Here is a 72,089-nt window from a genome sequence, read left to right on the forward strand (position 1 = left end):
TTCCACTGGGTAAAATGGAAAAGCTAGCCCTGATGGTGAGGGTGCTGAATGAGACAGCCACAGCCCAGGCCCAGGTCCAAGGTTTTGAGTTGGCCAACTCCAATATCTACCCCATCTATGAACTGCTGAAGCATATGATGGGGCAGGTCCTGCAGAACCAAAGCTGCAGGATCTCCATGACACTGGGCAACAACAGGATATCTGAAGGAGTCCCAGTGAGGATCCAGAATTCATAGTGTAGCAGAAGCCAAAGGCCTTGAAACCAGACAATTGACTCATTGCAATGAACATTTGCAAGTTAAGATGTTTGGTCAAAGGAAATATATTGGGGGACACACAATGACACAGTGAAGCTTCCACAGAGAGATTTTTGTTGTTTTTACTCTTTTGTTGTTGTTGTTGTTGCTATTTTTATCTTTTGTATTCTTTGGGGGATGTTGCAAGGATATCAGGCAGATACAGAGGGATGGGGAGATCAGCAAGATTGGGGTGCATAATGTGAAATTCACAAAGAATCAATAAAAGTTTAACAAAGAAATAAAAAGTAGAAAGGAAAAAGAAAGTGAAAACCACCACAAGAGACCATACCTTCAAACTACAAGCTACAACATCTCCTTCCTTAAATTGTTTTCATCAGGTATTGTTACAGCCACTGAAATGTGACTAACACAAGCATGTGTTCTGTCAAAACACTGAGATTTTGTGAGAGGCTGGATTTAAAGGTGGCAGGCTAGTGACTACAGTTGAAGAAACTAGAAGGAAGCATGGGATTCAGGATGTGACATGGATATCGCTGGTTTCTTTTCACTAGATTATAGTCAGAATTGGGAGCAAGCATCAGGAAAGGAGATCTGAACAACTTCAGTCAGCTACAAAAAGAAATATATGTGAAGTTGGGATTGAAGGAATTTTGGCAACTGATGAGATTAGGAACATTGAAATCACAACTTAATTGCACTCAGTTAATAGAAAAATGAGTCTCAAAACCTGACAGGACTATAGCCACCCAAACATCCATGGCATAAAGGTGTAATTGGTAGTACAATTCTAGTATGCTTGCTTCCAGGGACTTGTTCTATTATTCAAGGAGTTGAAGTAAAGCCTCACACATGTTTTAAAGTAGAAAGAAAGGTTTGTTTAAAATGAGGCAGTAGAGAAGACCATACTGCCTTGTGGGTTCCAGGGATCAGACTCAGTTTTGTGAGCACAGGCAATAAGTACCTTTACCCACTGAGCCACTCAAATGACCCTAACATTTTTTAACTATCATAAACTATAAAGAAATCAGTGACAATCAGATGCATTTGTCAGGAATCAAAGACAGAGTAGAATAAAGATTTTCTGTGGGACAAGGGCAGGATTAGACATGCTCCAATTAGAGATTATTGCCTTGGAAAACCAGAAGTGAGACACCCTGCATGATTGGTTAGGCATGCACATGGCACTTCCTGGTCAATCAATTCAGAAAGAAGACCAATCTCAGTAAATTGAGTTATCAGCCAAGCCTTTAGTGACTTTGAAGGGGTTGTTAGGGAAATCATTGCAAAGTTTACTAATGAGAGCAATGCAGCTTGTTATCTGTCTAACCTAGAGCAGGTTAAATTCCTTGGATGTTTGTTGTAGATAACAAATGAGTTTCTTAGGCATAATAATGCAGGTTGTAAGGTTGTTATTCCATATGAAATAATATATTAACTAGAATAACAGGCTCTGGTTTGAATTGCTGAATTCTCACTGAGATTTGGGGTGGTTACTTCACTTGTACATATTTTAGCTTTCCCACCTACAAAAGTGAAGTGCAACCCATTTTACAGGACAGCATTTTAATACTTTTGAATAATCATGTTCTTGAAGTGGATCATTAAATGACAAATTCACTGTGAAATGAATTCAACAATCTGGAACAACATCAGGCCTGGCAAGGTATGTTCTCTGGTATAATAGTCACATGAATAATATGGGACTAACCACCGCCTGGTGGAATTTAAAGCCTGATCTATGAAACAGGATTCATATCTCCCACTGTTAATTGGGCCAAAGCCAGCTAGGTTATAGACTCAATACTATTACTCTATTAAATGGGCATACCATCAAGCCTATACTTATCAACTAAACCTATGCCTATAAATTAGTTCATCTCTAACCCTCATCAGAGAGGCTTCTTCTTGCAGTAGATGATTATTAATACTAGAAACACACAACTGTTCAACATGCAGAGAACAAGAGAATGTTCAGCTTTTTATGGGACACCTTCACCCATATCACATTCCTTCATCCCAAGGCTCAAGAATCATCACTGAAGGAGTGGAAAGATTGTAATAGCCAGGAGTTATGGGCATCTTCAGTGAAACAGTATTTGTTGAGCATGACAGGGCCATTGTATAAATGACCACGCAGTATCTATGACTGCATATAACAAGACCTATACAAGATGAAACCAGCCAGACGGCCAGGTTGGGTGAGTGCAGTTATTTTTTAAGTTCTACCTCTAGCTAAGAAGTTATTGGCAATTGAAGGCTAATGGAAGAGGGACAGTAAGTTTTCTTCAGGGATATCGTACCATAAAAGCTATCTATGCTCCAGCACGTGTTTCTACATCTATACACATATAGGATGTGCTAGGTGGACTCAGTACAGTTTTTAAAAAAGGAAACACATGAATTTGGGAGGTGATTAGGAGAGTTTGAGATTAGATTTAATGAAAACACAGTATATGCATGTGTATATCAGGAAAAAAATATTTGTTTTTTCCTACTTAGTAAATATATCAATCTGAGGACTAGGTCTGGTAGTATACACCTACATTTCAGAGTTTAGGAAGGTTATAGGAGATTACGAGGTTAGACTTGGATCTATAGTAAGATCCCATCTCAAAAAAAAATTACAAGGTTTTACAAATTTCCAGAAACAATGTAGAAAAGCAATATAACAATGTGGTAAATGTTAATTTAGTTTACTCAACATATAAAACAAATGATATACATTAGCCTGGCACCATCTTAATTTCAATACTTGTACAAAGAAATTTTAATACATGTATAATGATTAAATTAAGTTAAAGAGATTTCCTAAAGATATTTGTCATTTCCATTTGTTAAAAATTCAAATTCCATTCCATATTCTGACTCTTAAAGCACATTACTGTGTTATCTGTATCAACTCTATTTGGCAATTGCACAGTAGAGCTTCTTGACTCCATCTAACTGACTCATTACCCATTGATCTAACTTTCCCCACCTATACCATAATCTTATTCCACCAGTTTCTGGTAACCACATCCTACTCTCACCTCTGTGATGTCACCATCTTTGGATTTCTCAAGTGAGACCATGCAGTCCTTGCCATTCTGTGCCTAGCTTCCTTCACTTGAGAGAAGATATAATTCCATTTTCAATATATAATATAGTTTTTTTCTATGAAGAATTATATAAATGATTTCACCCCGAAGTTGGGGAGCTCAGAAAGAGATAGAAAAGAAGCATGTTCTTTTCTTTCACTACCTACAAATTTGCTTTGGTTATCTTCTGACACATAGGTGACACAAGGAACATGTCAGAATTGTTTCAGAAAATGGATCCATAGGAAGTAGTCAGACTCATTGTAGGTGGTGAATGGAATGAACGTGACTTAGGTTGATTGAACTAGACTTCCCCCTTTGTCCAACAAATCCATATCTCTTTAAATCAGTTTGCAACTTCATGAAATTCATACACACACACACACACACACACACACACACACATATATATATATATGTAATCCATTGCAATTCTCTACTAGTGCATGGCATATTCAAGTGTGGGACAAATCAAGGTCATCTCTAAGGTGACTGTAACCATAGGTGTTTGAATTAACTTCAAAATCTGACTCATTTGTCTTCATACCATCTTCAATTAATTGTTTGGTTCACTGGTGATTCCCTGCAGAAATACCTAATGTCAATGCCAATGAAATCCCTTTAGAATCAACAGAACTTTATTCTGCCCTGAAGCTACTGTAACTAATATCACTGACCCATGTGTAGAAAGGTTGTCCTAGATTTTCAAAATCTATTCCCCAATGCTTTAAAGACCTGTTATTTATTCTTAATTCCTTAAAACTAAGAAACATCACATAGAAAGCCAACCATATATAAACCACATATAAAAACAACCACAATATAAAATGCATGTCTGTGAACTCAAAATATGAGGGTGGACTTTAATTTACTTACAAACATGAAACAATCCTAGTTTCAAAAACACTTCAGTGTTTTTTACTGTTTCTATATTTTATCTACTTAATTTTCATGTGTCTCTCACCTGAATATATCTTGACAAGATATAATGAGACAGTAAATGGGTCATTCACTCAATCTGAATTCAAATGTTTATCAGTTTCTAAAAACTTTTTATCAGTACTAAAGATTCACTCCAATTATCTTCTGATGGATAAAGTGACAAGGAACATAATGACAATTGTTTCAGAAAATGGAGCTGTAAGATGTAATCATTCTGTATTGCTACAGTTTATCAGCAAATATCCAGGTAAGACATCAATATCCCTGTCATAATTTGAGTATGTACAGTTAAAATAGATATCTGATTTAAGTGGAAAGTTATATTTCATACTGGAGAAAAAAAATGAGTTTTCACTTGTTTTGTTCTGGTAAATCCTCTAATTAACAGGTACCTTTTGATAACTAAACCTAAATATTTCCAGTTGATTTCTCATTACGTTGTGGTAAAATAATAAAAGATATTAATTTTGTAGTTCTTCAAATATCCTTTCAAAACAGTTTAAGTCAGAGAGATATTGTAAAATGTTATAGATCTAAAAAATGCTATTTTATTTATTTGAATATAAAATTACAGTAAACTTTAATATTCAGTAAATTTTAGTATAAAATTACAGAAAACTTTATCATGTCTGAATGAGTAACAAAACTAACGCTAAGTTTGGTTTATAAGAAATGTTAACTAAATATCAGTTAAAATGTAATTTTAACAAAAATACATTTTGGAAAGCTTAAAATTCTAACATAAGCACTGTTGCTTCAGAATGGTTATTCCAGTGTTTGGAACACCAATGTCATGTAAGGAATCTGGGTCCATAAAGGGTTTGAATGATCTTAAACTGTGTAATGGTTTTATCTATAAGTTAAATAAAATGAAGTAATTTAAAAATCAAAATATATGCAGAATGACTACTGTATGTTCATCTCCAAAATATTCTACTCCTAGTATCTTAAGATAATTACATTATCCTTTAATGCTCACACTGTTTCTGCAGCTGAAACATTACAGTGCTATATTGTCTGCACTATAACGGTATATAGTAATTCAAGTGATCATTAAATTCTAAAACATAGCAGGTTAGAAATAAATCACTTTATAGATTTAGATAACTAAGTAGGAATTCTCTAAAAACACAACAAAAAAATGAAGATACTGATTTCTTCTGAATGACTTTGAGATATATAAATTGGCTATTTAAAATGAGCACTAAGTATATTGTTAATGGACACTTTGTCATGGAGTTTCATGGTAATTATACCTACAAGATGTTTAAAACTAGACCAACTGGATACCCAGATAATGACTGAGCAGTGACTTCATTGGAAGCTTGTCAGATGAGACAACAGGAGGAACTTGACTACGTTAAAATGAGTATTAAAGTGATTTTTAACTAAGAAGATATAATGAGGCTATATATATTTACCTTGCTTTAAAGAATAAATTTTTCTGAAAATATCCAACTGTCACTTTATCTGGAAAAATGTATACTGAAGAAACTTGAATTTTTTTTCCAAATTCATCCTGATTCTGTGTAGGCTTTTTTCCACTAGATATAAGAAATTTTTTCCACTAGATATAAGAACTAGCTCATTTTTAACATTACATTGATACCATAATACAATACTTAAAATTATGTTGTCTGGAGAATGTTATTATGAGACTCTCCCAACTTGAAAGTGTTAAATTACAGACAATGGTATTGTTTTCTAGTACAGGTTAGTTTGTGCAGCTAAAGCCTTCCATTCCAGAGGTTTCTCAGATATTTCAGGTACAATCTACAAGTAACTTTTCATGATGCATGACCTATTCTGGATTTGGTGCTCTAATGGAGACAGGGCAATATGAAAATGTTCTTGTGTACATTGATACTGTGATTAGAGTTGAGTAGTCAGATAGACTCTTCTCATGACAGCAATTGAAATAATTTATAATTTTGTCTCAGCATAGATGAGGAATGATGAAGGCAAATCAATCTCTAACAACAGAGTTCATCCTGATAGGATTCACAGATCACCCAGACCTGAAGATACTTCTTTTCTTGCTGTTCTCTGCCATCTATGTAGTCACTATGGTGGGGAATCTTGGACTGGTGGCCTTGATCTACATGGAGCCTCGTCTCCACACACCCATGTACATCCTTCTGGGCAACCTGGCTCTGATGGACTCCTGCTGCTCCTGTGCCATCACTCCCAAGATGCTAGAGAACTTCTTTTCTGTGGACAGAAGGATTTCTCTCTGTGATTGCATGGCACAGTTCTATTTTCTATGTCTTGCTGAAACTGCAGACTGCTTTCTTCTGGCAGCGATGGCCTATGACCGCTATGTGGCCATATGCAACCCTCTGCAGTATCATGCCATGATGTCCAAGAAGCTCTCCATTCAGATGAGTATAGGCACATTCATAGCCAGTAACTTGCATTCCATGATCCATACAGGCTGTTTGTTAAGATTAACTTTCTGTAAATCTAACAGAATTGACCACTTCTTCTGTGATATTCTTCCTCTGTATAGACTCTCCTGTACAGACCCATTTATCAATGAACTAATGATATATATTTTTTCAATGCCAATTCAAGTCTTTACCATTACCACTGTCTTGGTCTCTTACTTCTGCATTCTTTTAACTATTTTCAAGATGAAATCCAAGGATGGCAGAGGAAAAGCACTTTCTACTTGCGCATCTCATTTTTTTTCTGTGTCAATATTCTACATTTGCCTTCTTATGTATATTGGACCATCTGAAGATAGTTATAAAGATATACCAGTGGCTGTGTTTTATACAATAATAATTCCCTTGTTAAATCCTTTTATTTATAGCCTGAGAAATGGGCAAGTAATCAATGCTGTTAAGAAAGTTGTGAAAACTCATAGTATTGTTAAAAATGCTTGAGCTTCTATAGCATGTTAATTTCAGCTTATTAAAATGATTTTAATATACAATATAGAAGAAATGAAAACATAACTGATGTAAAATATTAGTCTTTCAATAATTAGATGTGTTTGCTAAATATACATGTATATACAATTCAAAATAATTTGTTAACTATCAGTCTGCACTATATAGACAGATAAAATTTAACTGTTGCATCTACTTTCTTTCTACTGATGAGATTCTTTTAATACTCTAATTTCAAATTCAATAAACTATTATAATCCCACAATTAAATGGCTTAATGGGTTTGATTCTTCTTTGATTAATTTTATTTAGCTACTGGAAGAAATTTTGTGTTATTTTTCAAGAATGGACAAATCCTAAAATTGTCAGGCATAAACTGACTTTCTTTGTTGCAGAAATTCTTTCTTCTCTTCCTTCCTTCCTTTTATAAAGCAAATTTGGTAAAAGAGAAAACTTGATATATAAGTCTACTTCCTTGTCTTCATAATATATTTTTAATATAAAAAGTATTAGTGTTTTGCAAATCATTATATAAATGTATAGGTTTTAAATTCATCTCTTCAGCTTATATTAGAGTAGTAGACACTCAAGCTGGAAATTTTTAATTTGCTCCACAGTCTTTCTGATACACTTCCAGCAGATTCTGACACATTTCATTTTCTTCTGTACGGAAAATCTAGGGTATATACAATTACTGCCTTCAGAATAAAATTAGGCAATTTTTAAAGAAAGTTATGTAAGTTTCTGGACTGCATTTCCTTATTTATTGGTCAAAAATGAAAAACCAATAAACCATACACAAAAGCATACACATTTCAGTCCTAATTTTTACTCAAATGGTTTGTGTGTACAGACCTTACATATGACTTTTAAAATTTGCAAAATAACACTGAAATTTTTCATATCACTGTGTAGTAGTATTTATCATTCAGTCATTTGGTTTTTTTTAATTTATTTTTAAATCAAATCGTAATTTTTACTTATTCACACAGATATTATAAACACAAAAAGGCAGGATGTGGGGAAGGAGATGACACCGGAGTATGAGTGTTCAGGGGGGTACAAATATCTTTCAGAACAGGGTATTAGCTGGGTGAAAGTTCAGGGGACAGGTCACTATGATTCTGCCTATGATTCACTTGTTTTTATCTAAGTTGGTACTATCCACTAAGGCTACCTATTTACAAGGTCTATGACTACTCAGGCTGGTAAATTTCCACAAAAGCTGCCTGTTTACAATAGCTTGTAGCCATCTGTTACAATGTTTTTCCACAGAGACCCAAGACTTGGTGTTAGCATATATACATGACAGGCCTATTGCTGATTTTAGGCTATGACTGATTTTAGGCCTTCAGTGTATAAGCAGGGATGCCCTGACATCTCCTCCCTTCTCTAAGTATAGAAGGGCTGTGGCAATTCTAATCTTGAGAAGGTGGGGATAGAGGCCTGACCTCCAGTAATTGAAGGGAACATTGTAATGGCTCCAGTCCCCCTGTCGTTGTCCAGTGAGGCATAAGGACCATACTTATCCCGATGTCTTTTTCCTGGAGAGGGGATACTTTTGACATCAACCCCTATGCAGTCAGGCTTGTCCCTCAGGAAACCCAGAGAGATATTTTTAACTTTTATTTTTATTCCCTTGCAGTGCTTAGCCTCGCAGCCTAAGCAAGAATTCAGATCACCCGTCAGAGGGGGTTCTGGGTGGTCCCTCACTGCTTGGTCTAGGGGTAGAAGTCCCCTCTTTTAGGTTGGGTGGAGATGGGTTTTGGGAACACCCTGGATCGAGTAACAACCTCATCTTGGGTCTGGTGCTCTTCCATAGCTAACTTATGATAATGTATCTGAATAGGTTTTGCTACCAAATTATCTGTCTGTTGTTTCACAAAGTTATTCAGCCTATTTAAGGCCCAGGGACCTTGTTCTTATATAGTCATATCTTAAACTACTATGGTTTACACTTGAGTTTTCAAATGTTTTATTTTTAACTATGCATACATAGGTATGAATGTATCTGGGATGATCACTTGTTCAGATGCCCAAGAACAGGGTAACAATCATCTGGAGATGGAATCAGAAGCAGCTGTGAGCCATCTGGCAGGGATTCCTGGAACCAAAGTGAGGTCCTCTGGAAGATCCATATGGAAACCAGCAATTACTTTCTGCAGCAAGAAGGCACTTGACGAGGGGATTCACTGACTTGCTGGTTTGCTCACTGGTACTATGGTGGGTTTTTACTGAACATATCAGTGTTCTGATGCTCCTTAGTATCACCTTAGTATAAAGGCATATGACCACATACAGAATCAGTGTTAAATAAGGAATTCTATGGCAACTTGAATGCATAATCAAGAACACATGTCTATGTGGTGCGACATGGGACTCTGTTAAAGAGGAAAGTAGAAGATGTTTCTATTTGGGAATGATGATTCAACTTCTGTGATGAATAAACTCAAGTATATGTGGTGATTAGAGGGGCCTGAGTCAAAGACCACCATGACTAGACAATCAGGACCATTCAGTCTCTGTGGCCTGCATCGTCCATGAAATTTGCTTTGATTTTATCACCCAGCACAGAGAGCCCCAGAGATGTTGGGTAACAAGGCATGTGCTCTTCCAGCATCCGTACATGTGTGTGCTGGCAAATGTCACTGGTGTAAGGGATTATGAAACAGGTTTTTCCTGTCTTCCCTGGCAGGAATTGATTTGAGGTTGCTTCTATCATCACTGCAATACCAGGCTCACATCGAAAATACAAGTTCATCCTCATTGTAGTGGTTGTCTTGAGTCAAGTGCAAGGCAGGTAAGGCAGACTGAGCTCGGCCTCTATCAGCCGTCTTTGATTAGCACGTCTGGATGGAAGAAGCATGGCCTTATGCCATCTCCATTCCTTCTCCTAGTGAACTTTATAACTAGAATCTTGAGGTGAAAAAAATCAAAGTATCTCATACTCTATATCCTTATAAAGAAGGAAGTATTAGCCATTGTTTTTAGTTTTTTTAAATTTTATTGTGTATTCATTTTTAGCTTTCCCTTATAGTTACTTTGATATCTTCTTCCTATAATCTTTTCTGTCCTTACCTTTTTTTATCTCCTATTTAATTTTTGTGCCATATTATTCATTTTTAACTTATTGCTTAGCCTCTCTTATCTTTCTTTCCCTTTTCATCCTTTCTGAGTGTGCAGTTCCTATTTTCAAAATTTTTTGGCATATTTACACACCTGTCTTTGTTGCATATTGTTACTGGTAGCCATTTTCTCCTTTCTGAATGAAAGTAAGGACTTCTGGAAAGAGAAGGCTGCTCATTAGAAAGACCACCATGAGGCCCTGAGGTGGCTGGAATAAAGATATCCAGCCTCCTCCCCTGGTCCTATGGCAGGCACTATTCTGAAGACTGAATATGTGATGAAGAGATGGGAAAGATGGAGAACATTCTGGAGAAATGGGGGAGAAAAATGAAGCCTGGGTGGTTTGTGTACTTTGGAGAAGGAGGAAAGGAGAAGCCACAGGTGAATATAAGGAGCCTGAGCAACCATGTGAAGCCACAGTGATGTCCAGGCATGGTTTGTCACCAAGGACCATGTCTGGGTCCATCTCCCTACTGCAGCCAGGGTCTGTACCCTGTACTGATCCCTGTGTCCCATGATGCCACCAAAGGCCATCTAGATGTCAGGTCTGAGCTGCTGTCTGAGAGCAAGTTGATGACCAGAAGCTGCACTGATGTTGAGGGCCAACCAGACTGGAGTAGCCTGCACAGCCATCTGAGGCCATGGGGGCATCCAGGCCTATGCTGCTGTCAGAGGCCATGTTTGAGTCTGTGGTGTTATCATACCCAGTGTCTGTGTTGATATCTGAGTTCATTGTTGCTACCAAGGCCATACAGTTGTTCCACATTGGAGCTGCCACCTGAGGCATGTTGACTCCTAGCACTGTCCCGAGCTAGTCTATCTCCTCACTTGCTGGCCCCAATTGGGTGAATGAAGGAGAACAGGCCCCACCCCTCACCAGCTGTAGCATGCAGGGGAGCTGGGCAGGGAAAGCAGTGTCCCCACACTACACCTAGTCAGCCCAGTATAGCTGTGGTGAAGGAAACAAGGGAGAGCTGCCCCAACCCCATGCCTGTGCAAAGCAGAAGAGCCAGCTTTAGTGGTGTGGACACAGGGGATCTGCTGGGATGACCAACTCAGCTTTCACTCAGGTCTAAGTTGGTCCACACCAACATGCACCTCTTCTGTGAACTGTTGGAGGGCATGAAGGGGCCAGTCTTGCAAAAATCCAAAAATGTAGGATCTCCATGACACAGAGCAACAGCTGGATATCTGAGAGGAGTCCTGGTATTGATTAAGTATTGATAGTGTAAAAGAAGCCAGAGGCCTCAAACCAATCACTGATTATAGTAAACATTTGCAAGTAAATATGTTTGGACAAAAGGATATACTGTGAAACTCACCACAGCTTCCACAAAAAAAAAATTATTTTTCTTTTCCTGGGAAGGTAGCAAGGGGAAACAATGGATATGAGAGGTTGGGGAGGTGAGTGGGATTGTGTTGCATGGTGCAAAATTCACAAAGACTAAAATGTTTAAGACAAAGGGAAAGAAAATACCTCCCTAAGATTGTGCTGTAGGCAAACATATAGGACATTTTCATAATTCATGACTAATGGATGAAAGCCCAGTCCATTGTGGGTGGTACTATGCCTAGACTGGTAGTCCTGGATTCTATAAGAAAAGAGGCTAAGCAAAGCAGGGGAAGCAATCCAGTAAGCAGCACTCCTCCACAGCCTCTGCATCAGCTTCTACATCCAGGTTTCTGCCCTGAAATCCTTCAGCAATGAAATACTATGTGGAAATGTCAACTAAGTAGGCTCTTTCCTACCCAACATGCTTTTGGTCAGGGTTTCCTCACAATAGTGACCCAAATTTGGATAAGATATTTGTGTGCCCCTATTATAATGATTTTATTCAAAGTAGCCAATTTAGGCCTAAATGTACATTATTAACTGAATGTATAACAGGATGTAGTCTGTCCACAAAATAGAATATTATTCTGCATTTTCAAAAGAAGAAAAGGTGAATGTGGTGGGACACACTTTTAATCCCAACACTCAAAGGCAGACGCAGGAGGATTTCTGGGAGTTTGAGGTGAATCTTGTCTGTAAAACTTACAGAATAGCAAAGGATGCATAGTTTGACTCTAACATGGGCAAGCCATAAGTGAGTTATGTTGGCTTTTAAAATAAAGTACTATATAGTTTCATTTACATTGTGCCATTGAGTAGTCAGATTCATCAATAGTATGTAGAATGGTAGTTGCTTGGGAGCATGATGGAATGGAGAATTTGTATATAACAGACATACAATCTCTGTTGGGAAGGATTTTTAAAAGCTTCTGGAAATGGTGGTTGTGGTGGCTGCACAAGGACATTAACTGTGAATGTATATACTACAATTGAACTCTGTATTTGAGATGGTTACATTGAAAGGTCAGGTATTATTTGTGCGTACACATTGCCAAAATAAAACAAATCTGGATAGTTAAAAAATCATCATGGAAAAATTGGTAGTGGTGCACTTCAGAAGCTTTGCCAGTCACAAGAAATATGGAAAGGCAGGGCAGCATCAAGGCTTAAAGGGGACAATTCACCATATGAAAAGTTGGAATCTTTAAGATTAAAACAAAACAAGAAAATAAAAAATATTGATGAAATGAAAGTTCAGTGGGCTTCAGGGATGAAAATGACTCTGGGCTAGAACAGCAAAGTAGGCTCAGATATTTTGGTCATCCTGATAAGCTCTTAGAAATAGTGATCATGGGAGGGATCATGGAACTTTGTTTATTGCCTTGCTTGTTCTTTGACAATTTGTGTTTATTATCTTGCTTGTTATTTGACTGTTTGCATCTATTGTATTGCTAGTTCCTCAACTATGAACTGACCTTAATACTTACATGTAATTAAAATGGTATAAAAGCAAAAGAGAGGACAGGGGATGAGATAGGAGATTCCTGGGTAGGGTGGGGATGGGGAAAGGCGATGACATCTGAAATGTAAATAATTAAGATATCCAATAGAAACCCAACAAAAAATAAACAAACAAAAAAACAACCAAAGAAACAAAAAGTTCAGTGGAAATTGCCATCAGAAACCTACATCCAAGACCTGAGTTTGTAGCTTAGTAACCAAGTAACAATCTAAGTGTTGCCTTGCCTGTAGTCCTAGCACTGTGAAGGTGAGGAAGTGGAGACATTAGGATCATTTGGGATTGCTTGGGCAGATTTTGAAAGAGACTCCTTTGAGAGGAATAAAGCAGCTGTCTCCACAACATCCAAATGTGCATGCATTCTCACACATTATACCCATTCACCCAATAGCACATATTAGATGTCCCTTTATAGTTCAATACAGGTGTGCATTATCCAAAGTTTGTCAGGTTAGACACATTTACTTTGTAAAAATTTTACAACTTCCATGTTGTGAAAACCTTCAAAATCCTTTATCTCAGCTTTGGACTTCTACAAAATATGACTGTGAACTGTGCCTTCCTGAATAGAGCTCCTTGCTACTCTGTAACTCACTATTCATTCACCTTCCACGAATACGCTCCCAGGCTTGGACAACAACTATTCTACTCTCTAATGCTGTCTGCTTCTTTATATTCCAAACCTGAGATCATGCAGAACTCATATGTCTGTGCCTGTCTTACTTCACTCTACATATTGAATATTTCTATTTTTTAAAATAAATTTAAATAACATTCATACTGGTGCCTCAACAAGATCAAGGGCTGTCTCTGAATTTTGTGCCTTTCTGTCTGCCTATGGATCCTGTTCTCCTAAATGGCCTGCCTTGACTGGCCTCAGTGGGAGAGGATGTGCCTAGTCCTGCAGAGACTTGATGTGTGTGGGTAGGGGTATATTAAAGGGGTGATATCTAGAGGGGGTCCCCTTCTTCCAGAAGAGAATGGAGAAATATGAAGAGGATCCATGTGAGGGGTTACTAGGATTAGGGGCTGATATTGGAAAATAAAGTGAATAAATATATTTATTAAAAAATTAAATAATAGTCATGATGTACCTAGACTATCTGAAATTTGAGAGGATTGTCATATGTAAAGTAAAGAAGGAAATTTACTATATGAACCAGGTCTTTTCCAGTGAGAATAATTGGATGATGATACAAATAAATTCTGATTAAGTACCTTTATATCATAAAAACTTCAATCACTTTGAGATTAGAAAAATAGTGGACTTCTGGTCTGGGACCGAGCATACAGCAGGTCACAGGCGGCAGCTCCGTACCCAACCCCAGAAAACCGAGAGAAACAGGGACTCCCAGGAGCTTGAACTCACGCAGCATCCCAGGTAAGGAAAAAGCAGCACTTACCCCAAACAGGGAGCAACCGGGACCCACTGGGACCCAGGAATTCACTCCTGGCCCAGAGCAGTTCCATCTGGTCTGGGCCCGAGCACTTGCAGATCCCGAGAGGCAGCTCTGCACCCAATCTCGCAGAATCCAGAGGAAGCGGGGCTCGCAGGACCTCTGTGCCAAGCAGGGTCTTGGGCTAGGAGGTGGCAGTGCTTGCCCCCAAACAGGGAGCGGCTGGGACCCACTGAGACCCAGGAGTTCACTCCAGGCCCAGAGCGTGGGTTCCTTCCAGTCTCTGCCCGAGCAGATCCCGGGAGTCAGCTCTGCACCCAAGCTCACAGAACCTAGAGGAAGCAGGGCTCTCAGTGGCACTAGCTAGCTCAAGCAGTTTCTTGGCTAGGAGGTGGCAGTGCTTGCCCCCAATCAGGGAGCAACTGGGACCCACTGGGACCCACTGGGACTCACTGGGACCCAGGAATCCGCTCCTGACCCGGAGCCCCGGCCCCTTCCAGTTTCCACCTGAGCACCGAGCACAACTTGGGCCTTAGCTCTAACCCAAGCAGCAAAACCCAGCCCAAACAGCTCTGACACAACCTAGATAATAGGAAAGAGAGGCCCCAGTCAGAGACAACACAGATAGGACAAAGGTGATCCAGATGGCGAAAGACAAGCACAAGAACACAAGCACCAACAACCCAAGGTACTTGCCATCATCAGAACCTACTTCTCCCACATTAGAAAGTTTTGAACTCCCCATATCACCTGGAAAACAAGAACCAGATCTAAAATCACTTCTAATGATGATGATAGAGGACTATAAGAAGGAAATAAATAACACTTTCAAAAAACTTGAGGAGAACACAGGTAAACAGGATGAAGTCCTTAAAGAAACACAAAAATCCTTTAAAGAATTACAAGAAAACACAAACAAACAGATGAAGGAATTGAACAAAACCATCCAGGACATTAAAATGGCAGTGGAAACAATAAAGAAATCACAAAGGGAGACTATCCTGGAGATAGAAAACCTAAAAAAGAAATCAGGAGTCATAGACACAAGCATCACCAACAGAATACAAGAGATAGAAGAAAGAATCTCAGGTGCAGAAGATACCTTAGAAAATATTGACACAACTATCAAAGAAAACACAAAATGCACAAACTTCTTAAGACAAAACATCCAGGAAATCCAGGACACAAAGAGAAGACCAAACCTAAGGATAATAGGTATAGATGAGAGTGAAGATTCCCAACTTAAAGGGCCAGTAAATATCTTCAACAAAATTATTGAGGAAAACTTCCCTAACCAGAGGAATGAGATGCACATAATCACACAAGAAGCCTACAGAACGCCAAACAGACTAGATCAAAAAAGAAATACCTCCCGTCACATAATAATCAAAACACAAAATGCACAAAACAAAGAAAGAATTTTAAAAGCAGTAAGGGAAAAAGGCCAAGTAACATATAAAGGCAAACCTATCAGAATTACACCTGACTTCTCACCAGATACTATAAAAGCCAGAAGATCCTGGACAAATATCATACAAACCCTAAGAGAACATAAATGCCAGCCCAAGCTACTTTACCCAGCAAAACTCTCAATTACCATAGATGGAGAAACTAAGATTTTCCATGACAAAACTGAATTTACACAGTATCTTCCCACAAATCCAGCTCTACAAAGGATAATAGCAGGAAAGCACCAAAACAAGGAGGACAATCATACCCTAGAAAGAGCAAGAAAATAATCCTTTTCGATCAAACCCAAAAGAAGATAACCACACAAACGATGTCTCCACTATTAGCAAAAATGACAGGAATCAACAACACCCTCTCCTTAATATCTCTTAACATCAATGGACTCAATTCCCCAATAAAAAGGCATAGGCTAACGGACTGGATATGCAAACAGGACCCAGCTTTTTGCTGCTTACAGGAAACACACCTCTGTGACAAAGACAGACACTACCTTACAGTAAAAGGTTGGAAAACAATTTTTCAAGCAAATGGCCCTAAGAAACAAGCGGGAGTAGCCATTGTTATATCGAATAAAATTGACTTTCAACTTAAAGCTATCAAAAAGGATAAGGAAGGGCATTTCGTACTTGTCAAAGGAAAAGTCAACCAACATGAACTCTCAATTCTGAATATCTATGCGCCAAATATAAGAGCATCGACTTTCATGAAAGAAACCTTACTAAAGCTCAAAACACACATTGCACCTCACATAATAATAGTGGGAGACTTCAACACCCCACTCTCAGAAATGGATAAATCATGGAAACAGAAACTAAATAGAGATACAGTAAAACTAACAGAAGTTATGAACCAAATAGACTTAACAGATATCTATAGAACATTTCACCCTAAAGCAAAAGAATATACCTTTTTCTCAGCACCTCATGGTACCTTCTCCAAAATAGACCATATAATTGGGCACAAGACAGGCCTCAACAGATATAAAAAAAAAATTGAAATAATTCCCTGCATCCTATCAGATCACCATGGTCTAAGGCTGGTCTTCAAAAATGACAAAGAGAATGGAAAGCCCACATTCACATGGAAACTGAACAACACCCTACTCCTTGATAATCTGGTAAGCAAAGAAATAAAGAAAGAAATTAAAACCTTTTTAGAATTTAATGAAAATGATGACACATCATACCAAAATCTATGGGATACAATGAAAGCAGTGCTAAGAGGAAAATACATAGCTCTAAGTGCCTACAAAAAGAAACTGGAGGGAGCATACACTAGCAGCTTGACAGAGCACCTGAAAACCTAGAACAAAAAGAAGCTAATACACCCAAGAGGAGGAGAAGGCAAGAAATAATCAAACTCAGGGCTGAAATCAACCAAATAGAAACAAAAAGAACTATCCAAAGAATCAATAAAACCAGGAGCTGGTTCTTTGAGAAAATCAACAAGATAGATAAACCCTTAGCTAGACTAATCAGAGGGCAGAGAGGCAGTATCCAAATTAATAAAATCAGAACTGAACAGGGTGACATAACAACAGAAACAGGAAATTTTAAAAAATCATCAGATCCTACTACAAAAGCCTATATTCAACAAAAGTGGAAAATTTGGATGAAATGGACAATTTTCTAGACAAATACCAGTTACCAATGTGAAATCAGGACCAGATAAACCATCTAAACAGTCCCATAACCCCAAAAGAACTAGAAGCAGTCATTAAAAGTCTCCCTACAAAGAAAAGCCCGGGACCAGATGGTTTTAGTGCAGAATTCTATCAGACTTTCAAGGAAGACCTAATTCCAATTCTCTTCAAACTATTCCACAAAATAGAAACAGAAGGTACACTACCCAACTCATTCTTTGTAGCCACAATTACACTCATACCTAAGCCACACAATGACCCAACAAAGAAAGAGAACTTCAGGCCAATCTCCCTTATGAACACTGATGCAAAATTACTCAATAAAATTCTAGCGAACTGAATCCAAGAACACATCAAAACAATTATCCATCACGATCAAGTTGGCTTCATCACAGGAATGCAGGGTTTGTTCAATATTCGGAAATCCATCAATGTAATCCATTATATAAACAAACTCAAAGAAAAAAACCACATGATCATCTCACTAGATGCTGACAAAGCATTTGACAAAATTCAACACCCCTTCATGATAAAAGTCTTGGAAAGGTCAGGAATTCAAGGTCCATACCTAAACATAGTAAAAGCAATATACAGCAAACCAGTAGCCAGCATGAAACTAAATGGAGGGAAACATGAAGCAATCCCACTAAAATCAGGGACTAGGCAAGGCTGCCCACTCTCCCCCTACTTATTTAATATAGTATTGGAAGTCCTAGCCAGAGCAATTAGGCAACACAAGGAGGTCAAAGGGATACAAATTGGAAAGGAAGAAGTCAAAATCTCACTATTTGCAGATGATAGGATGGTATACTTATGTGACCCCAAAACTTCCACCAGAGAACTCCTAAACCTGATAAACAACTTTAGCAAAGTGACTGGATATAAAATTAACTCAAGCAAATCAGTAGCCTTCCTCTACTCAAAAGATAAACTGGCTGAGAAAGAAATTATGGAAATGACACCCTTCACAATAGTCACAGATAATATAAATACCTTGGTGTGAACCTAACCAAGCAAGTAAAAGACCTGTATGACAAGAACTTCATGGCCCTGAAGTAAGATCTCAGAAGATGGAAAGATCTCCCATGCTAATGGATTGGTAGGATTAATATAGTAAAAATGGCTATTTTGCCAAAAGCCATCTACAGATTTAATGCAATCCCCATCAAAATTCCCACTCAATTCTTCACAGAGATAGAAAGAGCAATCTTAAAATTTATTTGGAATAGCAAAAAACCCACGATTGCGAAAACTACCAGCAGCAATAAAAGAATTTCTGGAGGAATCACCATCCCCGACTTTAAGCTGTACTACAAAGCAATAGTGATAAAAACTGCATGGTATTGGAACAGAGACAGGCAGGAGGATCAGTGGAATAGAATAAAAGACCTAGAAATGAACCCCAATACCTATGGTCACTTGATCTTTGACTAAGGGACTAAAACCATCGAATGGAAAAAAGATAGCATTTTCAACAAATGGTGCTGGCCCAACTGGTGGTAAGCATGTAGAAAAATGCAAATTGATCCATACTTATCTCCTTGTACAAAGCTCAATTCCAAGTGGATTAAGGACCTCCACCTAAAACCAGCCACACTGAAACTAATAGAAGAGAAACTGGGAAAAAGCCTGGAACACATAGGCACAGGGAAAATGTTCCTGAACAGAACACCAATGGCCTGTGCTCTAAGACCAAGAATTGACAAATGGGACCTCATAACGCTGCAAAGCTTCTGTAAAGTAAAGGACACAGTCAATAGGACAAAGCGGCAACCAACAGATTGGGAAAAGATCTTCACCAACCCTGCATCTGATAAAGGGCTAATATCCAAGGTATACAAAGAACTGAAGAAATTAGACTCTAGACAATCAAAGAACCCTATTAAAAAATGGAGCATAGAGCTGAACAAAGAATTCTCAACTGAGGAAGCTCGAATGTTTGAGAAGCACATAAGGAAGTGTTGAGCATCAGTAATCATCAGAGAAATGCAAATGAAAACAACACTGAGATTCCACCTCACACCAGTCAGAATGGCTAAGATCAAAAACACAGGTGACAGCACATGTTGGCGATGATGTGGAGAAAGAGGAACACTCCTCCACTGTTGGTGGGATTGTAAACTGGTACAATCACTATGGAAAGCAGTCTGGCAGTATCTCAGAAAATTGAACATAGTGTTACCTGAGGACCCAGGTATACCACTCCTGGGCATATACCCAAAAGAAGTTTCAACATACAACAGGGACACATGCTCCACCATGTTCATAGCAGCCTTATTTATAATAGCCAGAAGTTGGAAAGAACCCAGATGCCCTTCTACAGAAGAATGGATGCAGAAAATGTGGTACATTTATACAATGGAGTACTACTCAGCTATTAAAAACAATGAGTTCACGAAATTCCTAGGCAAATGGATGGAGCTGGAAAATATCATCTTGAGTGAGATGACCCAATCTCAAAAGAACATACTTGGTATGCACTCACTGATAAGTGGATATTAACCCAAAAGCTCACAATTTCTAAGAAACTACATATAGACCACATAAAACTCACATAGAAGAAGGAAGACCAAAGTATGAATGCGTTGGTCCTTTCTAGAAGGACTATCAAAAGTTTCAACCAGAGCTCCCAAAGTCTAAACTGCCAGCCAGAAAGCACAAAGGGAGGGACTCATGCACCTGTATAGGGAATTGAGGGTGACTTTGTTAGACTTCGGTGAAAGTGGAGGGCCATGGTCCCTGAAAGTTTGGATCCCCTACTATGTGGGAATTCGAGATCAGGGAGATGGGACTGGGAGGATGTTTGGAGCACACCATCACAAAAATTAGGAGGAGGGGGTATGGGATAAGGGGTTTTGGGGGAGAATGAGAAAGGAGATAACATTGAAAAGTAAATACATATAATATCCAATAAAAAACCACACAGATAAAGGGTCTTAAAAAAAAAGAAAGAGAGAGAGAGAGATGGAGAGAGCTTACTTATTTTAAATTAATTTCAAAAGTTTCTAGGAGTTGCTAATTAGCTAAGATCCTATTTTAATCTCTCCACAAAAGAATTTAAATCTCTGTTCAATATTCTCAAGAGAGAGGTAAACCCTAATTTCCTCAATAGCTAATTGACAAAAGAGAGGTAATCTCACAAAAAGTAGAAAAAGCTATTTCTAATCGATTTATTGTATAATCTGATTAATTGTCAGTGGTGCTATAAAAGTCCTTTGACAAAAGATTATTAATATAGATTTATATATCCTTAAATAAGGACTTCATGACTCTCTGAGTGTGGGAGGAGCGACTGTTGGTGCTTCTGCCCTGATTTTACAAGAACTCTGAAAAATTGGCTTTAAAAACAAAAGAGGGGGAACGGTATCCCCTCAGAAGGAGTCCCCCTGAAATACTCTCCATCATGCCTTATTCACTTTTCTCTCTCTAAAGCTGAAAGCTCATGGCAAATCTCTTGCTGACCATATTGGTGACCTCTGGCACCACCAAGACCAACAAAACTTTGCCACAGATATGGGGAAGGACCCTCTTACCCATAAAGGGAATGGCCCAGACCCAGTTCCCTTATGGGGCCGAGGACTGATATGCCTGTCCAATACCACAGAAGGCACAGTTAACCGGCTACCAAAAAGATTAATGAAAAAAAATAGATACCCCACAAAGTCAGGCCCAACCATAAATACGATGGATAACAATTTACATCCAGGGAAGAGACATCTCCCTGAGAATCCCCTTCTTTTTTCTTTCCAGGTAAAAATGAATCACCCGTGATGCCTGCGGTTTGAAGTTCTTATCCAGATGTGCCAGAAGCCAGGACCCTCGCCCTTACCCTCACCCCCTACCTCTCCCCACCTGCACAATGTCCCCTGAAGCTTGGCAACTGCAAGATCCTGCTTGGCAACTGCAGATAGACTCAAAGCAGTGTACCATATCTTCTGAAGAATAGCAGGGAGACCATAACTCAAGCAGTGTACCATATCTTCTGAAGAATAGCTCGCCCCCACGAATAACTAGGACCCGCCGGTCGGGTCAAGTTGCGCCCAGATGTGGGGCTCGAGGCACGGACCCCTCTGGACGGACCCTCATTGAGAGGACGTGCGCACGACATCAAGATTCAGTGAGACAGAGATTGTCGCCTGCGACCTGTCGTCCTCGGAACCAGGTTGACTCTGCCATCAAGAAGACGGTTGAAGTTCATTACCATGATGAAAATTGAAGAGGATCCAGAAATGACTCCACAGAAGACTGACACAGCTTCCAGCTCCCCTGCCTCCCCCTACGGTCGACCCCTAGACTTCCACGCCCTCCAGAAGGGTTCCTGGTATGCCTGGCTTTGCCCTCGTTTCTCTCACTAGAGAGCTTGGCCTCTTGATCACCCCAACAAAAATTGGCTTTTTCCTAAACCAAGGCTGCCCTTGATATGGCCGCTAACATTGGGGAGCCTTCCTTTATGACAATATTACACCCCAAACTGACAAATGGTTGGTAACTTGAACATTTACAAGGGACTAGGATGGCTGTGAGTTAGCCCAATGACAGGATTATTGTACGTCCACTTCCAGGGACGCACCCAATGCAGCCGAAAAGGAGTGCATGGTGCTGGGAGTGGGTGCAACCTACATGGCCTAAGACAGGGCTCTCACCCTCCTTTCACCCACCTTGCGGTCCCTTGACGTTGCCCATCATCGATAGCCTAAAGCCTTCGACCATCGATGTGACTCGTCTCACATCAATGTTTTGGGGTTGTGAACTTGTCTAAGACCCCCCATAATTAGACATCCAATTTAAAACTCACATAGTTGGGATTGATCATAAGACGCCTTCTCTAACTAAACAGAGAAGGGGGAGAAGCCAGGACCCTCGCCCTTACCCTCACCCCCTACCTTTCCCCACCTGCACAATGTCCCCTGAAGCTTGGCAACTGCAAGATCCTGCTTGGCAACTGCAGATAGACTCAAGCAGTGTACCATATCTTCTGAAGAATAGCAGGGAGACCATAACTCAAGCAGTGTACCATATCTTCTGAAGAATAGCAGGTAGATCATAATTCAAGGCAGTGTACCGTATAGATCATGACATGTTTCAAGGCACAGGCCAAGAAGATTCTGTGCTTTCCCACCACCTGGCCCCTCTTACCCCCTCCCCGTGTAAAACATGCTATAAAAAAGCATTTCATGTTCAAAAAAAATTAAAAAAAGAAAAAGAAAAATAGTAATATACACCAAGTAGGACTCAGATTGCATATGAAAATTAAAAGCTGTAGATGGCATTTAAGGTTAAATGTTCTCATTATAAATCTTATAGAAGAAAGAGAAATTGCAAATATATCCCTGATGATAGATACTTAAGAATGAATGATAAAAGACAAAGTAATGATTTGGTGCTTGTTCATAGTATGTATCCCAAGTTGGGACAGTCTCTGGATGGCCTGTCCTTCAGTCTTTGTTCCATTCATTGGCCTTGCATTTCCTTTAGACAGGAAAAATTCTGGGTCAAAAATTTTGAGATTGGTAGGTGGCCACATCCCTCAACTTGGTGTGATTTCTATCTACTTACTGGAGGTGCTCTCTTCAGGTTCCATCTCCACACTGTTGGGCATTTTGGCTAAAGACATCCCTATTGAGTCCTGGAGCTTCTTATATCTAGGGTCTCTGGGAATTTCTAGAGGTCCCCTCCATGCTCCAATGAACCACAGCTCCAAAATTCATTCACTTTCGAGGCCCTCTGGGCTTCTCTCCTATCCCTCCACCATACCTGATCCTGCCCTCTTTCCCCTAGCCTCCCCCTCTCCCACCCAAGTTCCTCTCTCCCTCTACTTCCCATGATTATTTTGTTCCCCCTTCTAAGTGGGATTTGAGCTGGGATCAAACCCTGACACTGTTACTGATGCTATACTATGCTTGTAAGCAAGAGCCTGACACGCCTGTCCTCTGAGAGGCTCTATCAACAGCTAACTAAGACAAATACTTTCAGGCAACCATTGAACTGAAGTCAAGGACCCATGTAGAACAGATCTGGAAAGGATTGAAGAAGCTGAAGGGGATGTCAACCCCATAGGAACACCAATAGTGTCAACTAACCTAGGCCTTGGGAGCTCCCAAAGACTAAGCCATCAACCAAAGAGCATACATGGGCTGGTCTGTGGCCCTTGGCTCATATGCAGCAGAGGACTGCCTTGTCTGACCTAGGTGGGATAAGATGCACCTAATCTTGTAGAGACTTGATGCTCCAGGAAAAGGAGATGGATGCCCAGTGAGGAGAGCACCCTCTTAGATGCTAAAGGGAGTTGGATGGGCTAAGAATTCTGGGGGAGGGGCAACATTTGGAATGTAGGTGAATAAAGTAATTTATAAAACCAAGACAATGAGTCTGAAGACTAAAAATAGTATCATGAAGAATAAATAGAATCCAAAATAATTTCTTGTGCACAAAAATTGTATCTATAGTAGAGAAAGGATGAAAGGGGGATGTACAATAAAATTGTAATCATGGCAGTACTTACATTAATCATGGTAATATTTTCATAGATTCCATTTATCTCCGATCTTATGGAGTTGAACACAGAAACATAGCCTTGAACTTGAAATTCTGTTTATTTCGCAACACATAAATGACACCAAAGGACATAATGTCAGAGTTATTTCCAAAAATGAATCTAGAGGATGTGATCAGGTGCACTGTATGTAGTGAAAGAAAAGCATGTGCTTCCAGTTGGTGGCACCAGGTTTTGTAGTCTTATCCAGAAATCCAAATTTCTTTTCAAAGTTGTTTGTTACCAAGTTATACTTATTGTATCTTTACCCATTATCATTTCCATGTTAACAAGCTCGATGAAACACAATTAATCAAATACAGTAACCATACAGATGATGTCAAAGCCAACTTTCTTGATGGACATTGATTTAACCTCAGAGTCTCATTTCTCTCCCCTCTAACTAAGGAGTTTGTTTATTTTAACCATGGTTTGGGAACCAGCTTCTGAGATTAAAGTCTCTGCAGAAATACCTACTGTCAATGCCAAGGAACTCCCTTTAGAATCAATGTTTAGTTTTCTTTTATTTTGTTTAACTTTTGCCCTGAGGATAACAAAATAATTATCATTGGCCACTGAGCCATGTGTCCTAGATTTTTATAAATTACTCCCCAATGGTTTAAGGCATCTGTGAAGATCATGTGACTCTATTTGGTCATATAATGGGATGGTTAGTAAACTCACAGTATGTGGATGGATTTTCAATTCATTCCTACATATGAAGAAGAAAATCTAAAATTCTTAAGTGTTTAGTTTTGCATTTTATCTACTTATGCTTGGTTTGTATCTGAATTGAAGATATACTGAAAGATAAAATGAAGCAGTAAATGTCTATTCTGGGGGCAAAAACACCATAGTTTTGTGGGCAAATACACAGGTAAGCTATCAACAACTCTTAAAATAATTCAAGAGTGGATAATAAAATTATTGTTCAGATTTGGTTTAATAATTATGTTTGACACTAGAGAGGAGTCTTCACATAGAAAAATGAGTTTAACATAGTATGATCTAATGTAATATTATTAAAAACAAAATGGCATTGGCTTCAATTAAAAATGAACATGCCTATTTGATTTGCCAGTATCTGTTGATAAAAGCAATATTTTATAGTGCTAAAATTTTTTTTTCAAAAATAACATAATTTGAAAGTTAATGTAGATATTTAAATTTATTTAAATTTATTTAAACAGAAATTTATTTTATTAGTTTAATTATAAGGCATCAGTGAAACAATGCAAGAAGCCTTTCTATGTTATGGGAGTGAATAACAAAGCAGTATGTTCAGTTCAGTCTAAACAATAAAACCTAAGGAAACAGTAATTACAGTGTGATTTTAAGGCAAGACTCTTCAAAAACTATTGCAGGCTGTTCTTTAAAATTTACCTATTTAAACTCTACTAAAACCAGAGAGTTCTAGCAATTTCTAGAAGAAAAAATGATCCAAACTGTAAAAATACATGCTATTTCTAGATTTAAATATTTCAATGTTATACAGGCCAAACTAAAATCTAATAACTTTGGGTAGCTATTGAATTCTAACATATAAGTTAGGAAGAAAAGAATTCAAAGTTTAAACACTCATATAATTGTAAAACCTATAGTAAACTCAATAGGAGTAAAAGATTGCTTCCAATATTGCCACAATATTGGAAAATATACAGCAGGTACTTCCCATATACATTTCAGTGTGTATACTGTTTGCAGATACATTGTTACTAAGACACAAAATAAAGAATACATCAAGAACACTAACAACTATCTAGACAATATTAGGAAGAAGGGAAGATTAAGAGTAGAAATATTTCTATGGAAATTTGTCAGACAAGGTAGAGTAAGATCCAAAATATGTTAAAATCAATAAAGAAATAATTTTAAGAGGAAATGATCATATTATGTAATTATATCCAATATTTTGGGAGTGGGGTAGCTCTGGTTGTCCTATAATATGTTCTGTAGGCCATGATGGTCTCGAACTGTGAGACCCGACACCTCTACTTCTCAAGTACTGGTATTAAAGGCCTGTGCCGCGATGACAGCTACAATTTTATCCAATTTTAAAACATTAAATTAACCTTCATTTAAAATAGCTCACAGTAATATTAGCTAGAAAATGTAACACAAAATTTTTCAAACTAATTCCAAGTATATGAGGATTTATAAATCAGCCATTAAAATATTTATAGGGCAATTTATTTTTCAACATTTTTATAGACCAAAGAATATAATATTTTTTGTAAAGTAAGTTACTACCATAACAGAGATCCAATGTGGAAAAGTATTAAATTATATATGTTGACCATTAATTTATATAGAACTATACAAAAATTCATTTGAAGAATCTAAGACTTAGCTCAACAGACATCTTAAGACATTATGCAGTGCAGAACCTGAGTGTGGTTTCTTCTCATATTACATAATGTATCATGACATGTTTCAGGGAACGGCTAAAATAAATCAAATAGAACCTGACCTGTGCTCTATAACTACAGATGGAGAATACGACATGAGCTGACTGCACTATCATATTTCTTAACAAAATTTTTTGTCTCAGCAGAGAAATGAGAATGGAGAAGACAAATCACTCTTTGACCACACAATTCATCCTGGTGGGATTCTCAGATCACCCAGACTTGAAGACACTTCTGTTCCTGGTGTTCTCTACCATCTATCTGGTCACCATGGTGGGAAATCTTGGGCTGGTGGCCTTGATCTACACGGAGCCTCGTCTCCACACACCCATGTACATCCTTCTGGGCAATCTGGCTCTGATGGACTCCTGCTGCTCCTGTGCCATCACTCCCAAGATGCTAGAGAACTTCTTTTCTCTGGACAGAAGGATTTCTCTCTATGAATGCATGGCACAGTTCTATTTTCTCTGTCTTGCTGAAACTGCAGACTGCTTTCTTCTGGCAGCAATGGCCTATGACCGCTATGTGGCCATATGCAACCCTCTGCAGTATCACACCATGATGTCCAAGAAGCTCTCCATTCAGATGAGCATAGGTACTTTCATAGCCAGTAACCTGCATTCCTTGATTCATGTAGGGTGTCTCTTAAGATTAACTTTCTGTAAATCTAACAGAATTGACCATTTCTTCTGTGATATTCTTCCTCTATATAGACTCTCCTGTACAGACCCATTTATCAATGAACTAATGATATATATTTTTTCAATGCCAATTCAAGTCTTTACCATTACCACTGTCTTGGTCTCTTACTTCTGCATTCTTTTCACTATTTTCAAGATGAAATCCAAGGATGGCAGAGGAAAAGCACTTTCTACTTGTGCATCTCATTTTTTTTCTGTGTCAATATTCTATGTCTGCCTTCTCATGTATATTAGACCATTTGAAGAAGGTAATAAAGACATACCAGTGGCTGTGTTTTATACAATAATAATTCCTTTGTTAAATCCTTTTATTTACAGTTTGAGAAATGAGGAGGTACTAAATGCTGTTAAGAAAGTTATGAAAACTCATAGTATTGTTAAAAATGCTTCAGCTTCTATAGCACATTAATTTCAGCTTATTAAATGATTTTATTAGTATTAAACATAAAAACTGAAAATATAATGTACATAAACTAGTAGTCTTTAAATAATTATGTTTGTTACATATGCATGCAAATACATTTTCAAAATAATTTGTCAACTATCAGTCTGCACTATATAGACAGATAAAATTTAACTGTTGTATCTACTTTCTTCATTCTCATGAGATTCTTTTAATATTGTAATTTCAAATTCAATTAAACTATTATAATCCCACAATGAAACAATTTAATGGGTATGATTCTTCTTTGATTAACATTATTTAGCTACTGGGAGAAATTTTGTGTTATTTTTTCAGAAGGTACAAAGCCTATAATTGTCAGGCATGAACAGACTTTCTTTGTTGCAGAAATTCTCTCTTCTCTTCCTTCCTCCCTTTTATAAAGCAAATTTTGTAAAAGAGAAAACTTGATATATAAGTCTACCTCCTTGTCTTCATAATACATTTTTAATATAAAAAGTATTAGTGTTTTGCAGATGTTTTATTTTATTTTTAATTATGCATTCATATGTATGTATGTATGTATGTCTTATGCATGTATGTCTCCTGTTTGGGATGCTCACTTGTTCAGATGGCCAAGAAGAGGGCAACAATCACCTGGAGATAGAACCAGAAGCAGCTGTGAGCCATCTGGCAAGGATTCTGGAACCATAGTAAAGTCCTCTGGAGGAGTCACATGGACTTTTATCCACAAAGCCATCTGCCCAACCCCTTACCTGGTTTCCTCTTGATAGTCTTCCCAGGAATGTATCTGAGGGATCTCTACAGAAACTTTTATTTATAATAAGTATAAATTGCTATTATATTGTAATTATGTATGTTGTATTGAGTAAACAATTAGCTTTCTTCTTTGATCAAGTCAAAAAGCCTTATAAATATATGAGCTAGCATTAACATTAAGAATGGCTTCTATTACTGAACCAGGTTTGCCTGATTTCTGTCATACCAACTCAAACTTAAATTAACCAAGCATATAGTTGCATATTATTTATAACACAATTTACTCACTTTAAAATATTCCTGTTTGGGGGGTATGATTGGACTGATTTCTCTGTGTTAGATTTTGTAGTGCACTTGTACCACTTGTCTAGAGTTCTCTTTCCAAATCAAGTTTGTGTTGCCCATTTGGCTAGTCAAACTATCCTTAGTACATCTAGGAAACCAAAGGCCTCATTCATCTTCAGCTCTCCCCTTCTGTTGTATTTCATCTGTGTTTTCTTTTTAACAATTTTATTTTTAATCATTTCCTTTAAGTTGTTGAGATATTAATATAATTTCACATACCTCTTCCATTTTTTCCTTCCAAGTTCTCCTCTAAAGCCAATTCCTAGCTCTTTTTATATTTCTGGCCTCTTTTTTCACACAATCATTCTTTAGTTGCTTGTCATCCTTTGTGTAGGTTGAGGCCTCTTATATTCCCCCTTGTTCATTTTATCTTCATTATTATTAATGGCATTAGGCTGTGAAGGAAACAAATTAATAGTACAGAGTTTGGTGTACACTTCACCAAAGCTCCCTAAAGTGAGTAACTCATACTATTATTGCATTCTCATTAGTAAGATATTTTACATTAATACAATACAATAGCATTGTATATAGCTGTAGATGTCACTTTAGATTTTAATACTTATTCCATTAATGTCGTGTTTCTTCCCATAATCCAGTTTAGGATGCCAACTTGCCTTTAGTGTCAACTGTTTACTTTCCTAGAAAATATGATAGTCTTAGACTACCCATGTTAGCCATGACCACACTTGAGAATTCTTCCCTCATGTTTTAGATGATTCTAATTTTGGCCTGTCTCATATTTTTCTATCATTGGGTTTATATTTTGAAGAAGAATATCACAGAATTTACATCTGCTTATACTCTCTGGGGGGATTTGCATCAACATCACTTATTGCTGTTGTTAATAGCTTAGCTTGTTTGACTAAAATAAGGCATGCGTGGTTTCAAAAATGGGAAGTTATTTATCTCCTTCCCATACAATTTATTAGAAAGCAAACCAAACAGATCTAAATGAAATTTAAAGAGAAAGGACTTATATGACTTATTCCACAAAGGGAGAAGGATAATAAATTCTGGAAGTATTTTAATATCAAATCAGTAATAAATAAAACTGCTTGAGAGAATGAAAATGTCATGTGGGACACACTCAGTACATTCTGGAACATCTGCCGGGGTAGAGAAAAGCAGATGAGGTACTGCAGAGACAGGGATAAATGGATTTGTGCAGAAAGTCAGATGAGAGTAAGGACAAACGTTAGACATATTTATAACAGAAATGAAGATCCTACCATCAGGTACCAGAGAACATTTCACACCATCACTCAATCATTTAACCTCAGTTGGGTCCTAAGAAAAGGGGAAACGAAGGTCTCTGTCAGAAACAGAAACTGCAGCCTAAAAAATAATATATGGGAGACTTACAATTTCTTTCTGTAGCAAGAAGCCACTGAAGATGGGGATTCTGTGACTTGCTAGCTTGCTTACTGGTGCTATAGTGGATTTTTACTGACAAATTTCAGCGTTCTAATGCTCCTTAGTATCACCTTAGTATGAAGGCATGGGACCACACACAGTATCAGTGTTAAGTCAGGAATCCAATGGAAACTTGAACGCATAATCAAGATCACAGGTCTATGCAGTGGGAAATATGACTCTGTTACAGAAGAAAGCAGAGGATGTTTCTCCTTGGGAAGGATGACTCAAATTCTGAGATGAATAAATTCAAATATATGTGGTAAGTAGAGGAGCCTGAAACAGAGACCACCATGACTAGACAACCAGGATCAGTCCCTGTGGCCTGCATCGTCAGTGAAGTTTGCTTTGATTTTATCACCCAGCACACAGAGCCCCAGAGATGTTGGGTAACAAGGCATGTTCTCTTCGAGCATCCGTACATGTGTGTGCTGGCAAATGTCACTGGCGCGAGGGATTATGAAACAGGTTCTTCCTGTCTTCCCTGGCAGGAATTGATTTGAGGTTTCTTCTATCATCACTGCAATACCAGGCTCACATCGAAAAATACAAGTTCATCCTCATTGTAGTGGTTGTCTTGAGTCAAGTGCAAGGCAGGTAAGGCAGACTGAGCTCAGCCTCTATCAGCCATCTTTGATTAGCATGTCTGGATGGAAGAAGCATGGCCTTATGCCATCTCCATTCCTTCTCCTAGTCAACTTTATAACTAGAATCGTGAGGTGAAAAATCAAAGTATCTCATACTCTATATCCTTATAAAGAAGAAAGTATTATTCGCTGTTTTTAATTTTTTAAATTTTATTGTGTATTTGCTTTTAGCTTTCCTTTACTGTTACTTTGATACCTTCTTCCCATAATCTTTTCTGTCCTTACCTTTCTTTATTTCCCTTTTTACTTTTGTGTCATTTTATTCATTTTTAACTTGACTGCTTAGCCATTCTTATCTATGTTCTTTGCCATTTCATCCTTTCTGAGTGTTCAGTTTCTATTTTCAACTGATTCTTGGGCATATTTGCACACCTCTCTTTGTTGTATGTTGTTACTGGTATCCATTATCTGCTTATTGAATGAAAAAAAAGAGACTTCTGGGGAAAGAAGTCCACTTGTTAAAATACCACCATGAAGCCCTGGGTTTGCTGAAATAAATATATCCAACCTCCTTCCCAGGCACCATTAAGATGATTAAATATGTAATGGAGAGATGGGAGAGAGAGTGAAGCCAGGATGGTTTGAGAGGCAACATGTGGATATAAGGAGTCTGAGCAACACCTGAGGCCATGGAGATGTCCAGGCATGGTCTGCCACCAAGGACCATGTCTGGATCCATTTTCCTACTGCAGCCAGGGTCTGTACTGATCCCTGTGTCCCATGATGCCACCAAAGACCATCTAGATGTCAGGTCTGAGCTGCTGTCTGAGAGCAAGTTGATGACCAGAGGCTGCACTGATGCTGAGGGCCAACCAGACTGGAGTAGCCTGCACAGCCATCTGAGGCCATGGGGACATCCAGGCCTATGCTGCTGTCAGAGGCCATGTATTTGTCTGTGGTGCTATCACACCCAGTGTCTATGTTGACATCTGAGTTTCATGTTGCTACCAATGTCCATGCAGATGTTCCTGTTCTGGGCTGCCACCTGAGGCCATGTTGATGTTCAGTGCTGTACTGAGCTAGCCTAGCCCCTCACTTGCTGTCTCCAAAGTGATGAATGGAGGAGAACTGGTCCCACCCCTCACCAGCTGTGGTACTCATGAGAGCTGGGCAGGAAAAGCAGTGTCCCCACACTACACCTAGTCAGCCCAGTATAGCTGTGGTGAAGGAAACAAGGGAGAGCTCCCCCAACCCCATGCCTGTGCAAAGCAGAAGAGCCGGCTTTAGTGGTGTGGACATAGGAGATCTACTGGGATGACCAACTCACTTTTCACACAGGTCTGAGTTGGCCCACACCAACATGCACCTCTTCTGTGAACTGTTGGAGTGCATGAAGGGGCCAGTCTTACTGATCCAAAACTGTAGGATCTCCATGACACAGGGCAACAGCTGGATATCTGAGAGGAGTCCTGGTATTGATTAAGTATTGATAGTGTAAAAGAAGCCAGAGGCCTCAAACCAATCACTGATTATAGTAAACATTTATAAGTAAAGCTGTTTGGGCAAAAGGGTATACTATATGAAATACCACGTATTCCACAGAAAGAGTTATTTTTCCTTTGTGGTGGAGTTTTCAAGGGCAAAGATGGATGTGAGAGGATGGGGAGATTAAGTGGAACTGGGGTGCACAGTGTGAAATTCACAGTGACTAAATAAAAAGTTTTATAAAACAATAAGAAAGAAAGTATCTTCCTAAGATCAGTCTGTAGGCAAATATACAGGGCATTTTTCTTAATTTATGACTAATGGAGGAGATCCCAGTCCATGCCGGACCGTGCCTACCTAGGCTGGTAGTTCTAGATTCTATAAGAAAACAGGCTTAGCAAATCAGAGGAAGCAATCCAGTAAGCAGCACCCCTCCATAGCTTCTGTATCAGCTTCTATATCCAGGTTTCTGCCCCAACTTCCCCCAGCGATGAAATACTATGTGAAAGTATAAACCAAATAGACCCTTTCCTACCCAACATGCTTTTGGCCATGGTTTCATCACACAAGTAGTAATACTAATTAGGGCAAGATGTTTGTGTACTTCTATTCATAATGGTAGTCAAATTAGGCTATTATTAGTCAAATTCAAAGTAATCATTTTAAGCTATTATTAAATGAATGTAGAACAGGATGTAGTCTGTCCACAAAATGGAATATTATTCTGCATTTAAAAAGAAGAAAAGGTGAATGTGTTGAGACACACTTTTATTCCCAGTACTCAAAGGCAGAGGTAGGAGGATCTCTGTGAGTTTGAGGCCCATCTTGTGTGTAAAGACTTCCAGAGTAGCCAGGGATACATAGTTCAACTCTAACATGGATGAGTCCAGAACTATAGTAATTTATGTTGGATTTTTAAAATACAAACACTGTATAGTTTCATTTATAATGGGCCCTGGAGTAGTCAGATTCATCAATATAATGTAGAATGGTAGTTGCTTGGGAACATGAGGAAATGAAGAATTAGTATTTAATGGACATACAATTTACGTTGGGAAAGATTTTTTTTTTTTTCAGAGCTGAGGACCGAACTCAGGGCCTTGCGCTTGCTAGGCAAGCGCTCTACCACTGAACTAAATCCCCAACCCCTGGGAAAGATTTTTAAAAGCTCCAGGAAATAGTGGTTGTGGTGACTGCACAGGACATTAACTGTGAATGTACTTACTACCTTTGAATTCTATATTTGAGATGGTTACAGTGGCATGTCTAAGATTATTTGGGTATACACTTTGACAAAATAAAACAAGTCTGCATTGTTTTAAAAAATCATGCAAAATTGGTAGTGGTGCACTTCATGAGATGTGCCAGTCACAGGAATTGTCAAAAGGTGACGCAACATCAAGACTTAGAGGAGACAATTCGCCATATTAAAAGTTGGAAATCTTTAAGATTAAAACAAAAAATAAACAAAGAAAGAGAACTTGATGAACTAAAAGTTCAGTGGAAATTGCCAGGCAACATCCAAGACCTGAGTTTGCACCTTAGTAACCAAATAAGATCCTGGGTGTGGCCATGCCTAGCACTGTGGAAGTGAGGCAGTGGAGACATTAGGTTTGCTAGGGACTGATGGCAAGGTTTAGGAAGAAACCTCCTTTGAGAGGAATAAGGCAGCTGTCTCCACAACTTCTACATGTGCACACATTCGCACACATAATACCAATTCACCAAATAATACATATCAGATGCCCCTTTATAATTCAATACATGTATTCATTATCCAAAGTTTGTCAGATCCACTTCCTAAAATTTTAGTCACTTTTATGTTGTGAAAACCTTCAAAAATCCTTTACTTCAGCTTTGGACATCAACAAAATGTGACTGTGACCTGTATTCACCTTCCTGAACTGAGCTTCTTGCTGCTCTGTAGCTCACTACTCGTTCACCTTCCACTGTCTCACAGATGCCCTCCCAGGCTTGTGCAACAAACATTCTACTCTCTAATGCTGTCTGCTTCTTTAGATTCCAAACCTGAGAACATGCAGAACTCATGTGTCTGTGCCTGTCTTACTTCACTCAGCATAACGGTTATTTCTATTTTTCAATAAATGTAAATAACATTCATGCTGGTGTCCCAACAAGATCAGGGGCTGACTCTGAATCTGTTTCCTGCTTTTCTGTGAATATCTTTCCCCTAAAAGGCGATGCTTGTCTGGCCTCAGTGGGAGAGGATTTCCTAGTCCTGCAGACTTCATGTGCAAGGGTAGGAGGATATTAAATAGGTGATACTTCCCTCCAAGGAGAAGGGGAGGGAGGAATGCAGGGAGGATCCATGTGAGGGGATTCTAGGGTTGGGGCTAAAATTGGGAAATAGAGTGAATAAATATATTTAATAAAAAAATTAATAGTCATGAAGTACCTAGACTATCTGAAATTGTGAGAGGATTGTCACATGTAACATAAAAAAGTAAATTAATATAAGATGAAATATGACTGTACAGGAAAAATAACTGGATGAATATACAAATAAAATTTCAGACCATATCAAACTCAAGAAGAAGGAAGACAAAAATGTGGATGCTTCACTCCTTCTTAGAATGGAGAATAAAATACTCACAGGAGGTAGAAGGTGAGAGGGACTTGGAAGGAAGAGAGGAGGAGAGGGGAAAAGGGGGGGCATGATCAGATATGAGAGGAGATGGGGATGATATACGGACGGTCAGGAATTTGAACAGAGGTATGTAGCAATGGGAGATGGGGAACTGGGGGTATCCCAGCTTGATTGCAGCAAGTCCCAGATGTCAGAAAGCAAGAAGCTCCCAGAACCCAACAGGGATGAGATTGGTTGAAATGCCCAACAAAGGAGAGGGAGAACCTGTAGAAACTATATCCAGAGGTTAGGCAAGGCCTCCGGTTGCGGGATGGGGCCACTCACTCATCTCCAAATTTGTAACCCAGAATGGCTCCTGTCTAAAGGAAATATGGAGACAAAGTGTGGAGCAGAGCCTGAAGGAAAGGCCATCCAGAAACTATGCCACCTGGGGATCCATCACATATACCAAACCCAGACACCATTGTGGATGCCAAGAAGTGCTTGCTGACAGGAGTCTGTTACAGCTGTTTCCTGGGAGGCTCAGCTAGAGCCTAACAAATACAGAGGGGGATGCTCACAGCCAACTATTGGACTAAGCACAGGGACCCCAATGGAGGAGTTGGAGAAAAGATTGAAGGAACTGAATGGGTTTCCAACCCCATAGGAAGAACAACAATATCAACCAACCAAAACCTCCAGAGCTCCCAGGGACTAAACCACCAACCAGAGTATACATGGAGGGATCCATGGCTCCATCCACATATGCAACAGGGGATGGAATTGTCTGGCATCAAAAGGTGGAGAGGCCCTTGGTCCTGTGAAGGCTCCATTCCCCAGTGTAGGGGAATGCTTGCATGGTGAGGAAGGAGTGGGTGGAGGGAGGGGGAGCATCCTTAAAGAAGCAGGAGAGGAGCAATGGTATAGTGGGGTTCCAAATGGGAAACTGGGAAAGGGGATAACATTTGAAATGTAAATAAATAAAATATCCAATAAAAAAAGAAAAAATGGTCTTTATATCATAAAAACATCACTAACTTTGAATTAGAAAATTATTTATATATGCAAAGACTTCATATGAAGGTTAAAAGTATTTAGATGCCATTTAAGATTAAATATTCTCATTTGAAATCTAACGGAAGAAAGAGAAACGGTGTATATATCCCTGATGATGGATATCTAAGAATGAATGATAAAAGACAAAGTCATGATTTGGTGCCTGCCCATGAGATGGATCCCAAGTTGGCCTGTCACTGGTTGGCCATTTCCTTCAGTTTCTGCTCCATTTTATCACCCCATTTCTTTTAGACAAGAACAATATCATGTCAAACATTTTGAATGTGGGTTGGTTACTCCATCCCACCACTGGGGCACTCTCCATCTACTGGGGGTGGTCTCTTTAGGTTCCATCTCCCCACTATTGGGTATTTCAGCTAAGGTCATTCCCCATTGAGTTCAGGGAACCTGACATATCACAGATCCCTGGGAATTTCTAGAGGTTCCTCCTCCCCAATGCCCTGCAGCTATATAATTTCATTCATTTTTTCAGACCCTCTGGGCTTCTCTCCTGTACCCCCTCCCACAATACCTGTTCCTATCCCCTTTGCCCCTAATCTTCCCCTCTCTCACCCAGGTTCTTCTCTCCCTCTGCCTTCCATGATTATTTTGCTCCCCCTTCTAAGTGAGATTTGAGCCAGCACCAAACCCTGACACTATTACTGATGCTATGCTATGCTTGCAAACATGAGCCTAACATGACTATCCTCTGAGAGGCTCTATCAACAGCTGAATGAAACAGATGTAGATACTTACAAGAAATCATTGGACTCAGGTGGGGGCCTCTATGGAACAATTAGGGAAGAGATTGAAGGAACTGAATGGGATGCAAACCCCATAGGAAGACCAATGATGTCAACTAACTCAGGAGCTTCTAGAGACTAAGCCACCAACCAAAGAGCATACGTGGGCTGGTCTATAGCCTTTGGCTCATATGTAGCAGAGGACTGCCTTGTCTGACCTCAGTGGGAGAAGATGCATCTAATTGTGTAGAGACTTGATGCCCCACGAAAGGGGGATGCCCAGTGGAGGAAGCACCCTCTCAGAGGCAAAGATTGGTTTAAGAATTCTGGGAGAGGGGACCAGGAAAGGACAGTATTTAGAATGTAAATGAATAAAATAATTTATAAAACCAAGATAATGAGTCAGAAGACTAAAAATCGTGTCATGGAGAATAAATAGAATTCAAAAACATTTCTTGTACACTAAAATTGTATCTACAGTACAGAAAGGATAAAAGAGGGATGTACAATAAAATTGTAATCATGGCATTACTTACATTAATCATGGTAATACTTTCATATATTCCATTTATCTGAACCTCATGGAGTTGAACACAGAAACAAAGACTTGAACTTAAAATTTTGTTTATTTTTCAACACATAAATGACATGGAAGAACATAATGTCAGAGTAATTTCCAAAAATGAATCTAGAGCATGTGGTCAGGTGCACTATATGTAGTAAAAAGCATGTGATTCCAGTTGATTGTCTCAAGTTTTGTTCTCTTATCCAAAAATCCAAATTTCTTTTCAACATTGTTTCATACCAGGTGTTGCACATTGTTTCTCTACCCATTATCATTTCCAAGCAAGCAAGCACAATGAAGCACAATTAATCAAATATAGTAACAATACAGATTATGTCAAAGCCAACTTTCTTGATGAACATTAATTTAACCTCAAAATTTTGCTTCTCTTACATGTAATTAATGTGTTTGTTTGTTTGTTTGTTTGTTTGTTTGTTTGTTTTAATCATGTTTTGGGAGCTAGCTTCCCAGATTAAAGTCTCTGTAGAAATACCTACTGCCAATGACAAGGAACTCCCTTCAGAATCAATGTTTTGTTTTGCTTAACTTTTGTCCTGAAGATAACGTAATAATTGTCACTGCCTATGAGTCATGTGTCCTAGATTTCCATAAGTTATTCCCCAATGGCTTAAGCCCTCTGTAAAGATCACATGACTCTATTCAGTCATATAATATGATGGTTAGTAAAGTCATAGTATATGGATGTATTTCAAATTTATTCCTATATATAAAGAAGCAAATCTAAAATAAGTGTATATTTTTACATTTTATCTACTTATGTTTGGTTTGTCTCTGAATTGAAGACATACTGAAAGAGAAAATGAATCAGTAAATGTGTTTTTCTGTCTATTCTGAGCACAAAACCACCATAGTTTTGTGAGCAAATACACAGGTAAGCTATCAACAACTCTTAAAATAATTCTAGGGTAGATAGCAAAATTTTTTCAGATCTTGTTCAATAATTGTGTTTGGCACTAGAGAGGAGTCTTCACATAGAAAAATGAGTTTCACATAGTATGCTCTAATACAATATTTTTAAATATGAATGGCATTGGCTTGGATTAAATATGAATATGCTTGTTCGATTTGCCTACTTGTGTTGGTAAAAGCAACATTTTATAGTCCTAAAGAGTTTGTTTTCAAAGTAGCATAATTTGTAAGATATTGTATATATTTAAATTATAAACAGAAATTTATTTTATTCATTTAATTATAAGGCATTTGTGACACAATGAGAAAACCCATTCTATGTTATGGGAGCGAATAACAAAACAGTTTGTTAGGTTCAGTCTAGACAATAAAAACCAACAAAACAGTAATTACGGTGTGATTTTTAAGGCAAGACTGTTTAAAAACTATTGTAGGCTGTTCTTTAAAAATTATGCATTTAAACTCTATTAAAAACAGAGAGTTCTAGCAATTCCTGGAAGAAAAGATGATTATAACTGTAAAAATAACATGCTGTTTCTGAATTTAAATATTTCAGTGTTATATTGGCCAAACTAAAATGTAATAACTTTGGGTGGCAATTGAATATACAAGTTAGGAAGAAAGACTTTAAAGCTTAAATAATCATATAAATGTAAAGCCGTATTGAACTCAATAAAAGGAAAACATTGCTCCACGATGACAATATTGGAAAGTTCACAGGAGGTATTTAGCATAAACATTTCAATGTGTTCACTGTATGCAGATACTTTGTTACTAAGACACATAAAAACACATCAAGAACACTGACAATCAAAAAAAAAAAAAAAGTAAAAGCCAGGCAGTGGTGGCACACACCTTTAATCACAGCACTTGGGAGGCAGAGACAGGTAGATTTCTGAGTTCGAGGACAGCTTGGTCTACAAAGTGAGTTCCAGGACAGCCAGGGCTATACAGAGAAACCCTGTCTCGAAAAAAAAAATAAATAAAAAACAAAACAAAACAAAAAAAGAACACTGACAACCTGACAGAAAATATTAGGAAGTAGAGATGATTAATACTAAAAGTAATTCTATGGAAATTTGTCAGACAAGGTAGAGTAAGATCCAAAATATGTTAAAAATCAATAAAGAAAATATTTTAAAAGAAAATGATAATATTATAAAATCACATCCAATCTTTTGGAGAGTCAGGTAGCCCTGGCTGTCCCAGAAAATGCTCTGTAGACCAGGATGGCATCAAACTGCGAGATCCACCACCTCTGCTTCTCAAATCCTGGTACTAAAGGCATGTTCCACCATGGCAGCTAAAATTTTATCCAATCTTAAGAATTAATTTAACCTTCATTTAAAATAGCCCACAGTAATAGTAGCTGGAAAATGTAATTAAGACAAAAAAAAGCTTTCAAACGAATTCTAATTCTGTCAAGTTTTATATATTAGCCATTAAATATTTATAGGGCAATTTATTTGAAAGCATTTTATTATCCACAGAATATAATATGTTTTAGAAAATAAGCTACCATCAAAACAGAGTTTCAATATTGAAAAGTAAAAAATCACATATGTTGACCATATATTTATATAGAGCTATACAATAATCCATGTGAAGTATCTAAGAGTTAGCTTAACAGACATCTCAAGACAATATATATGTGCAAAATTTGTGTGGTTTCCTCTCATATTACAAAATGTACCATGACACATTTCAGGGAAAAGCTAAAGTAAATTAAACAAAGCCATACCTGTTCGCTGCTACTAGAGGTAGAGAATAAGACAAGTTCTGTCTGAGATATTACATTTCTTAAATTCTTGTTAAGTGGAGAAATGAGAATGGAGAAGATAAATCATTCTTTGACCACACAATTAATCCTGGTGGGATTCTCAGATCACCCAGACCTGAAGACACTTCTGTTCCTGGTGTTCTCTGCCACCTATCTAGTCAACCTGGTGGGGAATCTTGGGCTGGTGGCCTTGATCTACATGGAGCCTTGTCTCCACACACCCATGTACATCTTTCTGGGCAATCTGGTTCTGATGGACTCCTGCTGCTCCTGTGCCATCACTCCCAAGATGCTAGAGAACTTCTTTTCTCTGGACAGAAGGATTTCTCTCTATGAGTGCATGGCACAGTTCTATTTTCTCTGTCTGGCTGAAACTGCAGACTGCTTTCTTCTGGCAGCAATGGCCTATGACCACTATGTGGCCATATGCAACCCACTGCAGTACCACACCATGCTGTCCAAGAAGCTGTGCCTTCAGATGACCACAGGAGCCTACATAGCAGGAAATCTACATTCCATGATTCACATAGGGTTCTTGTTCAGGTTAACTTTCTGTAGGTCTCATGTAATCAAGCACTTCTTTTGTGATGTCCTTCCACTATACAGACCCTCATGTGTTGACCCTTATATCAATGAACTGATGATACTCATCTTTGCTGGTTCAATTCAAACCTTTACCATTACTATAGTTCTGATATCTTATTTCTACATTTTTTTTTACTATATTCACAATGAAGTCCAAAGAGGGAAGAAGCAAAACCTTATCTACTTGTGCATCCCACTTTCTGTCTGTTTCAATATTCTGTGGATCTCTCCTCTTCATGTATATTGGACCAAGTTCAGTTAATGAAGAGCACAAAGACATACCTGTTGCTATTTTTTTATACTCTAATAATTCCTTTCTTAAATCCCTTTATTTATAGTCTGAGAGATAATGAAGTAATTAATGTGATAAAAAGAATAATGAAGAGACAATTGTAACATTGTGAAAACAGCTCTTCGAAAATTGACTTGAACATTCTATAAACTCATGGATACTTTTTAAAAGGCAGAAAAGTACAACTTTATAATGTTTTATATTAAAAAGATAATACAATATAATTTATTCAAATTAGGTCAGAAGGAATGACATTACTAAAATTTATTTCAAAATCTCAGATACTAGATATATTAGTAGTCATGAGTAATTAGTCAGTTTTTGACAAGTCCTATAAATGCTAGGAATATACATTGGCTTGTGTAACAGTATACTTTTTGGTTTAACTTTTGATCCCAAATCACAAAATGAAATCTCAAAAACATTGCATCTTATTTTTTAATAAATCTTTGCTTACAATTTCCACTCCTTTCAAGCTAACTGTAGGCTTGAATATAGTTTTAACTTTACCATATTTTTGCCTCTGTATTTATACAGATTATGATTTGGTCAACAAAATTTTAACACTTAGTTTTGGTCATTTAGTCATAAGATATCTGACCGAAAGTAGTTTTGAAATGATTTATTTAGCAATTTGAACTTGAAGTGATTCATTAAGTAATTTCCAAGAGTTTTAACTTTTTCCTCGATCTTTTTAATTTGTTCCTTATATTTTACAGTTATTAAAATGCCTATAAAATTAGTATTTACTCTGTAATATCATTTATAGTTTTGTTTGAGATTAGAAGTATCAAAACCTCCAAAGTATTAATAAAAGATGGAGATGATATTCACATATAAATGAGATCAAAATTGCTGAAAATCCTAAATTTCTATAAACAAAATATTTACTTGTACTTAAATTCTTTAATTTATTTAATCACTTCATTTGTCATTTTAGAATCAAATTCTCTTCACTAAAGAACCAGTATTTTGGATTGAAAATCTGTGGTTATAAATGATGTTTTTCATGATGAAATCCCAACAGATTTTAACCTTTTCAATTGCTAATTCATTTGTAGTCTAAAAATAAGAAAGTAGTGAATGTCCTGAATCAAAATAATTCATAAAGCACATATGCTGAAATGTACTTCTAACAGTTAAGCTACTGGGATCAATTCAAGTAAACAACAGGAACAGTCATGTGTGTGACAATCTAATTAGACATAATTTTGAATACATTCAATGAATTCTAAGAATGAAAGTTTGTATACCATAACCTTCACTTACAATGTCAAGTTTCTTGGTCCTATAAAAAAAATCTTAGTCTATCTTTTATTCAGTAGCTCAATTGATGGGCAGTATATGTTTGTATGTAATTTTATTTTGAATTTAGCTCTTTCGAGATACTATTGTTGGATATTGTTCACAGAGAAATTCTACTTTCTAATAAGAAATAATTTTTATTAGTGTTAGTCACTTTAGTATCAAATTCTCTTCACTAAATAATCTGTGTTTTGGTGGTCAATTTTTAATTATAAAGGATCTTTTAAGATTAAATCCTGAACACCTAGCAAAATGTAATAAAAGCTTTACCTTACAGATAAAAAAAAAAGATTAAATCCTAAGGGAATTTAATATTTTCATTTGCTAATTTGTCCTCCACACATAACATTGTATTTATTAAATCTATTTGTTTCATGAAGTATTTCTCCTGTTCGCATGTCATTAGGAATACTAAAACCTTCACTAACTCCATTGAAAATTATTGATGTGCCCAAAGAGTTAGTAAAAACAGAGATTTCATTCAAGTATAAATGAGACAGAAATTTTGTAAAAATCCTAAATATACTCATCTATACTATGTTTTCATAAAATGAATTTACAAGTATAAAGTTAAAATACCTTCCTAGATATACATGATCTTCCAGGCTTACTAATAGAAGCTTAAACTTGTTTTAATTTTATTTTGATATTGATTTACTTATTCTTTAAGAAATTCATGTATTTTAATCATATTGATTTTACTCTCTCATCTACCTAACCCACCCACACAACTTCATGTTCTTTCTCTCTAGAAGACAGAAGAAAAAAGATACAGAGATGATAGATAGATAGATAGATAGATAGATAGATAGATAGATGATAGATAGATGATAGATAGATGATAGATAGATAGATAGATAGATAGACAGACAGACAGATAGATAGATAGATAGATAGATAGATGATAGATGTTAGATAGATAGATAGATAGATAGATAGATAGATGATAGATGTTAGATAGATAGATAGATAGATAGATAGATAGATAGATAGATGATACATAGATGTTAGATAGATAGATAGGTAGATAGATAGATAGATAGATAGATACATAGATAGATGATAGATAGATAGATAGATAGATAGATAGATAGATAGATAGATAGAATATAGAATTCAATTTGTTTTGGCTGTGAGCATGAGACTTACCCTGGAACATGATTAATATGCCCAAAATCATCCTGCTTAGAAAAACTCATTTTCCCACTCATTAATTACAAACAGCTTCTCTTAAGACTCAAGGATCTATATGAAAGAGATTTTTTATATGTATGATATATCAACTACCTAGGTATAGTCTATTATTTACTAGAACAAAAAACTCTATACTAAAATATTGAGCAATTTACCAAAGCTCAACTCAGAGAACCCAATACATACAGAGTTTTCATCAACATTGCCTTTTTCCCCACCTGCTTTTGTTTCTGAAAATAACATTTATATTGCCTATAAAATAGTAGCATAAAGATTAAAAACCATGACATTAACAACAAAACAGCAACAAAGATGCAGGTAGCTTTCTGAGTTCAAGGCCAGCCTTGTCTATAGTGTGAAAAAAGAAAGAAAAATAAGAAAGAAAAGGAGGAAATAAACTAATTAATTGCTTCTTTGCTTGGCATGGTGGCATATGCCTTTAATCACAGCACTCAGAAGATGGAGACAAGAAGATCTTTGTGAGTTCAAGGCCAGCCTGTTCTACAAATCAAACTCTGGGACATCCAGTGTTGTTACATACAGAAAAATAAACAAACAAACAAACAAACAGCAGAGTGAAGGGCTCTAATAGACCTTGTTATGGCAAACATGGCCCTGGTATGTCTTGTTTTTTCCACTTCCTACCTCCTAGTTAAAATCATAGATTCTATTCCTAAAGCCAGCCACCAAGGTCTATTCTCTTATTTGGCCACTTCCTCCTCCTGAGGCTAACCACAAAGGTCCAGCTACCAAACCATTGAAGTCCAGCACTCAAAACCCCCTTACAGCTACCCTAATTAACATGCCCAATCAAAGCTAATCAACTCATCCTAACATGGTTTTCCTATTTTTCCCTTTATAAACTGCCATTTGCCTGTAGGCCATATTGGTCTTCTCTCTATCCAGAGACAGTCTTTCGTTCCTCAGGGCAAATATTTGACCCACTCTCTCTTGTTTCTTTTCCCTTCTCCCTTGTCCTTTGTCTCCTAACTTTGTCTCTCATTTCTTGCCCTTTGTCCCTCTGGGTCAAATAAATCTCCTTTATGCTGTGAACTCAGCCTTGGTGTGTCTTATGCCACTGCCAGTCCTTTCAATGAGTATTACCAGAGCCTAAATTTATGTTAATGAGAGTGTCAAGGAGAGTGGAAAGAGCAGTGAACAGTGGGGCTGAGCCCACAAGATGTGAAACTGTTGAAGAGAGGGAATGTGGGATGCAGGATGGAAGTGAATCAAGTTAGTGAGAAACTGTAATGTCACCTTAGTGATATGAATTTGTAAGGAAACATTAGACATTGGAGTTTTTCTAGTGACATGGTATTAAAATTGCTTGTCTTAGAAAAACGATAAAAACAATTGACTTGATTGGAAAGAAATTGGTGTGAGAAAAACTTCAGATGTAAAATGCATGTTTGAGCTAGTCTCTGAGGGAGTGAATTCAATAGTTGTAATAGAGCCTTTATCTGAAAGGTGGGATGGGACGCTCTCTAGAAGACAATCTTTCTTGTAAAGTGGTGTCTCAAGACCTGACTCTTATCTGTCATGAGCAGGTTATGATAAGGATTTAGTATCCCTGCAGGGAGAGGATCGACAGGTCTTGCTCCACTCAGGGATTGTATGCTGGATTTGACTGTGAGATTTTCAGCTCCATGAGAGGGGAGAGAGTGTATGCCAGAGGCTGAGGTTTTAGAATTCAGTCAGTCTTTAATGATGCACAGCAAGCAATATATTGTCGCCAATACTAAGGCTATTGCTACGATAAGATATTGCCACATTTCCTATGTATTGCCCCTAATAATATTGGCACAATAAACACAACTAATAAATTGCTAATTACCAAAGAAATAAGCATAGCAATAAATACATCATTCATTCATAAGTTATACAACCTGAGTACTTATGCTGGTTTCAGGTTACAGGAGTCTGAGAAGGCAGGGTCAGGCTGTGGCTTCCAGCTGGATCGGAGCACTTCATCACAAATTGGTAGCCATGACTGCCTGACGTGATCCTCCACCAAGCTTCCTCAGCTCCCAACCATCAAAGAGTTAACTGAAAGAACATGCCTCCACTTTGTGGTCAAGCCCAGACTTAGTGGTCAAGTATCCTACGAGGTCAAATCAGCAATTCAATTAGCTGGAAGCCACAGCCTGACACCATTGGGATAACATAGAAGAGGATAAAAGAATGTGAGCATCACATATGTTATCACTTATTTACCTATGACGTGTGTATGTGAGTGCATGTGCGTGCCATGGTTAATGCCATTGTACAGGATAGTCTTTAGTTTTTACAATTTCTGCCCAAGAACAATAACTGGATCTTTACCAAGGATCTTATTCAAGTGACAATTTTTACTCATTCCTAGTCTATATTTTATGTGCTTACTTGAAATAAATTAAATTAAAACACTTACATTCAGGGCAGAGAAATTGTTCAACTGGTAAAGGTGCCTGCCTCTAAGCCAAGTGACTTAAATGTGGTACAGGAGGCCCACATGGTAGAAGGAGAGAATGGACTACCACTGGTCTCCTATCCTGTACAATGGTGTCATTCCGATTTTGTTAAAATTTACCTTGACCTCTTTCCATATTTGTATGTAAGAATAGTTGACTTTTATTGTTACTTTATTACATTTTCATATATTACTTTGTTCTGTACTTAATTAGTTTTTCAGGTATGGGCATTGGAGCATTTGCCCACACACTTTAGCAGCTGCATCTCTACAGATCCTTTTATTATCACAAGTTTGAACTATCATTGTAGTAGGTACATAATTTGTATTAGTGATGTAGTGTCAGGTTTTCCTTTACACACAATCTTCTAAGAAGTTAACATTTATTTTAACTTTGTGATTGGTAGCTTCTGTTTGATGTTAAATATTATTTTATATAAGATTTATCAAATGTATAATGTAATAGTTACTATTCCCTTGTTGTGTATAGTCTGTGTGTGTGTATGTATTTAGTTTTGCTTTTTTGAAGCAATGATTCTTTGTGTAGCCTTAACTGTCCTAGAACTAGCTCTGTATGTTGTGGATTTGGTCCCCAAAATTGCACAAGAATCTGTATATCCACATATAGGATGCTGAGGGACCCTTCCCTCAGTTGGTTTTGATTGGTAAATAAAGTTGCCAGCAGCCAATGATTGGACAGTGAAACAAGACAGGACATTAGTATTCCCAGGCAAGGGACTGAGGAAGGCGAAGGAAGAGAAAGCTGCCATGCTGGAAAAGGAGTAGATGCCTTGCCTGAGAGATTCTGGACAGAGAATACAGTGTTATGTCAAATTCCCAAGACCCCCAAGAGAACACCAGGGACCACAACACTGATGCAAGCACAGGAGAGTCTTTATTTGAGTTCAAACTCAGATCACGACCCTCCCTGCAAAACAGGTTAGGAAAGTGATGCTCTGGTCTAGGGCCTTAGGGTTTATATAAGGAAATTTGCAAGCTGGGGCTTTCAAGCCTTGGTGTTACGTGTTTGGGTAAATGAGTAAAGGAATGTTAACCTTCAAACTGATAGCTTTTGTTCAAATAACAAGGAGAACCCACACATCTGAAAAGGGGCATCTATGACCTGGAAGTGATTAACTCATACTGTTATCAGGACCAGTTTTACCTGTTGTTGCAAGCTGGCCACAGCTGTTATGTCTATTTTTGACTGCTGAGAATGCTTGGTGGTCTCTTACCCAGAGTTCAAAGTTGGGGACCTTATCACTTCAAGAACAGAAGACAACAGCTTTCTGCTTTCTACAAGTACAGCAGCCTTTCCCAAAGTTTTTCCAAGGACAGCAGCTTAAAATACAGCTTAGAAGACAAGATGGAATCTGTCCTGCTTCCTTTTGTTTCTTCAATAGCTGTCATGTAGGTGCTGTGGAACTCAGCATGAAAGGCTGCAGGTCTGGTTTGGTGCAGCCAAGATGGGATTATAGGCTTCAGTAAGTAATAACTCAAAGATATCAGAGGGGAGAGTATTAGCCTCATGGAGATTTGAAAGTGGCTCATGCATTGGCCTATTTAAGGCATTTTAAAATATAAGGTAGCATGTGTGTGTCTTTCATTTGAGAATACAGAATGTTGGGATGAGTAGTGAGAGTGCCACTGCCAAGATGATTTCAGTAGAGTTATTTGGAAACCTCACAGGTATCTGCCAGCCTCTGAGCACTGGGATTAAAGGTGTGTGCCACCATCACTCAGTTGAGTATAGTCTTTTACTCCCTAGGTTCTTCTGGTGTTTTGGATGTTATATTCTGTCTTCATTATGCCTGTTATAAAAAGACCTCGACTACATGCTGAATCCATCCTACCTGCGTTCACAATGATACTTTTGCTTGTTTGTATTGAGTAACATTATTTCACAAGTATGAGTACTTACGAAATGTCCTGTCCAGCAGGACATTAAATAGGGTCTGGGGAGGTCACCTGAAAGAGAGCGGGGTGGGGGGAGCAGGCAAAGACACAAGGAAGTCATGACCTGTCTATAATCTGATCAGATCGTAATTTTACTTTTACACACACAGGTTATATACACAAAAAGTCAGGATGTGGGGAAGGGGATAAAACAGGAGCGTAGGTGTTCAGGGGGAGTACAGATCTCTTCCAGAACAGAGTGTCAGCTGGGTGAAGGTTCAGGGGACAGACCACTATGACTCCACCTATGATTCACTTGTCTTTATCTAAGTTGGTACTATCCACCAAGGTTACCTATCTTACAAGGCCTATGAGTAGCCAGGCTTGGCAGCCTTCCACCAAAGCTGCTGTTTACAATAACTCTCAGCTATCTGTTTCAGTGTTTTTCCACAGAGACCCAAGATTTGATGCTAGCAGGCATGTATGTCAGGCCTATTGCTGATTTTAGGCCTATGGCTGATTTTAGGCCTTCAGTGTATGAGCAGGGCTGCTCCCGACAACGAAACAGGAGGCAATTCTCCTCTAACTCTCTATTCTATTTCATTTGCATTGGTTTTATTCTGATTAATGAAATAAGGTTTATAGTGGAGTAACAGAACATAGCAAATGTCTTCCTTTCCCTTGACCTTTCCTGAAACTACCAATATCTTCCTAAGAATTCTCTTTGTTCCTGAGACACCTGTGCTTTCCTATATATCTCTTCCATCTCCTCCATTTCCACCCTGCCTGTAGCAATGTCGACACCCACAGGCTTAGCTTCTGACAGATAGCCTTCAATCTTGCTTTCTTCAAGAGTCATCCTTTACTGATAAGTCACTTCTTTTCTCTGCCATTCTTCCCCTGCCCACACCAACTCTAAATCCACAGACCTGGCTCATAGGTATTAAAATATCTTGGAATAAATATAAATAAATATATAGGACAAAGTTTAAAGGTGGCAGAGTTTTTCTTTAACCAGCTAGCTCCCAAACAATTGACACAGAGTCCTATTAAGTTTATTCAACAAGCTTTGCAATAACTGAACATCTACATATCCCTAACCCTCTATGCTATCTAGATATTTCTTCAACTATATAACCCAAGTTACTCCCAGTTTGAGTCTTGCCTTGGTTTGCTGGACTTCATGTATGTCCTCCTGAAGAAGTCCCTTGGTGACTCCTTTGTATTCCCAATCTCATCGTGGTCTCATTTTTCTTCCCCCATGTCATGGCCCTTCTTCTCCTGGAGCCTCATCTACCTGTGGCAAACTCCTCCTAGCTCTTCACGCTCAGATCACTCCCTAGGATCAGATATACAGCCTTCCTATCACCTCTACCTCGTCATCAGCTGTTCTGCCTTTTATTAATTAATCAAAGGTAACTGGTGAGTATTCCTTACCCTACCTTGATACAGGAGGCTCTTTAATACTCATGACAATGTTCATGTCCACACTCTAACTAGATCTCGGGGCACAAAAATAAGCCTCTGAATACACAGAGCACAAGACTCTCTCCCAACATAAACAACGAGATAGAAGACTTCTCCAATTAAAAACTTTAAGTCTCTGAAGATTGACATAAAGAAAGATGATAGAAAATGAAAAGATATTCCATGTTCATGAAGGATAGAATTAATAAAGTAAAAATAACCATCTTTCCAAAATCAGTTTATGGATTCAGTACAATTTCAATCAAAATACTCAAACATTCTTTCTAGAAATAGAAAAAATATGTATCCTAAAGTTTATATAAAGCCATAAAAGACCTTGGATAGCCAAAGGAATTCTTAGCCAAAACAATTCTGGAGGAATTGGTTATCTAGACTTTATGGTGCTATAGAGCTATGTTAATAAAAAGAGGACAAAATGAGACAAAATGAGACATGTGCCAAATAGAAAATAATAGAAAAATGGGTGCTCACAGCAGCTCAGGAACTAAGATCAGCAATCAATAAATTGGACCTCATAAAACTAAAAAGCTTCTGTAAGGCAAAACGTGTGACAAAATGGCAGCCTACAAAATGAGAAAAGATCTTCACCAACCCTACATCTGATAGAGGGATAATATGCAAACTGTATAAACAACTCAATAAATTAAACACCAGCAAATCAAATAACCCAATTTAAAAATAGTGTACATGGCTAAACAGAGAATTCATAGCAGAGAAACTTCTAATGGCTAAGATGCACTTAAGGAAATGTTCAACATCCTTGGTCATCAAAAATGCAAATCAAAATGACTCTGAGATTGCATTTTACACTGGACAGAATGGTTAAGATCAAAACCTCAAGTGACAGAATATGCAGGCAAGGATGTGGAACAGGAGGAACACTCCTCCATTGCCGGTGGGATTACAAACTTGTACAATCACTCTCAAAATAAATCCAATAGTTTCTGAGAAAATTGGGAATAGTTCTACCTCAAGATACTGCTATATCACTCCTGGGCATATTCCCAAAAGATGCTCACAAGTACACTTGCTCAACTATGTTTGTATGAGCCTCATTCATAATAGCCACAAACTGGAAACAACCTGGATATCCCTCAACAATGGGATACAGAAAATGGTAATGAATGCAGAAAATGTGGTACATTTTCACAATGGAATTCTACTCAGCGATTAAAGAAAAAATCCTATCAAAATCTACTGTTATAGAAGCATCCTAAAACATACACACACATACCACCACCAACAACAACAACAACATTATACCCACTTATGAGTACATATCCTGAGTCTCATCAGAGAAGTTTCTCTCTGTGATTGTTATACATTATTTTTTGATGTTTCTGCTACAATAAATTGCTAACCAAAAGTAAATGAAAGTTCATGGCCACAGTCACCTGATATTTGAAAATGATAGAAAACATATACTGTAGAAACCATATTTAAGACCATAGGTGCTGAGAAAACTGAATGTGCACATGCAGAAGAATAAAACTAGATCTATACTCATAATCCTGCACACAGATTCAAGGAAAGTAAAGACTTCAATTTGAAACCCAAAACATTGAAACTGATGGAAGAAGATGTATGCAGCACCCTATAAGATATAAGTGTGGGAAAAGATGTTTTGAGCAAGACTCCATTTACTAAGGGATTAAAGTGAAAAACAGACAACTCAGACTCAGAAAACTAAAGTTTCTGTACAACTAAGAAAACAAGTAAGTTAAGTAAAAGCCCACAGGATAGAAACTACCAATATATCTGACAGAGGACTAATGCCCAGAATATACAAAGAACTCAAAATTCAGAATCAAGAAAATAAATGACCCAGCATTAGAGAGTACAAATTGTCTGATCAGGGAAATAGAAGAAGGAGGCTCTATAGGGATGGGATAAATACAGGAGAAGGAGGGAGGGTAAAATAACAGTAACAAAAAGTCTTAAGTCATAAGCAATCATGCTATTAACTATTTAATTAAAAACTATAATACATGGTAATTCTGTGTATAAATATACATATATGCCTTTAATAGATTTTTCTCACCTGTGCTGACAGTGATCCCTGCATAAGAAAAAACACCACTTAACAAAAACCTTGGTACCAGACATTATATATGAGTTCTTGGTCAGAGTTTTACAATAAGACTCCCAAAACATATAGCCTACTGCTTTTGCTGCCAGAGGTGAGAGATTAGCCCATATTACTGAAGAAACCATGAACTTCAGAAACAGACATCAAAGGTCCCTAAGCTGGAATTGACCTGAAAGTCCCTTCGTTGAAGACTAGAATTCATGGTAACAGAAGATACCATGTAAGCTTCCAAAGGAAGGAATCTAGATGTAGCATCTATGAACCACAACAACCAACATGGCACAATCACCATAAGGATGCAGAAGTGTCATGAATATATTGAAACTAGCTAAGGCTCTACAACCACTAATTTTCTAAATTAGCATAATTCCTAACAACAAACTAAACACTTGCCTTTATGCCCATATATAAGTGTCCTTTTGTTAAGTAAACTTCTCTTTGCAACAGATGAGACCACTGCTCGAAACCACAATCAATCAAACTTCAGAGTTCTGGAGACCTGTCCTAATGAATACAACTACAAAATGCATCTATATTTAAGGCTCAGGTAATATAGCATAAAAATGATGCAAAGATTGTACAAACCAGAGGATCAGGGAGTTTTCTGTTACCACTGATGAATAATGCAAGTATCTTTTTACATAAATTATTTTGAAAAATGTGTATTTGTCCATTCTTTCATATATTGTTTTCTTTTTTTTTTTGAAAAGTTAAAAATTCCTTAATTTTTTATTCCTGGTACCACTACAACAATTTACAGGGCAATATACCTGATATAATGAAAAGAAAAAGACAAAGCTACAACAGATAAAAGACCTCAGGAATGTACATCTAATCAACATTGCATTAATCAGTAGCACCTTTTTGCAAACTGTGGCTCTGACAGTCCTGAACAAGAAGGGTTTCCTGTTTAAGCTGCAGTAACTTTTCTGACTATGGATCATCGTTCCTTCTGTGGCAGATTTTTACAGATCCTCTAATGCATTTGGGACGACTGTCTCAAAGTAACCTGCAGCTTTCCTGAACACCTCCCTCTCTCTCCTGCTAAGAACTGTAGCCGTTTCTGTTTGTTTTAAAACCTTCTGCTACCATGTCCACCACTTCCACCTCCAGATCCTCAGCCACCACCATAGGGATGGACTGAGCTTCTTCCACCAAAACTGCCCCCTTCATGGGTCCATACTTCGATTGTTGCTGTCCTCTATAATTTCCAGAGTCATTATAGTTCCCACCACCATAGTTACCTCCACCAAAATGTCCTCCTTCGTTGTAACCATCATAGCCTCCTCCACCACCACCATATCCACCACCTTGGTTTCCACATCCCCATCCACCACCTCCATAACCTCCTCTACTACTGTAACCAGGACCACCACCATAGTTGCCACCATCACCTCCAAATCCATTATATCCACCATCACCACCTCCATAACTACCTCTGCTACCACCACCTCCACCACCATAGCCTCCTCTTCCACCAAAGTTTCCTCCACGACCAAAGTTCCCTCCACCACCTCCAACGTTTCCTCCACGACCCACGAAGTTGCCAGATCCACCTCCACGACCTCTCTGGGATCCAGCAGACTGCATCTCTTGTTTAGAAAGGGCCTTTTTCACTTCACAATTATGCCCATTAATAGTGTGGTATTTCTGAACAACAATTTTATCAGCTATGTCACGATCATCAAAAGTTACAAAAGCAAATCCTCTCTTTCCCACTCTGCCTGTCTTCCGTCACTTCTGTGGTTTCAGTCTTTTCTAAGTAGTCTCTCAGATTATGTTCTTCCGTATCCTCTTTAATACCACCAACAAAAAATGTTCTTCACCGTTAAATGGGCACCGGGATTTACAGAATCCTCTCTAGAAACAGCTCTCTTTGGTTCCATCACACTCCCAACAAACTTGTGTGGCCGAGCACACATTGCAGCATCCACCTCTTCAACACAAGAGTAGGTCACAAAACCAAAGCCTCTGGAGCGTTTTGTTTGGGGATCTCTCATTACCACACAGTCTGTAAGTGTGCCCCATTTCTCAAAATGTTCTCTTAAGCTATCATCTGTGGTTTCAAAGCTCAGACCACCAATAAACAGCTTCCTCAGCTGCTCTGGTTCCTTTGGAACCTCCTCCCCGCGGCGGCCCAGCCGGAGTCAGGCTTGGAGCGACCGGGCAGTGGTTTTACCTCCATTTTGAGACCGGACCTCATATCTTGTTTTCAACAGGTGGCACCACATTTCTTCTTTACATTACTTTTCCTCTGCCTGAGCATATGCTGTGAAACTGTTTTTCAAAGGTTTACAGGCAATGAATTTTGTAAGAATTTGTTTATTTAGTCATTCTTCAATTTTTAATATTCTTATGGAGGTATAATTCATGTCAAATTCTATCATTTAAATTAAATATTTTCCAGGACATTTTTGGTGCATAATTTTGAAAAAATTGTCAGTGTTAAATACTATCATATTTTATTATTTGTTATATGTGTGTGTCTCTATGTCACCTTTGAATGAAATTTTATAGACATAAATTTGTATAAAAAAGGTTTATTCTCAAGTATCTTAACTCCTATTCCTTCTTAGTTCGATTATTTCTTTTGAAAGAAACGATTGAATAAACAATGAATTTTAAAGTTTCTCATTCTTTAAAAAATGGGTAATAAAAATTTAGTTGGAATTTTGATGGGGATTGCATTGAATGTGTAGATTGCTTTTGGTAAGATGGCCATTTCTACTATGTTAGTCCTGCTAATACATGAGCTTGGGAGATCGTTCCATTTTCTGAGGTCTTCTTCAATTTCTTTCTTCAGAGACTTGAAGTTCTTGTCATATGGATCTTTCACTTGCTTGGTTAGAGTCACACCTAAGATATTTTATATTATTTGTGACAAGTGTGAAGGGTGTCATTTTTCTAATTTCTATCTCAGACCATTTATTCTTTGAGTAGAGGAAGGCTACTGGTTTGAGTTAATTTGCTGAAGTGGTTTATCAGCTGAAGGAGTTCGCTGGTAGAATTTTTGGGATTGCTTACATATACTATCATATAATAGACAAATAGTGGTATCTTGACTTCCTCCTTCCCAATTTGTATCCCTTTGACCTCCTTTTGTTGTGTAATTGCTCTGGATAGGACTTCGAGTACTATATTGAATAGATAAAACAAGAGCAGGCCTTCTGCTCTTATTCTTGATTTTTGTAGTTACTCAGAAATCAAGGCAGAGCCTGACATAGCTGTCTCCTTAGAGGTCTGTAAGAGTCTGACATATTCAGAGGCAGATGCTCACAGCCAACCATTGAACTGATCATGGGGTTCCCAATGGAGGAGTTAGAGTGAAGACTGTAGGAGCTGAAAGGGTTTGCGACCCCATGAGGAGAGCAACAATATCAACCAACCAGAGCCCCAGGGTCTAAACCACCAGCCTGGGAGCACTTAGGGAGGGACCCATGGCTCCAGCTATATATGCAAGGGAGAATGGTCCTGTCAGATATAGGTGGGAGAGGAGATCCTTGGTCCCATGAAGGCTGGACGCCGTGTGTGGGGGGAATTCGAGGGTGGGGAGGTGGAGTTGGGGGTAGGTAGGGGCACATCCTCATAGAAGCAGGAGAAGGGGGATGAGATAAGGGGTTCCTGGGTGGGTGGGGGATGTGGTAAGGGGAGAACACCTGAAATGTAAATAAAATATCCAATTAAAAAAAAGCTTTAAAAAAAAGTGAAATAAATCTATCATATGACCCAGCTACAACATTCGTTGACATATGCTCAAAAGAAAATATATCATCCTACACCAAAGATAATTGTACAGCTGTGTTCATTACTGTTCAGTTCACAGTAGCCATCAAATGGAATTGACCCAAATGTGCTTCAACAGATGAATGGATAAAAAAAATATGTCATACACTTCTTGCTCAATGAAATAACATTTAGAAATAAATGAAAGTGAAATCATGAAATGTTCAGGTAAATGGGTGAATGGATGAATATATATATTGAGTGATGTAACCTAGACCCAGAGAGATATAGTTGCATATTCTTCTCATTGACAGTACCTAGCTCCAAATCCTCAGTTTCATTGGTGAAACCACAGAAACAAGGTGGAACCAGCAAACTCTAAAGGAAATATAAGCAGAGGCTGCTTGAAGAAAGATGTCAAGATACAAGTTATATGAACAGTAGAAATCAGTAAAACAAGAAGAGGATCTCCAACAGTGGGCCAAAGAGGGAGGACAACACAGAAGTAGAAGGTACGATGAGGGACAAATAACACCAATAGTGTTTAACAAAGCCTCAAGGAATCATATTTTGTTGTATTTACACAAAATTATAGACATGTGAATTACAATAATTATTATAATAATAGATATCTTCAATATGTATGCATATATTTAAGATTATATATTACTCAGGTTTACAATGCTCCCCACAAGACACAAAGACAAAAAAATGCAGTAGCATGTATGACTAATCTCCATTCATATCATTCATATGGTCAGCATAATCCAAGTAACTCCCAAAATAATATAGGCTATTAGGTATAATATAACATAGATTGCTTCCTAGAGACAGAAGTTATAGCCCTACTTCTGAAGACACTGTATACTTAGGACACGAGTCTTAGATTACACAGCTAGATCTAACCTGAAAATCTCCTTCCTGGTGATTAGCTTCCATAGTTTCAAAATACCACCCAAGCTCCAATGTGAGGGAAGAACTTGATAGTCCTTCTCAGCTGCAAAACTTATGAACCACAATAATGACCAGCATGGCCTGTTATCTGTAAAAGTGAAATAACTAGCACTCACATGTTGGTGGTAACCAATGGCTGTCTAATTGAACTTAAGGCTTACTCAACGGGATGCAAGTTATGCCTAGTCAGCTACCAAAACCAGAGAACTCATGAACTATGCAAAACAAATCTACTACTGTCATTTTGCTAGATCAACATGATTCTCTAATACAATCTAAATCTTTTTCTTGTACCCAGAGATAAATGTAGCTACCACCCCTCACCAAAGAAACTTCTTTATGGCAAATGTAGACAATCACATAAAACCACAACTGGCAAAAATGAAAAGATAACAGATCGTGGGAATCCTAATTTATCATATGACATACAAGGCCATGTGTCCTGAGTTACGTAGGAGCATTAAGAGTGACAAAACACAGATAGGCTATGACTATCTGGAATTCTACAATAAGGAAAATGGATCTGGTCTGAAGAGAAATTGGGTATTATTACAAATTCTTTAGAAAGAAAATACAATTTAAAAAAATTCATTCACCAAATAACTCTAGTGTCAGTGCACAGAAACCTTTGGGACTTGATTGAAAAGTTTGAAACTTTGCAGTGTAATGGGCATAATTATTAACACGGACTTTTAGGTCACCTCTGGGATTTTCATTCTCTTAAATGCAAACACGTCAGACCATTATACATATATTATCATGAGTTCTGACACTAGTACCATAAAGCAAAGAATATACTGAGAAAAAATCCTCTCAGTAAAACCAGGTAAAAGGGTTATTCTAATATATTTCTTCTTTTAACTTTTGCCATCAGATGTATTAGTTACTATTTATATTCTTCCAAACTTTCAACTTCTTTCTGGTCTTCTGGATAAATGAAAGGTGTATGAAAATAGAGGGAAGTGTAACACAATAATTAATACGACTTTCTGAAAGGATGAGATTTTAGAATATACACAAGGTCACAAATAATCTGCTAGTAATGCAAAGTATTTCTGTGTTACATAACTTTATACACTGCACTTAGTTATTAGAACAATGAAATTTAAACTGTCTTCTTTGATTGTTCTAGTTATGGAAATGTAAACACATTAAGTCCATCAAATTAGCACAATTAGCTTTAGTAGTATGCCCTAATATACCACTGGTACAGGGAAACAAACTAGAATTCCAATAATCTTTTAAAGTTTAAAAGGTTTTCTGACTAAGCATTAGAAACAAGTTTAAGAAGTGAAATTATTTATTAGATTTATCTACTATAGTATAATGTAGACAATCACAATATTAGAAAGAATCATTAGAATAGATAAAGACTCATAGTTCCTGACACTTCCGGTTTGGGACCGAGCCTAGAGCAGGTCGCAGGCAGCAGCTCCGTACCCAACCGCAGAAAACCAAGAAAAACAGGGACTCCCAGGAGCTTGAACTCACGCAGCATCCCAGGTAAGGAAAAAGCAGCACTCACCCCAAACAGGGAGCAACAGGGACCCACTGGGACCCAGGAATTCGCTCCTGGCCTGGAGCGGGCTCCATCCGGTCGGGGCCCGAGCACTCGCGGATCCCGGGAGGCAGCTCTGCACCCAATCTCCCAGACTCCAGAGGAAGCGGGGCTCGCAGGACCTCTGTGCCAAGCAGGGTCTTGGGCTAGGAGGTGGCAGTGCTTGCCCCCGAACAGGGAGTGGCTAGGACCCACTGGGACCCAGGAGTTCACTCCAGGGCCCGGAGCGTGGGTTCCTTCCGGTCTGTGCCAGAGCAGATCCCGGGAGTCAGCTCTGCACCCAATCTCACAGAACCTAGAGGGAGCCGGGCTCTCCGTGGCTCAAGCTAGCTCAAGCAGTTTCTTAGGCTAGGAGGTGGCAGTGCTCGCCCCCAATCAGGGAACAACTGGGACCCACTGGGACCCACTGGGACTCATTGGGATCCAGAAATCCGCTCCTGACCCGGAGCCCCGGCCCCTTCCGGTTTCCACCTGAGCACCGAGCACATCTTGGGCCTCATCTCTAACTCAAGCAGCAAAACCCATCCCAAACAGTTCTGACACAACCTAGATAATAGGAAAGACAGGCCCCAGTCAGAGACAGCTCTGATAGCACAAAGGTGATCCAGATGGCGAAAGGCAAGCGCAAGAACACAAGCACCAGCAACCCAAGGTACTTGCCATTATCAGAACCTAGTTCTCCCACATTAGAAAGTCCTGAACTCCCCATATCACCAGGAAAACAAGAACCAGATCTAAAATCATTTCTAATGATGATGCTAGAGGACTACAAGAAGGAAGTAAATAACACTATCAAAAAACTTGAGGAGAACACAGGAAAACAGGATGAAGTCCTTAAAGAAACACAAAAATCCTTTAAAGAATTACAAGAAAACACAAACAAACAGATGAAGGAATTGAACAGAACCATCCAGGACATAAAAATGGAAGTGGAAACAATAAAGAAATCACAAAGGGAGACTATCCTGGAGATAGAAAACCTAAAAAAGAAATCAGGAGTCATAGACACAAGCATCACCAACAGAATACAAGAGATAGAAGAAAGAATCTCAGGTGCAGAAGATACCTTAGAAAATATTGACACAACTATCAAAGAAAATGCAAAATGCAAAAAGTTGCTATCTCAAAATATCCAGGAAATCCAGGACGCAATGAGAAGACCAAACCTAAGGATAATAGGTATAGATGAGAGTGAAGATTCCCAACTTAAAGGGCCAGTAAATATCTTCAACAAAATTATTGACGAAAACTTCCCTAACCTAAGGAATGAGATGCCCATAATCACACAAGAAGCCTACAGAACGCCAAACAGACTAGATCAAAAAAGAAATACCTCCCGTCACATAATAATCAAGACTCAAAATGTACAAAACAAAGACAGAATTTTAAAAGCAGTAAGGGAAAAAGGCCAAATAACATATAAAGGCAAACCTATCAGAATTACACCTGACTTCTCACCAGATACTATAAAAGCCAGAAGATCCTGGACAAATATCATACAAACCCTAAGAGAACATAAATGCCAGCCCAAGCTACTTTACCCAGCAAAACTCTCAATTACCATAGACGGAGAAACTAAGATATTCCATGACAAAATTGAATTTACACAGTATCTTCCCACAAATCCAGCTTTACAAAGGATAATAGCAGGAAAGCTCCAATACAAGGAGGGCAATCATACCCCAGAAAGAGCAAGAAAATAATCCTTTTCCATCAAACCCAAAAGAAGATAACCACACAAACGATGTCTCCACTATTAGCAAAAATGACAGGAAGCAAGAACACCCTCTCCTTAATATCTCTTAACATCAATGGACTCAATTCCCCAATAAAAAGGCATAGGCTAATGGACTGGATACGCAAACAGGACCCAGCTTTTTGCTGCTTACAGGAAACCCACCTCAGTGACAAAGACAGACACTACCTTAGAGTAAAAGGTTGGAAAACAATTTTTCAAGCAAATGGCACTAAGAAACAAGCGGGAGTAGCCATTCTAATATCGAATAAAATCAACTTTCAACTTAAAACTATCAAAAAGGATAAGGAAGGGCATTTCATACTTGTCAAAGGAAAAGTCAACCAACATGAACTCTCAATTCTGAATATCTATGCGCCAAATACAAGAGCATCGAATTTCATAAAAGAAACCTTACTAAAGCTCAAAACACACATTGCACCTCACATAATAATAGTGGGAGACTTCAACACCCCACTCTCAGCAATGGATAAATCATGGAAACAGAAACTAAATAGAGATACAGTAAAACTAACAGAAGTTATGAACCAAATGGACTTAACAGATATCTATAGAACATTTCACCCTAAAGCAAAAGAATATACCTTTTTCTCAGCACCTCATGGTACCTTCTCCAAAATAGACCATATAATTGGGCACAAGACAGGCCTCAACAGATATAAGAAAATTGAAATAATTCCCTGCATCCTATCAGATCACCATGGTCTAAGGCTGGTCTTCAAAAATGACAAAGAGAATGGAAAGCCCACATTTACATGGAAACTGAACAACACCCTACTCCTTGATAATCAGGTAAGGGAAGAAATAAAGAAAGAAATTAAAAACTTTTTAGAATTTAATGAAAATGATGACACATCATACCAAAATGTATGGGATACAATGAAAGCAGTGCTAAGAGGAAAATTCATAGCTCTAAGTGCCTACAAAAAGAAACTGGAGGGAGCATACACTAACAGCTTGACAGAGCACCTGAAAGACCTAGAACAAAAAGAAGCTAATACACCCAAGAGGAGTAGAAGGCAGGAAATAATTAAACTCAGGGCTGAAATCAACCAAATTGAAACAAAAAGAACTATCCAAAGAATCAATAAAACCAGGAGCTGGTTCTTTGAGAAAATCAACAAGATAGATAAACCCTTAGCTAGACTAATCAGAGGGCAGAGAGACAGTATCCAAATTAATAAAATCAGAACTCAAAAGGGGGACATAACAACAGAAACTGAGGAAATTAAAAAAATCATCAGATCCTACTACAAAAGCCTATATTCAACAAAATTGGAAAATTTGGATGAAATGGACAATTTCCTAGACAAATACCAGTTGCCAATGTTAAATCAGGACCAGATAAACCATCTAAACAGTCCCATAACCCCAAAAGAAATAGAAGCAGTCATTAAAAGTCTCCCTACAAAGAAAAGCCCGGGACCAGACGGTTTTAGTGCAGAATTCTATCAGACCTTCAAGGAAGACCTAATCCCAATTCTTTTCAAACTATTCCACAAAATAGAAACAGAAGGTACACTACCCAACTCATTCTTTGAAGCCACAATTACACTCATACCTAAGCCACACAAAGACCCAACAAAGAAAGAGAACTTCAGGCCAATCTCCCTTATGAACATTGATGCAAAATTACTCAATAAAATTCTAGCAAACCGAATTCAAGAACACATCAAAACAATTATCCATCACGATCAAGTTGGCTTCATCCCAGGAATGCAGGGTTGGTTCAATATTCGGAAATCCATCAATGTAATCCATTATATAAACAAACTCAAAGAAAAAAACCACATGATCATCTCACTAGATGCTGAGAAAGCATTTGACAAAATTCAACACCCCTTCATGATAAAAGTCTTGGAAAGGTCAGGAATTCAAGGTCCATACCTAAACATAGTAAAAGCAATTTACAGCAAACCAGTAGCCAGCATTAAACTAAATGGAGAGAAACTTGAAGCAATCCCACTAAAATCAGGGACTAGGCAAGGCTGCCCACTCTCCCCCTACTTATTTAATATAGTATTGGAAGTCCTAGCCAGAGCAATTAGGCAACACAAGGAGGTCAAAGGGATACAAATTGGAAAGGAAGAAGTCAAAATCTCACTATTTGCAGATGATATGATAGTATACTTAAGTGACCCCAAAACTTCCACCAGAGAACTCCTAAACCTGATAAACAACTTTAGCAAAGTGGCTGGATATAAAATTAACTCAAGCAAATCAGTAGCCTTCCTCTACTCAAAAGATAAACTGGCTGAGAAAGAAATTATGGAAATGACACCCTTCAAAATAGTCACAGATAATATAAAATACCTTGGTGTGAACCTAACCAAGCAAGTAAAAGACCTGTATGACAAGAACTTCATTCCCCTGAAGAAAGAAATCGAAGCCGATCTCAGAAGATGGAAAGATCTCCCATGCTCATGGATTGGAAGGATTAATATAGTAAAAATGGCTATTTTGCCAAAAGCCATCTACAGATTTAATGCAATCCCCATCAGAATTCCCACTCAATTCTTCTCAGAGATAGAAAGAGCAATCTTAAAATTTATTTGGAATGACAAAAAACCCAGGATTGCGAAAACTACTCTCAGCAATAAAAGAACTTCTGGAGGAATCACCATCCCCGACTTCAAGCTGTACTACAAAGCAATAGTGATAAAAACTGCATGGTATTGGAACAGAGACAGGCAGGAGGATCAGTGGAATAGAATAGAAGACCCAGAAATGAACCCCCATACCTATGGTAACTTAATCTTTGACAAAGGGGCTAAAACCATCGAATGGAAAAAAGATAGCATTTTCAACAAATGGTGCTGGTCCAACTGGTGGTCAGCATGTAGAAAAATGAAAATTGATGCATACTTATCTCCTTGTACAAAGCTCAATTCCAAGTGGATTAAGGACCTCCACCTAAAACCAGGCACACTGAAACTAATAGAAGAGAAACTGGGAAAAAGCCTGGAATACATAGGCACAGGGAAAAAGTTCCTGAACAGAACGCCAATGGCCTGTGCTCTAAGACCAAAAATTGACAAATGGGACCTCATAAAGCTGCAAAGCTTCTGTAAAGCAAAGGACACAGTCAATAGGACAGAGCGGCAACCAACAGATTGGGAAAAGATATTCACCAACCCTACATCTGATAAAGGGCTAATATCCAAGGTATACAAAGAACTGAAGAAATTAGACTCTAGACAATCAAAGAACCCTATTAAAAAATGGAGCACAGACCTGAACAAAGAATTCTCAACTGAGGAAGCTCGAATGGTTGAGAAGCACCTAAAGAAGTGTTCAGCATCCCTAGTCATCAGGGAAATGCAAATGAAAACAACACTGAGATTCCACCTCACACCAGTCAGAATGGCTAAGATCAAAAACACAGGTGACAGTACATGTTGGCGAGGATGTGGAGAAAGAGGAACACTCCTCCACTGTTGGTGGGATTGTAAACTGGTACAACCACTATGGAAGGCAGTCTGGCGGTATCTCAGAAAATTGAACATAGCGTTACCTAGGGACCCAGCTATACCACTCCTGGGCATATACCCAAAAGAAGTTTCAACATACAACAGGGACACATGCTCCACCATGTTCATAGCAGCCTTATTTATAATAGCCAGAAGTTGGAAAGAACCCAGATGCCCTTCTACAGAAGAATGGATGCAGAAAATGTGGTACATTTATACAATGGAGTACTACTCAGCTATTAAAAACAATCAGTTCACAAAATTCCTAGGCAAATGGATGGAGCTGGAAAATATCATCTTGAGTGAGATGACCCAATCTCAAAGGAACATACATGGTATGCACTCACTGATAAGTGGATATTAGCCCAAAAGCTCACAATTTCTAAGAATCTTCATATAGACCACATAAAACTCACATAGAAGAAGGAAGACCAAAGTATGAATGCATTGGTCCTTTTTAGAAGGAGCATCAAAAGTTTCAACCAGAACTCCCAAAGTCTAAACCACCAACCAGAGAGCACAAAGGGAGGGACTCAAGCACCTGTATAGGGAATCGAGGGTGACCTTGTTAGACTCCAGTGAAAGTGGAGGGCCAAGGTCCCCAAAAGTTTGGATCCCCTACTGTGTTGGAATTCGAGAGCAGGGAGATGGGACTGGGAGGATGTTTGGAGCACACCATCACAAAAATTAGGAGGAAGGGGTAGGGGATAAGGGATTTGGGGGGAGAATGAGAAAGGAGACAACATTGAAAGGTAAATACGTATAATACCCAATAAAAACCCCACACAGATAAAGGATTTTAAAAAAAAGGGAGTCTATTTATTTTAAATTAATTTCAAAAGTTTCTAGGAGATGCAAATTGGCTAAGATACTATTTTAAGCTCTCCACAAAAGAATTTAAATCTCTGTTCAATATTCTCAAGAGAGAGGTAAACCCTAACTTCCTCAACAGTTAATTGACAAAAGAGAGGTAATCTAACAAAAAGTAGAAAAAGCTATTTCTAATCGATATATCATATAGTCTGATTGTCAGTGGAGCTATAAAAGTCCTTTGACAAAAGATTATTAACATAGATTTATATATCCTTAAATAAGGCCTTCATGACTCTCTGAGTGTGGAAGGAGCAACTGTTGGCACTTCTGCCCTGATTTTACAAGAACTCTGAAAAATTGGCTTTAAAAACAAAAGAGGGGGAACGGTACCCCCTCAGAAGGAGTCCCCCTGAAATACTCTCCATCATGCCTTGTTCACTTTTCTCTCTCTAAAGCTGAAAGCTCATGGCAAATCTCTTGCTGACCATGTTGGTGACCTCGGGCACCACCAAGACCAACAAAACTTTGCCACAGATATGGGGAAGGACCCTCATACCCATAAAGGGAATGCCCCAGTCCCAGTTCCCTTATGGAGCCGAGGACTGATATGCCTGCCCAATACCACAGAAGGCACAGCTAACCGGCTACCACAAATATTAATGGAAAAAATAGATACCCTCACAAAGCCAGGCCCAATCATAAATACGATGAATAACAATTTACATCCAGGGAAGAGAAATCTCCCTGAGAATCCCCTTCTTTTTTCTTTCCAGGTAAAATTGAATCACCCGTGATGCCTGCTATTAGAAGTTCTAACCCAGATGGACCAGAAGCCAGGAGCCTCGCCCTTACCCTCACCCCCTACCTTTTCCCACCTGCACAAGGTCCCCTGAAGCTGGGCAACTGCAAGATCCTGCTTGGCAACTGCAGATAGACTCAAAGCAGTGTACCATATCATCTGAAGAATAGCAGGGAGACCATAACTCAAGCAGTGTACCATATCTTCTGAAGAATAGCAGGTTGCAGTCCTCCTCGCCCCCACGAATAACCAGGACCCGCCGGTCGGGCCAAGTGGCACCCAGACGTGGGTGGGGCTCGAGGCACGGACCCATCCGGAAGGACCCTCATTGAGAGGATGTGCGCACAACATCAAGATTGAGCAAGACAGAGATCGTCGCCCGTGACCTGTCGTCCATGGAACCAGGTTGATGCTGCCATCAAGAAGGCAGTTGAAGTTCATTACCATCAGCTGAAAATTGCAGAGGATCCAGAAGTGACTCCGCAGGAGACTGACACAGCTGTCAGCTCCCCTGCCTCCCCCTACGGTCGACCCCTAGACTTCCACGCCCTCCAGAAGGGTTCCTGGTATGCCTGGCTTTGCCCTCATTTCTCTCGCTAGAGAGCTTGGCCTCTTGATCACCACAACAAAAATTGGCTTTTTCCTAAACCAAGGCCACCCTTGATATGGCCGCTAACATTGGGGAGCCTTCCTTTATGACAATATTACACCCCAAACTGACAAATGGTTGGTAACTTGAACATTTACAAGAGACTAGGATGGCTGTGAGTTAGCCCAATGACGGGATTATTGTAGGTCCACTTCCCAGGGGCCCACCCAATGCAGCCGAAAAGGAGTGTGTGGTGCTGGGAGTGGGTGCAGCCTACATGGCCTAAGACAGGGCTCTCACCCTCCTTTCACCCACATCAGAGTCCCTTGACGTTGCCCATCGTCGACAGCCTAAAGCCTTCGACCATCGATGTGACTTGTCTCACATCAGTGTTTTGGGGTTGTGAACTTGTCTAAGACCCCCCATAATTAGACATCCAAATTCAAAACTCACATAGTTGGGATTGAACATAAGAAGCCTTCTCTAACTAAACAGAGAAGGGGGAGATGCCAGAAGCCAGGACCCTCGCCCTTACCCTTACCCCCTACCTTTCCCCACCTGCACAATGTCCTCTGAAGCTTGGCAGCTGCAAGATCCTGCTTAGCAACTGCAGATAGACTCAAAGCAGAGTACCATGTCTTCTTAAGAATAGCAGGGAGACCATAACTCAAGCAGTGTACCATATCTTCTGAAGAACTGCAGGTAGATCATAATTCAAGGCAGTGTACCATATAGACCATGACATGTTTCAAGGCACAGGCCAAGAAGATTTTGTACTTTTCCACCACCTGGACCCTCTTACCCCCTCCCCTTGTAAAACATGCTATAAAAAAGCATTTCATGTTCAAAAAAAAAAAAAGAAATATAAAAAAAAAAAAAAAAGAAAAAAAAAAAAAAAAAAATAAAAAAAAAAGACTCATAGTTCATAAGTCAAGGTTTGAACATTTCCTTTTAGATTCATTTTTATTAAATTAACTTATTTTTGCTTTAAATTTTTACCCATACAGTATGTTTTTGTCATATCCTTTTCCCTCCCCCATGTCTTCCCCAGTTCCTTGATTGTAAGAACCAGATGTCATAGAGGACTTCAAGAAAAGAGCATCATCAAGACTCTTATAAAAGGTAATAATGCTATGGGCAAAGATAGCGGTCACAGATTCATTATTAGGATATAGAAAATAAGATCACCTGGTCAAGGTCACTAAAAGGCGCTGGTGTTGGAATTAACTCTCTTTTTTTTTTTGCATTAGCACATATTCTACTTCAGAATTCTGTAGCAATAAGCCTCAAAATGCATTTAGTATAGTTAAAAAATTGTTGCAACACATATGAGGAAAAATAAAACAACATGAATTATGCAGTTATGCAGGAAAATATATACTGCGTTGATTAAGGATGATATGGCCCCACTATTCAGAATATGACACTGGTGTTGTCTAGCAAATTGAGTTAAAATTTGGTTAAACAGTTTCACATGTAAAATGCCTTTTACAGAAAAAAGAAGGATTTAGACATTTGGGGAAAATAATATGAAAAATGCCATGGGGAAAGTCAGTATTTATGAAAGTTTTTGTGACAGAAGGAAAAGAGAACTGAGATATAATAATCTATGAAAATTTATTTCTTCAACATCAAGGTTATTTCATTAAACATGAATCTCTCCCCATTATTATTATTAGTGATTTTTCTGCAATCTCTAACATATACACTTAAAATTCCTCTCACACTTTTTAAAACACCTCTCATCTGGGAAAGATATGAAAGTAATTTTGTCATATTTGTATACACCTGGTTTTAGTATTTGGGGGAGAAAGTGAGAGGAACAGTGAAAAATAAAACAAATTATTTGAGGACACTGAAACAAATCTGAGTAACTTAAATATTTTGTGTCTTTACATGGTTGCAGAAAAGTAACCCTTTTTCAATTTACTTATCTACCCGGAAGGTATCAAGTAGTCCAGTGAATTTTGAGAGTCAAAGATGGTAATGCTTTAAGGAAAAAATAACTCTGCAAAATACAAGAGCTTCATTGCAAAGACAGTGAATGACGTGTGGAAAAGAAATCCCCTGTCTGCTATACAAAGCAAAGTGGGAAATGGTCAGACCACAGTTGCAATCTGACATCCTTATCACTGTCAACAGAGAAGCTGAAGATGACTGAGGACAACTACTCCTTGACAACAGAGTTCATCCTCACAGGATTCTCAGATCACCCAGACCTGAAGACACTTCTGTTCCTAGTGTTCTCTGCCATCTATGTGGTCACCATGGTAGGGAATCTTGGGCTGGTGGCCTTGATTTACATGGAGCCTCGTCTCCACACACCCATGTACATCTTTCTGGGCAACCTGGCTCTGATGGACTCCTGCTGCTCCTGTGCCATCACTCCCAAGATGCTAGAGAACTTCTTTTCTCTGGACAGAAGGATTTCTCTCTATGAATGCATGGCACAGTTCTATTTTCTCTGTCTGGCTGAAACTGCAGACTGCTTTCTTCTGGCAGCAATGGCCTATGACCGCTATGTGGCCATATGCAACCCACTGCAGTACCACACCATGATGTCCAAGAAGCTCTGCCTTCAGATGACCACAGGAGCCTACATAGCAGGAAATCTACATTCCATGATTCACATAGGGTTCTTGTTCAGGTTAACTTTCTGTAGGTCTCATGTAATCAAGCACTTCTTTTGTGATGTCCTTCCACTATACAGACTCTCATGTGTTGACCCTTATATCAATGAACTGATGATACTCATCTTTGCTGGTTCAATTCAAACCTTTACCATTACTATAGTACTGATATCATATTTCTGTATCCTTTATACTATATTCACAATGAAGTCCACTGAGGGAAGAAGCAAAGCCTTATCTACTTGTGCATCCCACTTTCTGTCTGTTTCAATATTCTATGGGTCTCTCCTCTACATTTATATTCGACCAAGTTCAGTTAATGAAGAGTACAAAGACATACCTGTTGCTATTTGTTATACTTTAGTAATTCCTTTGTTAAACCCCTTTATTTATAGTCTGAGAAATAAGGAAGTAATTAATGTGATGAAAAGAACAATGGAGAGACAATTGTAACATTGTGAAAACAGCTCTTTGAAAATTAACTTGAACTTTCTGTAAATCCATGGATACTTTTTAAAAGGCAGAAAAGTACAACTTTGTAATATTTTACATTAAAAATAGAAATAGAATGCAATTTATTCAAATTAGTTCAGGATGAATGAGATTAGTAACATTTTCTTCAATATCTTAGTGACTAAATATATTAAAAGTCATAAGAGTAATTAGTTAGCTCTTGTCAAGTCCTACAAATTCTAGAAATGGCATGTGTAATGGTAGCTTTTTATTAATTATTGCTAGGACTTTTGATCTCAAATCATAAAGTAAAATATCATAGAGGTTTCAAATTCTTGTCATTATTATTATCATTATCATTATTTAATTGTTTTTTTACAGTCCAGCCATTATCTTATTCCTGGTCTACCCTCTGACTGTTCCTCATTCCATTCCTTCTCCCCTGTCTACAAGAGGATGTTCCCACCCCCAATCCCACTCCACCATACCTCTCACTCCCTCAGATCTCAAATCTCTCAAGGGTTAGGTGCATCTTCTCTCACTGAGGCCAGACCAGGCAGTCCTCTGCTGTATGTGTCAGGGGCCTTGTACCAGCTAGTGTACGCTACCTGATTGGTGGCTCAGTGTCTGAGAGATCTCAGGGGTCCTGAGTTTCGGGTGAGACTCTTAGTCATTGTTGTCTTCAGCTTCTTCAAGCTTTTTCCTAAGTCAACCAAAGGTGTTCCCAGCTTCTGTCAATTGGCTGGGTGTAAATATCTGCATCTGACTCTTTCAGCTGCTTGTTGGGCCTCTCAGAGGATAGCCATGCTAGGCTTCTGCCTGTAAGCACATGGTAGCATCAATAATAGTGTCAGGCCTTGGACCTCCCTATGAGATGGATTCTAATATTGGCCAGCCATTGAACCTCCTTTCTCCCAGTCTTGTCTCCATTTTTGTCCCTGCAGTTCTTTAAGACAGGGTAAATTCTGAGTTAGAGTTTGTGACTGTGGGATGGCAAACCCATTCCTCCACTTGATGCCCTGTCTTACTACTGGAGATGGACTATACAAGTTCCCTCTCCCCACTGTTGAGCATTTCATCTAAGGTCCTTCCCATAAAGTTCTTTTCTAATAAATCTTTTCTATAAATTTCCATTATTTTGAAGTTAACTATTTGCTTGTGTATAGTTTTAACTTCACATTATTTTTGCAGACTATATGATCAATTTTGGAAAAGGTTCCATGATGTATTGAAAAGAAGGTATATTCTTTTTCTTTTTGGTAAAAGTTGCTGGAGATATTTGTTAGGTCCCTTTGATTTATAACGATTGTTAGTTTTATTATTTTCTTGTTTAGTTTCTGTCTCAATGACCTATCTACTAGTGAGAGTGGGGTTTTGAAATCTCCCACTATTAATGTGTGGGGTTCAATGTGTGATTTAAGTTTCAATAATGTTTGTTTTACAAATGTGGGTGCCATTGTGTTTGGGGTATATATGTTCATAATTGAGATGTCACCTTGGTGGATTTTTTCATAAGTATGAAATGTCCTTCCATGTCTCTTTTGGTAAATTTTTATGGAAGTATATTTTATTAGAAATCACACTGGTTATTCAAGCTTGCTTCTAGAGTTTGTCTGTTGGAAAACTTTTTTCCCATCCTTTTCTCTGAGGTCATGTCTATCTTTGTTGCTGAGATGTGTTTCCTGTAGCTGCAGAATGATAGATCCTGTTTTTGCATTCATTCTGTTAGCTTGTGTCTTTTTATTGGGGATTTGAGTTCATTGATGTTGAGAAATATTATTGGCCAATGATTGTTAATTCCTGTTATTGTTATGTTAATGGTAGTGGTGTGTGTGTGTGCGTGTGTGTGTGTGTGTCTGTGTGTGTGTGTGTCTGTGTGTCTGTATGTTCCTTATTTGGCTTTCATTGGTGTAAAAATAATTCCTGTGTTTTCTTGTGTGTTGTTAACCTACTTGGGTTAGAGTTTTCTTTATATATTTTATGTAGAGGTGCATTTGTGGGTAGATATTGTTTAAATTTGGCTTTGGCATGGAATATCTAGTTTTCTCTGTCTATAGTGATTGAGAGTTTTGCTGAGTATAGATGTCTAGGTTGGCCTCTATTAGAATATCTGTTGAAAAGTCAAGTGTAATTCTTGTATGTTTATAGACATTTCTTGTTTTAGGTTGGGGAAATTTTTCTTCTATGATTTTGATGAAAATATTTTCTGGTCCTTAGAGCTGGGACTCTTCACCTTCTTCTATTCCTATTATTCTTAGGCTAGGTCTTTTCATAGTATTCAAATATCCTAGATGTTTTGTGTCAGGAATTTTTTAAATTTAACAATTTCTTTAACTGATATACCAATTTCTTCTATTATATCTTCTACACCTGAAATTCTCTCTTCAATCTTCTGTATTCTGTTAGTGATGGTTGCATGTGTTATTCTGTTCTCTTTCCTAGTTTTTCCATCTTCAGGATTCCCTCAATTTGTGTTTTCTTTGTTGCTTCTATTTCCCTTTCAGTTCTTGAACAATTTTATTCACTTCCTTTACCTGGTTGTTTTGTTTTGTTTTGTTTTTCTTTTTGTTTTGTTGTTGTTGTTGTTGTTGTTTGGTTTTTCGAGACAGGGTTTCTCTGTGTAGCCCTGGCTGTCCTGGAACTCACTCAGTAGACCAGGCTGGCCTCAAACTCAGAAATCCGCCTGTCTCTACCTCCCAAGTGCTGGGATTAAAGGCGTGAGCCACCACCGCTCAGCTCCTTTACCTGTTTAATTGTATTTGCCTGGATTTTTTTTTAACTTACTCACTTTACATCCTGCTCACTGACCAACTCCAGGGCACCTCCTTCCACATACCTTCCCCTATTCGCCCCTTTCCTTCTCCACTGAGTGGCTGGGCCCTCCCTGGGTTTCTCTACATCCTGACACATCAAATCTTCGAGGCTAGGTGCATCCTCTCCCACTGAGGCCAAACAAGGCAGGACAGCTAGAACACATCCCAAAGACATGCAACAGTTTTGGGGGTAGCCCTTACTCCAGTTTTTTGGAACCCATATGAAGACCAAGCTGCATATCTGCTATATATGAGGTGAAAGGACTAGGTCCTGCCCATGTATGTTATTTAGTTGGTGGTTCAGTCTCTGAAAACCCCAAAGGTCTAGGTTATTTGACACTGTTGGTCTTCCTGTGGAGTTCCTATCCCTTTGGGCTTCAATCCTTCCACCTATTCTTCCATTAGAGTCCTCAAGCTGTTTGGCTATGGGTGTCTGTACATGTCTGAGTCAGCTGCTGGGTGGAGACTCTCAAAGAACACTCATGCTAGACTACTGTCTACAAGCATAACACAGTATCATTAGTAGTGTCAGAGATTGGTGCTTGCCCATGGGATGGGTCTCACATTGGGCCAGTTATTGCTGGACCATTACCTCAGTTTCTGCTCCAACCTCCATCGCTACATTTCTTGTAGACAGGATAAATTTTGGAACAAAAGTTGTGTGGATGGGTTGGTATCCCCATCACTGGGGGTCCTGCCTCTATATAAAAGGTGGCCTCTTCAGGTTCCATATCCCCACTGCTATGAGTCACAGTTACTGTTACCTCCCATTGATTCTTTAGAATCCTTATTATTCTGGGTCTCTGTCTCACCCTAGAGATGACTCCCACCTCCCCACCTCTGTCAATTGGAAATTTCCATTCATTCTCATGGCCATTTGACCATCACTCCTGTCGAACCCCAACCTGATCCTGAGCCCTCCCATTCCCCTCCCCATCCCCTCTCCTAACCAGCTGCTCCCTCCATCTCCCTCTTATCACTATTTTATTCCACCTTCTAAGTGAGATTCAAGCATCCTCGATCCTGTATTTTATGACTAGTATCCACTTATAAGCGAGTATATACCAGGCATGTCCTTTGGGGACTGGGTTAACTCACTCAGGATAATATTTTCAAGTTTCATCTATTTGCTTGCAAAATTCATGATGTCTTGATTCTTAATCACTGAAATTCCATTGTGTAGATTTACCACATTTTCTGTACTCATTCTTTGGTTGAGGAACATCTGGCTTGTTTCCAGTTCCTGGCTATTATGAATAAAGCTGCTATGAACGTA

At 38.4% G+C, this 72,089-nt stretch overlaps 3 protein-coding genes and 2 pseudogenes across 3 annotated transcripts; 4 read left to right on the forward strand and 1 right to left on the reverse strand.

Annotated features, from left to right (window-relative positions):
* Positions 1–6,231: 6,231 nt before the first annotated feature.
* LOC114614685 (olfactory receptor 181) lies at positions 6,232–7,167 on the forward strand. The gene has a single exon (XM_028760317.1). The coding sequence runs from the start codon at positions 6,232–6,234 to the stop codon at positions 7,165–7,167; it is 936 nt and encodes a 311-aa protein (XP_028616150.1).
* Positions 7,168–24,891: 17,724 nt separating this feature from the next.
* On the forward strand, positions 24,892–27,710 carry LOC114614674 (olfactory receptor Olfr180). Its single transcript, XM_028760304.1, has 2 exons — positions 24,892–25,069; positions 26,747–27,710. Exon 2 carries the CDS (start codon positions 26,751–26,753, stop codon positions 27,708–27,710), a length of 960 nt encoding a protein of 319 aa, XP_028616137.1. The 5' UTR covers positions 24,892–25,069; positions 26,747–26,750.
* Positions 27,711–40,000: 12,290 nt separating this feature from the next.
* On the forward strand, positions 40,001–40,938 carry LOC114614681 (annotated as a pseudogene).
* An 11,389-nt stretch (positions 40,939–52,327) lies between these two features.
* On the reverse strand, positions 52,328–53,440 carry LOC114614695 (annotated as a pseudogene).
* Positions 53,441–67,070: 13,630 nt separating this feature from the next.
* LOC114614673 (olfactory receptor 5K3-like) lies at positions 67,071–68,023 on the forward strand. The gene has a single exon (XM_028760303.1). The coding sequence runs from the start codon at positions 67,071–67,073 to the stop codon at positions 67,998–68,000; it is 930 nt and encodes a 309-aa protein (XP_028616136.1). The 3' UTR covers positions 68,001–68,023.
* The last annotated feature ends 4,066 nt before the right edge of the window (positions 68,024–72,089 follow it).

This window comes from Grammomys surdaster, unplaced genomic scaffold, assembly GCF_004785775.1.
Source record: "Grammomys surdaster isolate TR1022 unplaced genomic scaffold, NIH_TR_1.0 126398, whole genome shotgun sequence".
Taxonomy (NCBI): Eukaryota; Metazoa; Chordata; class Mammalia; order Rodentia; family Muridae; genus Grammomys; species Grammomys surdaster.

Excerpts from the sequence above, each read along its gene's own strand:
- LOC114614685 (XM_028760317.1), top strand. The coding sequence starts at position 6,232 with ATGATGAAGGCAAATCAATCTCTAACAACAGAGTTCATCCTGATAGGA.
- LOC114614674 (XM_028760304.1), top strand. The coding sequence starts at position 26,751 with ATGAGAATGGAGAAGACAAATCACTCTTTGACCACACAATTCATCCTG.
- LOC114614673 (XM_028760303.1), top strand. The coding sequence starts at position 67,071 with ATGACTGAGGACAACTACTCCTTGACAACAGAGTTCATCCTCACAGGA.